The 72,089-nt window shown below is 37.6% G+C and overlaps 4 protein-coding genes and 3 pseudogenes across 7 annotated transcripts in view; 1 reads left to right on the top strand and 6 right to left on the bottom strand.

Annotated features, from left to right (window-relative positions):
• LOC143627200 (ubiquitin C-terminal hydrolase 12-like) overlaps positions 1-2,838 on the bottom strand; it is an 8,242-nt gene extending 5,404 nt beyond the window's left edge. Inside the window, exons 1-5 of the mRNA XM_077097081.1 lie at positions 2,417-2,838; positions 2,026-2,143; positions 1,344-1,736; positions 375-640; positions 81-299 (exon numbers count right to left, since the gene is read on the bottom strand). Coding sequence (XP_076953196.1) covers positions 81-299; positions 375-640; positions 1,344-1,736; positions 2,026-2,143; positions 2,417-2,761 — 1,341 coding nt within the window. The 5' untranslated portion in view covers positions 2,762-2,838. The remainder of the gene's footprint in view (positions 1-80; positions 300-374; positions 641-1,343; positions 1,737-2,025; positions 2,144-2,416) is intronic.
• Positions 2,839-16,782: 13,944 nt separating this feature from the next.
• Positions 16,783-21,054, top strand: LOC143627184 (putative glycosyltransferase At5g03795). Its single transcript, XM_077097065.1, has 3 exons — positions 16,783-17,299; positions 19,501-20,071; positions 20,428-21,054. Exons 1-3 carry the CDS (start codon positions 16,972-16,974, stop codon positions 20,918-20,920), a joined length of 1,392 nt encoding a protein of 463 aa, XP_076953180.1. The 5' UTR covers positions 16,783-16,971; the 3' UTR covers positions 20,921-21,054.
• A 7,399-nt stretch (positions 21,055-28,453) lies between these two features.
• Positions 28,454-33,116, bottom strand: LOC143627196 (uncharacterized; annotated as a pseudogene). The gene is made up of 9 exons (XR_013152552.1): positions 32,781-33,116; positions 32,500-32,703; positions 32,185-32,275; positions 31,959-32,104; positions 30,144-30,387; positions 29,936-30,040; positions 29,683-29,865; positions 29,233-29,434; positions 28,454-29,035 (listed from the first exon to the last, which is right to left on the bottom strand). The product of XR_013152552.1 is annotated as an uncharacterized LOC143627196 (transcript).
• Positions 33,117-35,541: 2,425 nt separating this feature from the next.
• LOC143627198 (uncharacterized) lies at positions 35,542-38,008 on the bottom strand. Its single transcript, XM_077097080.1, has 8 exons — positions 37,789-38,008; positions 37,504-37,696; positions 37,333-37,423; positions 36,992-37,225; positions 36,799-36,903; positions 36,515-36,697; positions 36,240-36,441; positions 35,542-36,098 (listed from the first exon to the last, which is right to left on the bottom strand). The coding sequence occupies exons 1-8, from the start codon at positions 38,006-38,008 to the stop codon at positions 35,620-35,622; spliced, it is 1,707 nt and encodes a 568-aa protein (XP_076953195.1). The 3' UTR covers positions 35,542-35,619.
• Positions 38,009-38,965: 957 nt separating this feature from the next.
• On the bottom strand, positions 38,966-42,232 carry LOC143627199 (uncharacterized; annotated as a pseudogene). The gene is made up of 9 exons (XR_013152553.1): positions 41,975-42,232; positions 41,705-41,909; positions 41,541-41,631; positions 41,301-41,445; positions 40,989-41,232; positions 40,794-40,898; positions 40,540-40,722; positions 40,259-40,460; positions 38,966-39,506 (listed from the first exon to the last, which is right to left on the bottom strand). The product of XR_013152553.1 is annotated as an uncharacterized LOC143627199 (transcript).
• Positions 42,233-44,171: 1,939 nt separating this feature from the next.
• LOC143627169 (inositol transporter 4-like) lies at positions 44,172-46,857 on the bottom strand (annotated as a pseudogene).
• Positions 46,858-67,655: 20,798 nt separating this feature from the next.
• LOC143627195 (uncharacterized) overlaps positions 67,656-72,089 on the bottom strand; it is a 6,138-nt gene continuing 1,704 nt past the window's right edge. Inside the window, exons 3-10 of one of the 2 annotated variants that reach the window (XM_077097079.1) lie at positions 71,456-71,633; positions 71,137-71,365; positions 70,910-71,049; positions 70,533-70,822; positions 70,162-70,374; positions 69,584-70,075; positions 68,247-69,482; positions 67,658-68,142 (exon numbers count right to left, since the gene is read on the bottom strand). In XM_077097079.1, coding sequence (XP_076953194.1) covers positions 67,918-68,142; positions 68,247-69,482; positions 69,584-70,075; positions 70,162-70,374; positions 70,533-70,822; positions 70,910-71,049; positions 71,137-71,365; positions 71,456-71,633 — 3,003 coding nt within the window. In that variant the 3' untranslated portion in view covers positions 67,658-67,917. Of the gene's footprint in view, positions 68,143-68,246; positions 69,483-69,583; positions 70,076-70,161; positions 70,375-70,532; positions 70,823-70,909; positions 71,050-71,136; positions 71,634-72,089 lie in introns of both variants that reach the window. The other variant, XM_077097078.1, reaches the window with a different exon arrangement.

Genomic DNA, 72,089 nt, shown 5'->3' with positions numbered 1-72,089 from the left:
CTGAGCCAACAACAACCAGAAGTCAGAAAAAAAAAGTCATAAACAGCCATGTATAAGATTCAGGAAAGGATTTTGGACACCTTCATCTTGTCTTCAAGTTTCTCACACAAAACCCTATTGAGTTCTTGAACATCATGCTGCATGAAAGAATCATATGTGTCCCATCCAAAAGATTTTGTAAGTTCTTTTGTGGCAACGCTGGTTTCATTGTATTGGAGCTTATAAAATAAGCTCTGAAGAGCCAGAGGAATGCTCCCTGAAGGCATATCATTTTCTGTTGTTGGCATATGGTACACAGCCTGATATTGGAAGTTATAATGAGATCTAAGATCTAAGTAATACGAGTCATAATAACAGAAATAAGAAAGTTGTACCTTTCTAAAGTAAGGGATATGGTACAAGGTTTGAAGAAGGGAATTCATGTAACATGTTGCTCCTTGGTTCTTAAGACCAACATAACCAGTTTCCTTCTTTGAGTCATATGACCAATAGTCAATTACTTTCCTTACAGCCACATCAGCTTCAATAACGCATCTATCATTTATGAGATACCCTCTACTCGGGTCGTAAAGATCACTAAGAGGCATGAAAGATGTGAATCCCCAATCACTCTCCCTTGCATGAAACTGGTGTTGTGTGTCTGTTAATTACATAAATAAGAGTATGAGTTTGCTAAAGTAGCCATTAATTCATTTTTTAATTATCCAAACATGACCCGTCTCTTCAATTGTGGAAATGCGTAAACTAGTGATTCGGCTAATTGTTTACAATAGAATGCATAACCATACATTGATGGGTGTCAGAACTGAAAGCAATATGGTACTTAAAAAGCAGTTTGTACCTTCATGTAATATTATTTGCATTATGATGCTTATACTTCACCATTTTGTTTAAAAATTCGTAAGTAAAAAAGCCTAGAAAGAAGTTCTGGCAATACAAATATAATTTTGGCAATTTGTGTATCCTGTGCTCGTGTTAGAATGTTAGATATTTTCATTTCCTAATTTAAGCAAATCCTATTGAATAATACATTTTTAGAAATAATGTCAAGAAAGAACATACAATATCTTAATTCTCTCACTCCACTAAAACTATCATACATGAAAGTATATTCCCTTTACATGATGATCAAAATGGCCTAACTACTGAAATTTCTTGATTAAAATCCAAAATTACTAACTTAAAAATAGCAATGTTATTAAACAGATTGCACGATCTAAATTATAAATATTATGAAAACCTTGCAAATACAAAAGCAAAAAACTACAAGCTGCTCTGTAGCAAAACAGAATTGCATAAAAGCACAATTTCACAACTACCAACAACACAAGCACAAAACATACCTTTCTTTACAGTGAATTTGCTGTGCAGTTGATTAACAACAGCCAAGCTGAATTGTGCATATCTACTCCAACCATATGGCAAGGATGCAGAATCAGCTACATCTAAGTACATTGACAAATGGTCCACATTGTTGCCCTTTGGAAATATAAGCACACGCCTGCAAAAATACAAACACAATCCTGACAAACGGTCCACAATTGTTCCCTTAAAAAACAAAAACATAAAAGACACTACAATTACTTGCCATTTATGTCCCCCGGCCACAAAGGCATCAGAATATAGCTTTTTGTTTGTCTGGCGAGAGAAATTCTCAATAGTCCAAGTAAATCTAGAAGCCTGAGGCTCCTCAACTGCTTGATTCTCCGCGCCAGCACCTTCTGGTTGCCCCACAACTAATGAATCCAAAATTACAAAATAATAAGTTAAAGAACCAAATAATTGTTCACTCATACCACGCACATTTACTTTTCGATATATAATTCGAAACGAATCCATAAATGTACAGACGCATACACATATATATACGTATCTAAGCGTTCCCTCACACCATGCACGCACATTTACTCTTCGATATATAATTCAAAACAAATCCATAAATGTACACACACCATACACATACACATATATTATATATACAGACGCAATTTAACCAATTACATAAAGCAAAGCAAAAAACCTGACCTTCCATAGGCTGAGGGACTTCAATCGGCGGAGTGCCATCAAAAGCAACCGGACCTTGCACAGGTTGCGGCCCGTCCACTAGCTCGGTATGCGGCACAAGCATCTCCTCGTCTTCCTGCTATCCAACCAAAACAAATCATCAAATACACAATCACTCAATCCAATTAAAAAAAATGTTAAAAAAAACCCTAATCTAGCCCCCAAACATAAAAATGAATATAAAAACCCTAAGTTCACACTCATATCGCCAATTGAACTACATTAATACACTCCTATCATTAATTCCAAAACCCTAGCCCGATCGCATAGCCAAACAATAATATAATCAACAACATTTCAATTGTACATAACATATAACGAACGAGATAGATACATATATATATATACATACATCTAGTGGCTGTGGAGTAACAATCGTCATATTCCGGCGATGAATGACCGTCCGATCAACGGTGAATTCTAGAGAGAGAATCAGAAATGATGAGAGAGAGAGGTGACTGCTACGCCCTAAAAATGTGTGCGGACTCGCGTGTTGTCCAAAGGTAAGGGTAGTTTCGGGATTATGGGAGAAATGTGGGGGTAGTGTGGTAATTTGGGAAGGGCAATAGAGACACGGTTCCTGTGTGGTAAGTTGTTGTGTAAAACATGGTGTTTTGATCAATGGTGTGGTGACACGTGGTAATGAAGGTCTTTTGATTCGCATGCGTTTGTGGAATGTTTGAGGGGTGCGGTGCATGTGATTGTATCCTTTCGTGACTTTGATTTGTAATTTGTAATAATAATCTAGAAGAGTCAATACAAGGTTATAAACTTATGTTTATCATGATTGATTTATAAAATCAAATACTATAAATAAAAATTTAAAGTTTTTGTATAGGGAGATAAAACGTGGTTCCGAAAAGGACAAGTAACAACCATCGCTGAGCGAATTCTACAAAATCATACCAACAAATATCTCATGGATAGCGACGTGAAATGGTCCATTCAAGGACCACTGTCGGTATAGTACATGTAAATGTGAATATGTGATCCTTAGACCCCTCATGATGGGCGTGAAAGGCAAACGGCAAGATGGCATGGTCCAGCTTTAAAACCCCCCACACCACGTAACCACGTTGGCGTTTTAAAGGTCAGGTGGTAAGGTAGAATGCGGCAAGGCATTAACGGGCAATAATTGAAAGGTGGTACGATGGTGGCGTATGGTACGATTGAATCCTTCTATTATACGTATTTTACGGGTGGTTATATGTCTTTCTTGCAATAATATTTTCAATATCGTAGGATATAACCCTACCACCGTAGAGTACGGTTGAAACCAAAATTTCTTCATATCTTGCCTCGAAAATCGTGTGTAGCTCCCAACCATTTTGCCACAGTCTACGAATCATAGAAGCATGTCAAAGTAGCAATATTCGAAGCATAACAATACAAAACCATGTACTTTTAACCCCAATTATCATATGATACTAACCAACCCATCACTAACGGAACTTTAAACCACAACACTGCTTTAAAGGAATTGGGCTTCAAAGCCTCATTTCCTGCATATCAGTGACGTGACGTTTTAACTTGGATTTTAAAGCCTCTCGACAACTACCCGTTTCACGAGCATTGAACATCTGTAACAAGCTAATAATATCAGTCAACTTACCCCATAACTATGTTTTTTTACTCTCTAATCTTAATCTTTCAATGCTTTTGTATATAACCACGTTTCCAATAAAGTTTATATTGTCCAATACATTTAGTAGATAACGCTTTAACACTATTAATTGACATCCATCAAGGTTATACATGTTACAAATATGACTCTAATGACTTAGGCATATGTTATAAACTATAAAGAACGTAAGATATATCCTAAAATCAATAAATCTAGTTTCAAGATTAAATTTTATTTAGAAAATAAGAAAAATAACTGGCTTCTTCTAAATGTATTATTTAGTAAGTTTGATAATTTTAAGTATTTATATTTGAATATAGATTAATTACAGTTGTTTAGTATATATACACAGTTGTTCAAATGTGTATATATAAAAAACAATAAAGAAATGTGTAGTCAATAGAAAGAAGCCAAATAAATACTTTTATACCGATTTATTTTACGACTTGTTATACATAAGTATTATGTTTGAATATCATGTCTTAGGAAACGTTTTGGAAAAGCTGAAAAGATTAGAAGGGATTCCTTATGAGGTATTACTCCGGGAAAAGAAAGATACATTAGGTAAATTGGAAACGAGCCGTGTTGAATAAATTACCGGACGGGCTCGGTCATGGATTTATTAGGGTTATAAATTTAAGTCTACTAGCTAAATAGTAATGGAGATTTAAAATCGAACAAAGAGATTATGACAAAGGGTAATATCGGGATTTCAGTCAAGTACTCAGAGTATCACTCCTATTCAGCACATATCTTTAATAACCAAGGCTTGAAACAATATTACCAATATACAATGGGCTCTCATGGAGAATAACATTTCAATTAATGACTCGATTAAAGGGGTGGCAGGTGATGGTAGAAACATTATCTTTTGGCCTGATTCATAGGTTGAGGAAACAAACGATGTATTGTTCGAGATCAACTGATTGACGGTTCATCACTAAACAGTTGGTCATGGGTGTGGTCAATATAACCTTCCTCTGTCGAGGAGACGAATGAGCTTTAGGAGTGCTTTGGGTCTGCTCCTGGGTATCAACCTGGACATATAAGTGGGAATGGGGCTTGGAAGATAATGGAATGTTCTCGACAAAGTGTTATCAGGCGAGCTGTAGAAACCGCAACACTTCACCTCTAGATTATGTAATGGAATAGAACAAGTAGGTCCCTCTAAAGGTCAATCTCTTTGGGTGGAATGCGGAGATGGAAAGAAGTGTTACTTTGGACGCTTGATAGAGAAGAAATGTTATTGAAGAACCAGATTGGTGCTCTTTACGTAGAGAAGTATTGGTGTCGGTAGACCACGTCATAGTTTCGTGTTATGTGGCAACGATCATTTGGCAGTTCATTAGTAATTGGTGTAACACTCCCCCGGTTTCTCCTTTCGTTGTATGTGATTTACTCAAAAAATGCATAAAAACATTTAGGTGCACAGACATAAGAAAGAAAAAACAATTCAAACGGTTTCCTATCGATTGGTTATACAACAAAAAAAGATAAAGAAAATAAAATTTAACAAACGTCGTAATCTACTATTATAATAAACAAAAATGATTGTTGAACCACATCACTCTTAATTGGCCTAATATTTTGCCAAATGTCACCCTATCTTTGAAGCTTTATGTCATAAATATTTATAATTAAATTAAAATAAAGAAATTAAAAACCTTCCATATACACAACTAAATGTATTTATTGATTTTTGAATTCTTTCTTCTATGACAAAATGGCAAAAGACGTCATTTATGTTTACACGGTTTTTCAATAGACGTTCTTTGGCAAACGTAATGACAGAAAACATCCTTTGTGTTTAAAAAACTTTGCACGGTTCGTCCTTTTCACTAACAAGGGTTAGTTTTTCTCGTTAAAACCAGTCATGTGCACCTCATGTGAGGGCAATTTAGTCTTTTTACCCCATCGAGGGTTATTTGCGTAATTGACTTAAAATTTCGGTCTTTGAGTAAATAAATATATTTTTTTTCTTTTTAACCCTCATCTTTACCCAAGCATTCATAAACACCCACCACCCACCATCACTATCAGCCACCATCATCATCATTTTACACGCCAGGCTCCGACCTGCCGTCGGCATTTTCCGACGAAAAATGACAAAATCCATCCACTATTCCACTCTCTTCCTTTCTCTCTCTCTCTCATCCAAAACCACCGTCACCAACCAACCACCGTCGCCCACACAAGACCAACAATTGCTGCTTATGTAATTAACGCACCCAAAATACACATACCTTCATATTCCTATTTGTATTAAGTCAACTTTTCATAACTTTTCACCTCCCAGTTATTCACCTTCACCTGTGGCTCCGGCTGCAACCCTTATAACATCTTCAATCAACTGAAAATTACCCATAATATCCACATGGGCCCCACTCTACTACCAGCTGGTACCACCGCACCTCCACACAAGACCAAGAACTGCATCTCAGAAAACCGGCCGCCACCACCGCACCGCCAAAAATTAGAAGAATCAAAATTAGATCTGAGAAATTAGACGATTGACAAGATTAGATCTAAGAAATTAAACACTAATCAATCGTTCGGTCATCGATCCCCTTATCGGAAAACTGGTTGTGGTGGTGATGATGATGTAGATGACGTGGAGTGGATCACAACGAGTCAGGAAGCGTGGTGGTTGATTTGGTGTGGTGGTGGGGGCGAACAACTGGGTCGCCGCTACCAAATCATACCCTGGTTATATGGCATGGTGGTGGTGGTGGTTTAAACACAGAAAGAGAGAGAACGAGGGAAGGAGGGAGGGAGGGAGAGAGAGAGAGAGAGAGAGAGTCTTTTATATATATAAATCTATGTTTTATTTTTAGTTATTAAATCTATTCATAAATTTACAAATGTACCCTCATATGCATTGCACATGACCAAATTTAACGAAAATATTTAACTGGGTTATGGTTAAAGGACAAAACGTGATAAAGTTTTCAAATATAAAGGATGTTTTCTGCCATTAAGTTTGCTAAAGGACGTCCATTGAAAAACCGTGGAAACATAAATGACGTCTTTTGCCATTTTGTCTTCTTCTATAGAAATAAAATTTCATTATCACTTAATAATTAGTGATTTCCTTTAAGTTGCGTATCACTAATTACGTAGACAACGAATAATCTAATATACAGTAGCTATTAGTTACCGTAAAATTTGTTTATTTTCATTAGTGATTTGCGTCAGCAACAACAATGAAAACTAAATTTCTTTGTTTCCTTCATTCATTAACACTAAACACCTTTATTTGATAGTGTTCGTACTCACAAACACACATGATGAGACTTTCATAGCTCTGCTCATCTTCAATCAATTTACCTTATATACAACAAGTCCTACATCCAAGTATGTATTTAATATTGTGCATCATATATTAATATTGTATTCTTCGCACTTTTAAGCATATGTGAATTACATGTATATCAACTAGGTGTTTTCTTAGTTGCCTTTAAAACCATTAAACCGGCCAATTTTACCATCTTGAAATGAAATTCGTCTTTAAATCAGTTGTTTATGTTTATACGTGTTATACATATATTATATACTTGGGTTACAAACATCATATTACACGTGGTTTTCATATAAAATTTACCTATTGGGTGATAACTTTTTGTAGCCCCCCTAAAAACATGTAAAAACTATTTCATTATTCCATAACTAAATAAATATATAAAATAAAATTTAATTTAATTAGGCGTCACACTAGAATATTAAAATGAATTTGTTTTATAAAAAAACGATCGTTCGTCACCGATACAATATTCATAAAGGTGGTATCCCACTAAAAGTTGTGTAAATTCATGACCATCGGTTTGGTTTATGATTTTTATAATTATGGGCCGTACAAACCAAACGGACTGTAGGAGGTGGTTCGTCAACTTTAATTTTCTTCATGTTGTTTACGCTTTAAATTCATCGTTAATGCTATTTTATACTTCTTCTACTATTCACATGATTCCTTTTTATAAATGTATTTGTTTTGTCAAATGATAAGACGATGTCTAAAAGATCAAAAGCTCACCTTATAAATTCGGAGAACGATGTTTATAACAGGAGTTATACAACAAAGTATCATTCGTTTACCTGCTTATAATTAAATTTTAGGGGATACATATTTATTTTATATTACAACTAACATATAAGATTGTACCTATTTGTTTTAATGTTTCGGTTGATGCATCTACAAGTCCGTTGTCATATATTTCAAATGGTATTCCATTATTATTTAATTTAACTTGAATTTAATTTGAAAAGTAAAAATAAAAAATTAAATTTACTAAACACATTTGTTTTATTTTTTCTAAATAGTTGTCTTTCTTACAGTCTTTAACACGAACAACGCCTATTCCGGTGTCGCTGAAAAAAGAAAACAATGAAAACCCATCGTTGATATAATAAACAAAAATATAGTTATGTCACTTGACACCTAATTTGATCATCTTTGTGTCACTTGGTACTTCAAGGTTCCAAATAAAACTATATCACATCTCATATTGCTCCAATAAAAAATCAAGAAAAAAAACCAACATTTATAAAAGACAAGGTAGTGCATCCGACTTATTATTATCACTAGGCAGTGCATGAACTATTGTGTACATCTACTCAGTTTTAAAATTATTTTGTTATCTCGGTTGTTGTTTTCAGTTTGAAAGCTGGTTTGCAAACAACCAACCATTTTTTTATTTTTTTTATTTATTTGTTGGTTGGACAGCCAATATGGTCCAGTTTCTGAACACTGCTTTTATCTCAAATGGGTTAAAATATTAAATAAGTTCAATTTTATTTGTAACAAAAATAAAAAAGGAAATATTTGGATATTTATGAATTTCCGACATGCATATATATTTTTTTCATATTGTATAATATGTAATTTAATATACCGTATAATACATATTTATATAAACAATTTAACATATTTTTTGTATTTCTTATAATGTCGTCGTTTAACTAAATTTATTTATTTCAACCCGTGTTGCACATGGGTACGTAACCTAGTCACATATAAAGAGAAGTTTTTTTTTGGTTTTTTTTATTGAGATTTCAATCTTCTCTTAAAATGACCCATACATTTGAACAATTCCATCACATCCATATTTAGCCCAAAGAGGCCCAATGAGTCTTTGTTTTCTTCTTCTCGACTTGACTTAATTTTATTTTTTGCCATTGCTATATCAATGAAATTCAATTTGCTTTATAAAATACAAATCATTCATAAAGTTCTTATAATATTAATTACACGAGAAAAATATGTAATATATATATATATATATATATATATATATATATATTATTTCTTACATTCGGTTAGAGTTTTTGTCAATCGATTACGTGTCACAGTATGTTATCTTCTATTTTTCACTTCATAAACGTCAAAAAATTTATCTAGACAACTTATTTTCATTGATGTATTGTATTGTGCTACACTAGTGAAAAGGATCTTTCATCTTTCATATGCTTTTGGCATATTAAATCCCTAAGTTTGAAAAAAAAGGTCACTCAACTCGAATTTACTATATCAAAACTTATAAACTTGTAAAAATAATATTTAAAATAATTACCAATTCCTTAGTAAATTACTCAAAATTTGATTAGTATGACACTTGATAAAGAAATTTTTTTAACAAAAAATCATACAATTTTGTTTTGACTAAATTTAGGGATAACTAGTCATTAACTTGAACATTTTCACAAATATATTAACTCTAGACTAGTTTATGGACTTTAGTATAATAAGATTAGGTTGAGTGACTTTTAATGTTTAAACTTTAATTTGTTAAAATTAGTATGACAATCAAATCCGTATCTAATGAGCATACCCGAAACATTCTGAGCGGGTAATGTGACAACTATCTGGGTATAAAATTAGTTTTGCAAAGTTTTGTGCATATGAGACGAGTATCGGATTAGGTTATACATGACTCGTGTATCTGAACCATATAACTTATCTTTTAAGTTTTACATCATCATGAATTTTACATATTATAACTATAATAATTATTGGTGGTACGTATGTGATTTATCATACATTTTTTTATTGTAGTTGTTAAAGACTATGATGGTAAGAAAAAACTTATTTGAAAATCCCAACGGGTACATCCAATACCAAACATGTATTACTTACTAGACATATATGTGACGGGATGTGTTATGAGTTTAATCAAATATGAGAGTGAGATTACCAATATCTGACCTCTAGCCAAAATTATGTTTAATCTTGATGACTTTTTTCCAAAAAAATAAAAAATATGCTACTAATTATATTAACCCTGTTTTTTGTAACTGTAAGTCACTGTAATGACGATTTTCAAGTGCATTCCAGTCATTAAATTTGTTTTTAGTTATGTAGATATGCATGTAAGGAACTTAGAACGATGAAGTTGGATACATTCACATGAATAAAAAAAATGTAAAAGTGAAAAGATAAGCACTTGAATACGTGATCGAACCATTAAATAGACTATAGAGAGATGTCTCATTCGCATATTCTTCTCACTACTACTTGCAACTTGAATCTGTTAATACTAAGATGTGTGGGCATCGGGGTATTGATTGGTTATTAAAATTTATTTAATAAAAGAAAGATTGTTTTTTTAAGTAAAAAAGGTTTATATTTAGTTTAGATCGGTTATGGTTTGCTATAATTTTAATAATTATATAATATATTATTCCCGGTAGATGTAACCAATATTTGAAGAGATCCTGACCATTTAAACTCTCCAACTTTCAATGCTGGCCGTAGAAACTAGGAAAAATTCTCCTAGAAGGAGAAGTTATGGGCAGTTTTGATTCCTCCCTTATTTTCTCCCCCCCCCACGTTATCGGAAAACTCTCCAACCGGCGTTTTCTCAACCTACACATGATCTCTCCTCCTCACAATTGCAACTTACAAATAGCAAAGAATCATGACGATGATGGCTGGAAACCCAAATTTATCAAGCCCTCAATTCAGGTCTCCTAGTCTGGCTCCTTAATTCAGGTTTCTGAATGAATACACTTGATTTGATAAAAACATAAGTAAATAAGTTATGTGAGATATGTGTTTTCTTACTTGCAGCCTGCTGATTATGAGCCCCCATCCTTCAGAGGCCACATAAACGAACAAGCCCGAAACCAGTGGATATAAAATGGAAGCTGGGAATGTCAACAACAATCATTTTGTATTATCTCATAAGTCGTAAGGCCGGTAAGGAATTATTATCGCAATAAAAAAAACCATATTTATGATCCAATTAATTAATTTGTAAATTTTCTTGATAGTCACAGGTTGAATTCCATGACTGAGCCTGTTGTTCAGCTTGATGTTGTTACATATACATCATCTATTAAGGTTCAATCTTTATTACTTACTGCGCGTTTAATATATGTGATTACAAATGATTACAATAATCATCTCTGATTACAAATGATTTTATCTACAGGTTTGTGTAAAACATTGGGATTGAACTTGGCATTTTAATTTGTTATTTGCAGAGATGAAAAATATATAAATATGGTAACAATACTTGAATTATATTTTTGTTAAGTACAAATGAATTTATGCAAGTTTATAGATTTAGTTGTACAAACCGCTAAACATAAATATGTTTATATGTGTAGGTTCAAACCCAGAGATTTTTATCTCGGCAACTAATAAAGTAATAGCGTGAAAGGATGATACAAGATAATCATCGGTAGCAAGGTTGGCTTAAAAGTAACAACAAAGGGGATTCAGGTGGACCCCATGGTTTACTAGCTTCTTGAGAAAGCCGCGTCCTTTGTAAACGAAGACTCAATCTATAGTTGATAATAGATGTTGATTTTGAGGCCTCACAAAGGTAATGCACAATCATACAGAATATGATTTCATAATAATTTAAGTTTGGTGAATAGATATTGTTCGACATAATGTATTCATTAGGTTGAAGTACCTATTTCTAATTACATACATATTTACATGTTTATGTAACATTTTTTTGTTGCAGGTGAATTTAGGAGAGATGACATGTTATTGTTCATAATATTAGGAGTTTAAGAAGTTGGTGCAGCTATAGATAAAAATGATTTTGATGTGGAAAAAAGGAGTCATGAGAAAGAACTTGAAAACAAAAAGGGAAATGTTAGACAAAGTTTTACATTGTTGATAAAACACAGGTTTGAGGTTGTGAAGTTGAGCTAAATACAATTTATTTTTATGTATTGACTAGAAAAAAACCAGACTACAAGGCATGAGCAGAAGCCAAAGTGCGTAGTGGAAAATGCTCAAAGTCAATATTAAGGTGAAGCTGATGCAGATGAGAGACGAAAAAGAGAAGCAACTTGGCAAGCATTACCAAAGGTATCTTAAACTTTATGTAATTATTAAAATTAATGATAAATATTATTATGAGAAGGAATCATATGATTATGTGTTAACATAGGAAAAGACGGCTGAGATTAACGAGGCATCTTGGTTCCTGAAAGACTTGGAAATGCTTAGGATCGCAGACCCTGAACAACCAATGCCAAGTTTCTGAGATGAAAAAAGTCTTTAGAGAGTCGCAAGACGGGTTAGGCAGTTTCAACTTTGGGATTTGGTGGTAAATAATGATGTGGAAGATGGTGAAATCAAGTGTGTGCTTCTGTAACATTATAAATTATGAAAGTAAGGAAGAACTTTTATCTTGATTTTTGTTGTATGCATGATGTGATAATCTTAAATGAAGAGTTGCATGATTATGAACACCAAATTGACTTAAATTTATACTATAATCGCTTCCGGTCTTGCTTTGTCCGGCTACATATTGCCATATTTTAAATATATAAGGTTTTTGTTTATAATATAATTGTAAAGTATTATGTCATTAAAATTACCGTCCATCAGACGGATATAAAACTAGTTTTAAGTAAACAAAAGTATTTGTGATGTCAAATAAAGTTTTAAACTCGTTAATTCATAAACAAATATCACATGCAATTAAAATAAACATGATTCTGAAAATGTTTGTTTATAAAAATTCTATTCGTAAGAGATAGAACGTGTGAAGATGTTGGGTAAATTTTCAAGTTAATATTTACTTAGATATAAGTATCTTTGTTTTGGCCTTTTTATTTAATGTAAAATAATTATTTTGTAATTAATAAATTTGTTTTCTTAATTACCGTTACGCACCAACGCAATATAAAAGTGGTTCGTTTGCTTATTACCAAATAGAAGAATTTCAAATATTAGAATTTAGGGGGTGTTTGGGATTGTTTATTTTTATCAACTTATAACTTATAATTTTTTTAAGAAGTAATAAGGTGTTTGGGATTGCTTATGTTGTGAGAGGAAAAATTTCATAAGTTACACTTTTGTAACTTATTAACTTAATGAAAAGTTATAAGAAAGTAAAATAAGGAATCCCAAACACCCCCTTAGAAGAGTCAAAATAATATTTACTGGATCATGTTTGGTAATAGTTTATAATAGATGAATTACTTTATAGGGGAGAGTTATCCTAAAAATAAGTAGTTTTCTAGAAAAACTGGGAATAAATCATAGCCATTGGATCATGTTAATCAATTATTGAGATTTAAAATTGTCAATAACCGACATAGTTTCTTAGAATTACTCTTTAATCATTATAACCAACATAGTTTCCTAGAATTGTTCTTTCACCATCATTTGTAGTGTCAAATGTCAAAAATTTGTTGGTTCTTACCATTCATAGGAAACTCCTTATTCTTATTTGAACCCTTTTCTTACTTTATATATTATTCGTGTAATAATATGAATATTCTATTTATTAGCATCTTTTTTTGGTCAAATGTAAGCTACATTAAATGAACGTTAACTCTACGTTTGTCCAAAGAAAACTTAATTCCAATTTGTTGTTGCCTTCAAAAAACAAAAATAAAAAAAATAATAAAAAAATTCCAATTTGATGTCCACGAAGAATCCTCAAACATGCCAACATGGGGACCAAAAGTTTATTGCAATTTTAAGTCAAATAATACGCTAGCAGCGTTATTATTGTTATTATTATATATATTACTATCATTTTTCCATTCAATTAATAATAAGCAAACAAATTAATAACACAAGTAATATAATATTTTATGTATTGGATTTATGTTCGATCAAATTAATGTTGCCTTTTGAAGTAAAACACACACTTCCTATACCTTACGTTGTATCTTACCTACCAATCTACCATCATATGCAAGTATGCAACAAGTATTTAAGTAATTATAAATTTCATCTATAACATGTTATGTTTGAAATATACTCTCACGTATATGTTGAATGTTGAAGTATAAGTTTTAATGCTTTATATTGCATTTTGATTTGAACAAATCCAAGTTTGACAATTTTGTTTGAGTTATTGAACTTTGATTTAAATACCCTAAAGTTTAAAAACGTAACGGGTTTGATTAAAAAATGGTTATAAAAAAAAGGCAACAAAACGAAAGTTTTAGTCTACATTTCATAATGGTTTCTCTTATGATATTCAAAGAAATAAGGTTACCATTTTATATTTATTCTCGTTAAAAAATAATTACATTATATTCATTTGTAGTTATTTATTTTATTGGAAAAAAGATAAGAAATGTTTGGTAAGTGAGAGATATTTATACTATGTATGGGTAAGGGTGGCAAATCCAACCCAAATAGGTTGTTTTGGGTTAAGATGGATAAACTTTAAAAGTAAAATGGTTAGGATGGATCATATAAATTCTACGAGTGGGTCAGGATGGGTTGGAAATATACAAGTGAGTTTCATTTATAAGTTAAAATGGACCAAAACAAAATATCCAAGTTATCCAAAATTTATCTATTTCAAAATACTCAAACTATCATGTGCGAAACAAAACTCATCCGAAACCCAAAAAACGATTAAAACGAAACAAAAACCCTGAACTGACTAAAACGAAACAAAAACGAAACTGAAACGAAATAGAAAAATGACCAAAACGAAAAAAAAACGAAATGAAACCGAAAAACTGACCAAATCGAAACAAAAAAGTGAAATGCAACCGAAAAGCTAACCAAAACTAAACAAAAACACCGAATTGACCAAACCGAAACAAAACTGAATCGAAATAGAAAACCGACCAAAACGAAACAAAAAAACCGATATGAAACCGAAAAGTTGACCAAAACGAAACAAAAAAAAACGAAATGCAACTGAAAAGCGGACCAAAACAAAACAAAAACACCGAACCGACCAAAACGAAACAAAAACACCGAATCGACCGAAACAAAACAAAAAAACCAAAACGAAACTGAACCGAAATAGAAAAATGACCAAAACGAAACAAAAAAAAGCGAAATGCAACTAAAACTAACCAAAACAAAACAAAAACACTGAACCGACCAAAGCGAAACAAACAACCGAAATAGAAAAACGACCGAAACGAAACAAAAAAGCCGAATTGAAACTGAAAAACTGACCAAAAGGAAACATATAAAAAACTAAATGCAATTTAAAAACCGGACCAAAACGAATCAAATACACCGAACCGACTAAACGAAACAAAAAAACTGAAACAAAACTAAACCGAAATAGAAAAACGACCAAAACGATACAAAAAAAACCGATATGAAACCCAAAAACTGACCAAAACGAAACCCAAAAAAAAAGCGAAATACAATAAAAAAGCTTAGCAAAACGAAACAAAAAACTGAAACGTAGCCGACCAAAATAAAACAAATGAATCGAAACGAAACAAAAAAAAAAACGAAATGAAACCGAAAAAACTGACTAAAACAAAACAACACTGAAACTGAAAGCATTGAAACCTAGCAGATACCGAAACCGACCGAAATGAAAAAACAAAACCGAACCGAAAAAAAACCCGAAAAACTCGAAATTGAACTGGTACAAAAAGTTTTTTTTTTATGAACGAGGATGATGGGGGAAACATTTTAGTTATTTTAAATTTTGCGTTTTTATTTATATTTTGAGTTATTATTTTTTTAATAGTTTTTTTTAATATTTTTTTGATTGGTTTTTAAAACTCTTTGTATGTGAACCTTTCATTGGGTCAAGATGAGTTAGTTTTACCCATCTTGACCCATATCCATTCTAACCCTTTATTTTAAAAATCCATCTTGACCCCGTATCCATCCTGACCCATACCTATCCTGACCCATCACCCAAATCCAACCCAACCCTCTCCCATTGCCACCTCTATGTATGGGTGTACAACATGGAGTTGGTCTTGGTCAAGAACTAGGAACATGGACAGATAAAAATGTAACCGTAGCTTCTACTTGTTTGGAAAGTGCTCAAGAATAGAATCTCACTTTCTAGTAATTTTTTTGTCTGAGAATTTAGTCAATTTACAGTTCCCTATACTTCATTTCTTTTTTACAGCTTGGTCGAAGAGGAGATCGTGTGTTCTTTGGGTGTGATTATTTGGCGGATGTGTAGAATTGGCACGACTCTTGGAGAGGTGTCTTGCTTGCCTTCATCTCCCATCAACATGTCTGACATTCTGATTTTTGTAAACCGATTCATAGGATCCAAAAAATGAATAAACTCAAAGTAGCCATTCAATACTCGACGATTTGGAAAACTCGAAACACGTTACTGTTTAGAAAGGACGCCTACTCGCCTTTTTAAAAACGGTGAAGGAAATCAAGCCTTTCTCTTTCAATTGAATAAAATATACAGGATATTCTGGCCTTACTGTTTAGATTAGTGTTCTTTTTCACTCTTATCTTTGTATCTTTATAATTTATACTTACCAATTCTTATCATACATGTCCTTTCATTCCCCCTTTATTAAACTGACACCAACTTATAGTAAAATTAAAAACTAATTAAAAGTACTAAGTTTGAAGCTTCTATAGTTGTATTTAATATTTAGCAATTTAGTCAATCTTTTGTCATCTAGAATAGTGGAATCCAATAATTTATTTGAATTATTCATGTAATAACCTGTCTAGGTATAACTCAGCACACAATCTTGATTAATCTACATAGCTTTAGAGCAGCCCCACCACCAAGTCTTCTATATACATCCTTGATCTATCTTATGTTTGGGTGTTCAAGTGTACACAAATTATTATTAATACACATATACATATACACATGGCCAATATACCTTCAAGAATCTTCACACCTTCTCATCAATATATCTTTTATGCTAGCTTTCTGTATATAGATAATATGTAACAACCATTTTGCTTTAAAGATCAAATATTCTTCCTGGCCTCTATTCTTGGTGCTACCGTGTGACATATATATTACTTCAAATAATATATGTTCCTATTTCTAGCTACAAACTATTCCAAACCAATTTAACTTCAATTCAAAGAATTGCATCGAATGGCGATGATCATAAAGCCGGCTTCATTCAAAGGCTTGTTCTTCATGACATCAACCACCTTGATTATTTTAAAAGTTATCTTCTTTTTTGTTACATATATTCCTTCTAATTTAATGATGACACATGAGCATGATGATCATCACTTTGACCTAAATCCACCGTTTGATCGTTCTTCAGAAATATTTATTAATCCTGATCCTGTCTCGATCCTTAGTCAGTACGAGGATGCTGTTCGGGTATTACACGAAGAAGATAGCGGTGGAAGGTTGCGGGAGGTGGTGCATGAGGGTGGTCAACGTTCAGCCGGAGATTCGACGTTCTCAAAAGGTAAACTACGACGTTTTTGGACTTTGTTCATGAGCTCATCGCTGGCCACATGCTTATTTATTTACTTTAGTCAATTAAGTTAGGGATTTAAAAACAGCATTATTATTTAGAAAACATTAATTTTTAAAGATGTTCTAGAGCAAAAGGACATGTTCTTGAGTTCTTCCTTAATGTTTGGAGATATATCATACTTATGATAAACAAGAGCGTAGGCAGCTTTAGGGGAAGGGTTCGGCAGAACCCGTACACAATTTTGTTTTAATGTTATATATTATTGTATTTTGACATTGTACCTGTTGAAATTTCAACATCGAACCCGTAAAAAACCCAAATCTAAGTGATAAACAATCTGTCGTCCGTCCCCTCGAAATTTTCAAGACCCATATGAAAAATTTCCTGGCTACGCCAGTTATGATAAATCTAATAAAAATGGGAATCATTGTTTTATTTAATTGTCTAATTGAAATTAGAGCAAAGTTTTAAAATTCTTTTTCCTCCAAACTAAATCTAAACCAGAGAAGACTTTTAAATTCAAATTTAGAAAAATTGTATATTATTATTATTATTATTATTATTACTACAGAATTTAGTTTGTTAAAATGGTTTAAGCACTTTTACTCTTTTAGAAGAATTAGATCAGACCGGTTGAACTGCAAGTATTATATCGGGTTTGTATTTCATATTCATTTTATTTTTAAAAATCTTATTTACTATTCCATTACTATTTCATCAAACTTATATATTATTAAAGTTTCCAAAAAAAGATATAACAGTTATATGATTAATTTAAATTAATTGTATACGTTTTTAATTTCAATTTTGTTTATGATGACAAGTAATTTTTGAATGGTATCACTAACGGATTGATAAAACAAGCGATTGAATGGTCTTGCTAGGGATGAGCTTTTTCCCTAAATACCTGTACCCGTACCTGTTCAGTACCCGTATTTGTACCTGTACCTGTACGTGTCTATTGGGTACGGGTATGGGTACGCAAATTTACTTATTACAGGTACATGTACTTTTGGGTACATGTACGGGTACTAGTACCTGCTTAGAATATGTAGGGGTTTTTATTATGTTTCCAACACTTATGACTTAACTTTCAAGCAAGATTTTCAAAACATAATATATATTAGTTGAATAAGTTCATTTTCAATTTATATGTGTATATTCATATATTTATTGTGTATTCGTAATTTTATTTCATGTATGTGTAATCGTGTATATAATTAAATAACATGTATAAACTTTCTCTCTTGTTTTTATATAGAAATTAAGGAAACAATAAACTAAAAAAGGAAAAGGAAATGAATTTTATATTATGGCTGATCTGTTTCATTTTAGTTTTGGTATTATGTTTTGATTGCGGTATTATGGTTTTGGTATTATAGATAATTGATTGTCGGTATCGTACCGTTACCGATACCTAGTTTAGTGGAGATTTAAAAAAAAAACAAAGAGGTACCAAAGCGAGTACCGTACCCAAAGTACCCGTACCCATACCATATAATTCGGGTACAAGTATGGGTACCAAGATTTACTGATTTTAGGTACGGGTACTTTCGGGTACAGGTACGGATATAGGTACGGGTACGGTCCCGATCTCATCCCTAGGTCTTGCTATAAAAATAGTGGGTCAAATTTTGCAAGTTGTGATATTAGTGAATACCATGCAACAAGCTACGAATGATTGTGATGGCACTCATGGCAGTACACATAATGTATATAATACGTTACGGAATCTATATATTCAGATAAAAAGTCTTTTGTTAATTCGTTATCACCATAACGTTCTATATTACTAGTTTTATGGGACGTATATCACACGTAGCCGGTAGCCATTGTCATATGTTAGTACGTAACTTGATACAAGAAAAGAATCATATATGATATATAAATGCCAAGTTCCTAAAGTAGCAAGTAGAAATGCTTTAACAGAAGTGTCCATGTCATGTGTTGTCTATGTCCATCATATCCAGCCACCTTCAAGACCATCACTTCCTATGAGGAAATTACAATTTTGCCCTTTATCAGCATTCACATATTGACCATTACTTGGGATTCAAGGGTCTACAATATGGTCCTAAAGCTAACAAATTTTGTGATTATATCTTTTTGCCACTTTCTTTATTCAAGTGAAGCCTTACTCTTTAGCTAACTAACTTTGTAATATCTTTTTGCTACTTTTTTTATTCCAGTTAACCCTTTAGAGGTCAAAGAAGTATACCATGAAAAAGACATTTTCTTGGATAATTATCAACAAATGAACAAAAGTTTGAAGATATACATCTACCCGCACACGAAAACCGACCCGTTTGCCAATATTTTCTTGCCCGACAACCACGGTTCACCAGGAGGCAACTATGCGAGTGAAAGCTACTTCAAAATTGCACTCTCAATGAGCCATTTTGTCACACAAGATCCATCTAAAGCAGACCTATTTTTCTTGCCATTTTCCATTGCAAGTATGAGGCATGATAAGAGAATTGGAGTAGGTGGCATTAAAACCTTCATCAAAGACTATATTTTTAACATAAGTCACAAATACCCGTTTTGGAACCGCACTGGTGGTGCTGATCATTTCTATGTCGCGTGTCATTCTATTGGGAGGACCGCAATGGAGAAAGCACCCGAAATTAGGATCAATGCAATTCAAGTTGTTTGTTCTTCAAGTTATTTCTTGCAAGGGTACACCGCGCATAAAGATGCATCTATACCACAAATATGGCCAAGACCCGGTGTCCGCCCCACCCGTCACCCATCTAAAAGGTTTCCAACTTTTACAACTTTTGGTTTTGCATTTTAAAAGTGATTCTATGATCATCCATAGTTTTACTTTTGTAAAAGTAATAGACTACATTTTAACTGAATTATGTAATTACATTACAGGGGAACATTCAATATATACGAAACTAGAAACAGACCTAGAGAAACCTAACTTGGCCCCGGGGCTAAACAAAATTAAAATTTTTTATTACTAATAAATTATATATATATTTAACAACTTGATAGAGAAAATATTTGCACTTATCCCACCATCTCTGGACACTACCAATAGCCATCCGTGCTATAAGTAGGGAGTTTTGCTGGGTACGTTTGTTTTTACTTTTATCTGGATGTTGTAGGGAAACACTTGCATTTTATGCAGGAGCAATGAACTCACGTGTGCGCGAGTCCTTGGTTAAGACATGGATTAATGATTCAGAGATTAGAGTTCACCAAAACCGTCTAAAAACACCATACTCGGAGTCACTTCTTGGAAGCAAGTTTTGCATCCATGCAAAAGGTTTTGAAGTAAACACGGCTCGTATAGGTGATGCAATCTACTATGGTTGTGTCCCCGTTGTGTTGGCCGACCATTATGATCTGCCATTTGGGGATGTCTTGAACTGGAACAGCTTCTCGGTTGTTGTTTCAACAGAAGATATCGCGTTCTTGAAGAAGATATTGAACAGGATTGTTGAGTCTGATGAATATATGAAGTTGCATAAGAATGTGGTGCAGGTGCAGAAGCATTTTCAATGGCATGAAGTGCCGGTAGATTTCGATACGTTTTATATGGTGATGTATGAGTTATGGGTTAGGAGAAGTTGTATTAGGATTCATTCATTGAACTAATGATTTGTTATTACTTACTGAATAAAGTAAACAACCATCACAGAGCAACAACTTATTGATTATTTAACTATGAATATATGAACAAAAAATTAAAAACAAATGAATATAACATAAAAAAAGGTTCTATTGCCGGGAATCGAAACCAGGTCTCCTGGGTGAAAGCCAGATATCCTAACTGCTGGACGACAATGGATGCTTGTTTGAGGAAGCATTGTTTATGCTTATGAACGTTAATCAGTGGTCTATTTACATTAAGTTGATTACTTACATGTATTCTCTTTTAAAGAAAATGATAATTTTTTGTTACACTGGAACAAAATGGATTACTCATGTAACGCCAAGTAGAGTTTAGCTAAAAAAAAGTTGAAAAAAAATGATGGCCTAGGATTCATTGTTATGATGAAAATTCTAGACCAAACCGCTAACTATGATTTCGATTTTCAAGCAACATAATGCCAAACCAACCGTGTTGTTGGGTTTGCTGGATTGGCAGGTTGTGGACCAACATTATTCTTTTTTCCAAAAGTATGAACTTTATGACAAGGACGACTAGTGAGTATAACACACATACATAACTGAATATTCTTTAGTGAACCGAACAATATATATATTTCAGAACCGACAAACCGACTGACTTGCTTTGGTTTGAACAGTTAAGTTACTTTTAACTGTGAATCCCTTACTTCATCCACATATATCTATTAATACCATAACATAAAATAATGTTCCCGTACATTATTTTGTTTAAATTCAAAATAGTGAGAATATCCTAGAGGATTATGTTAGTCAATGGTTGTTGAGCTTTCCAACTTAATTCCTATAATATTGCCTGTAACTATGCACTTGTTGCTATATGTATCATATGTACCATGTATTCATGTATGCAAATTAATATCAAAAGACTCTCTTTTACGTGGTATTCAGAGCCTACAAGCTCTAACGAGTACAAACTGATCCACCACTTCTTCTTTTTGTTTTCCATCCATGGCTTCTTCCACCACCCTCATTACTCTCACCGCCTCCACTCACTTTACCGTCAAACTAACCCCTCAAAACTTTGCTATTTGGAGACGCCATGTTCAGTCCACCTTAATCGGCTTAGGCTTGGACGATTTTCTTACCGGCGCTTCGGCTCCGGCCAAAACCATTACGGACAACCAGACCGTCAAAACCAATCCAGCCTATACAACCTGGTTTCGTCAAGATCAGGTTATCTTCAGCGCTCTCCTCGGCTCTTGTTCCGATGAAATCCAACCAATTATCGCCTCTGCCTCCACTGCAGCAGAGGCTTGGCAGCGCCTTACCTCTAGTTTCGCGAGCAAATCACGCTCTCGAATCATTTCGTTAAAGTCCAAACTCGCAAAGAACCCTAAAGGGACTCAGCCAATCTCCGAGTTCTTGAACGAGATGCGGTCTATTGCAGATGAGCTAGCTCTTGCTCAAATCCCGGTTCCTGAAGAAGATTTAATGGTTCACATTCTTAGCCAACTTGGTGAAGAATATAACCCCATCACTGCTGCTCTTAAGGTACGAGAACAACCAATCTCTTACTCAGAGCTCCTTGACAAACTTGTGGACTTTTGAAAGATCTCTGAAGGAAGTTGAATATGGTACTACTCTTCTTGCCACTGCCAATGCGACCCAGCGTCAGCAGAGTCGGGCCTCATTCAGATCTGACCCTCCACATCGCAACAACCGTAACCACTCAAATGTTTCATCCCAAAAGTCCTATCGGTCTAACCGAAACATGTCGGCTTCGTCTAGCACTCGCACCAATCAGTTTTGCAACTTTTGCAATATTCCTGGCCATGACACGCGTGACTTCTGAAAGCTCGTTAAGTTCTTGCAAGACAATCATATCTCCTTTCAGAACTCCTTTAATCCAGTTGCTAATGCCACTACCGCTGCTCCAACACTTCAAAGATGGATGATGGACAGTGGCGCCTCTCACCATCTCACTTCGTGTCCCGCCACTCTCACGTCCGTTTCTGAATACGGGGGCCCCGATGAAATAGTCTTGGGAAATGGTACAGGTCTTTCTATATCTCACATTGGTTCGACAAAAATTTCCACTAAATCACAATCGTTACACTTACCCGATATTTTATGTGTTCCTAGTATGCGTAACAATTTAATTTCGGTTGCTAAATTATGTCGTACTAATCAAGTTTCTGTTGAATTCTTTCCTTTTCATTTTTTTGTGAAGGATCTCAAAACGGGGGCGCCCATCCCGCAGGGGGGGAAAACATCAGTGATGTTTACTACCTCAATCGGTTGAGCTCACTTCCCCAAATCAATGCTACTACATCCGTCTCACCAATCCAATGGCATCACCGGCTTGGACATCTGTGTTTTCGTAGTTTTCAGCTTCTTTGTAAAGACCTCGGTCTTCGATTTAATTCCTTGTCTAGTTTGCATTGTCAATCGTGTGCTATCAATAAATGTCATAAGTCGCCATTTGGACAAAACTTGTTTGTTGCAACGAAACCGTTACAACTTCTTTATTCAGATTTATGGGGACCGGTTCAACAATCTATTTGTAACAACTCGGGTTTTCGTATATATATATTTTTATTAAATACCCGACTCGTTTCGACGTTTGGGCTATTTATTTAAATAAAATAACACGCTTATCGAAAAGATTACTTATTATTTTATTATTGTTTAAATAGTTTGTGTAAAATATAGTTATAACTCTCAATTTATGGCAAAATTAACCCAAACTCGAACTTTTGTCCAACTTTGTTCCCACCTTAAACTCTAAGGACTAAATTGCAAATACTAAAAATATCTTATGATAATTTAGACCCAATTACCCAAACCCGTTTAACCCCTAACCGTGACCCGTTTGATCTGCTTGAACCACAATTCTCGCGTCTAATTTGAAATTTATTTAGAGTAATCTTTTACCATGCCATATTCGGCCTAACCGACCCTTTTAATTTGGAAATTGTATCGTATATGATACGTATTAGCGTATACTACACCGTTCGATAATCGTTTATAAAAATACATTATACCGTGCACCATAATTCAATTAAACTCGTCAATACGTTCTTATGTCCATCGCTAATCAAACACACATATATAATTAAATTTCCGCTGCTGTTGAATACCTTTTTTGATCCCTTCTTGGCCGACGGCTATATGGAGCAATTGACCCATCAAGCTACGTCGTTACAGGTAACAAGTTATATGTTTAAGTTCGTCTGGTGTCGCTAATCGTTAACCCTAACCTTAATCGATCAATTATAAACTGTATGAACCAATTGGGTATTCTAGGGTTCTTATGGATTTGGGGATGAATCTGGTTCCGTACGTATGTATATATTTGTTTGCGTCTGATTACCAACAATCATCCTTGCTCAGCTGGTGTTGTGTCTGTCTTGAAACTCACTGAACCGGCCGCCCCTGGACGCGGTTGTTTATCATTTTTATTATTAGAGTTTAAAGGTTTATGCAATGAATATAATTAATAGTAAAAATATAAAATAAACAATATTTTACCAAAACCGACGTATAAACCGATCTTTTATTCAATTTTGTTTAAACACTATATATATATATATATATATTTTTGAATGCATTTAACATATTTTTAGATTTAACGAAACAAATCTCTTTATGTAGATTATAAAACTTATATAAATATTTATTTAAGTATTTTTATGCTTTTTAAATAATCATGTTATTTACGATAAAACTTGGATAATAAAATATACTATTTAATAAAATTAATAATAAACTAAGGTAATATTTAACTTTCGTTAGAATGCACTCGATCATCTAATCTCGAACCTCTATCTAGCTTTATGAGCATTGTTCAATCTATATTTATTTTTCCGCAATTATTCTTTACTAGGATATCTTGTCGGTATTGTCCCGAAGAGCTTGATCTACCTTTATAGCTTATCGAATCATATCTCTTGCTTAATTACTGAGGTGAGTAATCACTCCCCTTTTTACTTATTTTTAAACCTTTTTGGGGACTTACGCGTATCTTATATATTTATCTATTATCTAGTATTAAAAAACGCAACTGTTAATCCTTGTGTGTATATCAGTTTATGCTTAACTTGCTATTTGCTTACTTGCTTTATTTGAACGTTGTATGCTTACTTCGGCAACCGATGTCCATTTTTATGGCAACGGTTTAGTCCTTGCTTTGGTAACCAATGTCCATTTATATGGATTGGTTGAGCCCTTTCTTTATGGTTGATTTCTTTATGGTTTGCTTTCTTTATGATTGATTATTTGTGTATGTGATATGGCTTAACTGTTTATTCTCACAGGAACAGTTTGCATCTTTCTTTATTTACTATATATTATTATTGTTGTGTCTTAAACTGGTGTTTTACTCACTCAACATGTTTTGTTGACAAATATTCTATTTTATACGCATATGCAGGTTATCGTAGAAATTTAATGCAGGTTGGTGAAGACTTAGTGAAGATTTTAGTTAGAAAAATATTGTAATCAAGAAATATAAAATTCGTATTGTTGTATGAATTATGTATCTGTTTGTATTTGATAATTGAATTTAATTAATAGATATTGTCATTTAAATATTGCATGATAGTAACCTTGTGAGCTGTGACAATCAGTTCATGCCCCGACATTTCCGTCTTAGGTTGGGGTGTGACACTATTGACGATTTCAAATATTATGTTGTGTTTGTGGATTACTATTCTAAATATGTGTGACTTTATCCTATTAAATACAAATCTGATGTGTCAAAACTCTTTCCACAGTTCAAGCTGCTCGTAGAAAAGTTTTTTCAAACACCCATTATATCTATATTTACCGACAATGGTGGTGAATACATGGGGCTCGTCCCGTTTCTTCAATCAATGGGAATTTCACACTATACCACTCCACCTCACACCCCGAACAAAACGGAATAGCCGAGCGGTGCCACCAACACATTGTCGAAACCGGCCTTGCACTACTACACTACGCCGGCTTACCGCTCACTTATTGGTCTCATGCGTTCCAAACGACGGTCTATCATATAAATCGTCTACCTACACCAATACTATAGTCCAAAACCCCTTACCAAATGTTATACCGTGCTTCACCAAACTACAAAAAATTGAAAACTTTTGGGTGCTTGTGTTACCCGTGGCTTAAACCTTATGCCACATCTAAATTACAACCCCACTCCAAGCCATGCATTTTTCTTGCCTACTCTACCTCCATGTCTGCTTATAAATGTCTTGATCCTAAAAGCCATAGACTTTACCACTCTAGACATGTTACCTTTATAGAAGATCAATTTCCATCCAAACAAAATTCATCCACTGTATCTCTTCTTCCAACAGTGGATAAGTTTTTATGCCACTCTCACCTCATCCCACCAACTTTGCATATCCCCACCTATTCATGCAACTTCACCCTCCTCCACTTCACATATATCTGTTGTATCCTTTCCTATTAATCCCGATCCCACCCCTTCTTCCTCTAGCTCATCCGCTGCTTCTACCCACTCGCCAACTCCCATTACATCTCATACCCAAACGCCAAATACTACAATTCTCACTTTGTCAATACAACCACACTTCATCCTATACCACATTCTCTTGAACCTAACACCTATCTTCAAGCATCCAAGGACCCGCTATGGATGACGAGTATAATGCCTCACTTCGCAACCAGACGTGGGAACTTGTTGCACCTAACTCACGCCAACCCATTGGGTGCAAGTGGGTTTTCCGCATCAAACGCAATCCCGATGGTACTATTGACAAATACAAGGCACGGCTCGTTGCCAAAGGCTTTCTTCAAGAATACGACAAGGACTATTTTGACACATTTAGTCCGGTTACCAAACCCGTTACTATACGTACGGTACTTTCTATTGCCTTGTCGCGGGGTTGGTCGTTGCGGCAACTCGATGTTAACAACGCGTTTTTGCACGGTACCTTACAAGAGGAGGTCTACATGGTGCAAACTCCTGGTTATGTTCATCCACAATTTCCTACTCATGTGTGTAGACTAAAGAGATCCCTTTATGGTCTTAAGCAGGCACCGCGAGCTTGGTATATGGCTTTAGCATCCTTTTTAGTTGAATCCAATTTCACCAAGTCGCTTTCAGATGCATCTTTATTTATACACAATCGAGATGGTGTCATGTGTTACTTCATGGTCTATGTAGATGATATAATTTTAACAGGTAACAATCAAGAGTTTATTGACCATTTTGTTAACAATCTTGCATCACGGTTCTCAGTCAAAGACTTGGGTTATCCTAGCCACTTTCTTGGAGTGGAACTAATACCAACCAAAAATGGTTTATTCCTTTCCCAACAAAGGCATATACATGATTTATTGAAAGCACATCACATGGATGGGGCTAAACCGGTTCTTACACCTCTTTGCTCCTCTCAAGTTTTAACTCTTGATGATGGAACACCAAAGGTTGACACCACTCCTTATCGTAAACTTGTGGGTTCTCTTCAATATCTTGCTTTCACGAGACCGGATATTTCCTTTGCCGTTAACCGACTCTCACGATTTATGCATCAACCATCACAGACTCATTGGCAAGCCCTCAAGCGGTTACTTCGCTATCTCAAAGGTACTGTTTATCATGGGTTGTTCCTGAATAAAAAATCTCCTCTAGAGCTCACTGCATTTTCGGATTCCGATTGGGGGGAATCTTCACGGCTGGTAGGTCTACCACAGGTTACATACTTTATCTTGGTAACAATATTATCTCTTGGAAATCAGCTCGACAGAAATCTGTCTCCCGATCATCCACCGAAGCGAAGTACAAAGCCCTTGCGAATGCGGCTGCCGAGTTAGCTTGGGTTGAAAACTTACTCAAAGAACTTGGTATATCCACGTCCACTGCTCCTAGGCTCTATTGTGACAACACAGGCACGACATACTTGTGTGCAAATCCAGTCTATCACTCGCGCATGAAACATGTTGCCTTGGATTACCACTTTGTTCGAGAAAAAGTCACAGCCGGAACTCTACGGGTGTATCACATAAATTCAAGAGATCAATTGGCGGATGCTCTTACAAAACCGTTGTCTCGAGCTCCCTTTTTGACACTAAGGTCCAAGATTGGAGTTTCTGATGGATCCTCTATCTTGCGGGGGCGTATTAATACCATAACATAAAATAATGTTCCCGTACATTATTTTGTTTAAATTCAAAATAGTGAGAATATTCTAGAGGATTATGTTAGTCAATGGTTGTTGAGCTTTCCAACTTAATTCCTATAATATTGCCTGTAACTATGCACTTGTTGCTATATGTATCATATGTAACATGTATTCATGTATGCAAATTAATATCAAAAGACTCTCTTTTACAATATCTTGTTAGGATATCTGATATTTTTTTTAATTACTATAAAAGCATCCAGTAGAACAACACAAGTAATAATCAGCAAAAAAACACTTTTATTAAAGTGTACGGCAAATATTCTTTGGGCTTTTGATTGCATCTATTGGATTGGGCCTGTGTGGATGACCACTGATATTGGTTGCCATCAAAAGCTAGTGATTTAATTACTTTATTCATACAACAACATTAAGACAAGAGTTGCTGCTAAGTTTTGATATGTGAAGATTAAACTCCCACCAAAAATACTCAACATCCATCACAAAAATCAGCTTCACAAATTCTTCCTAGGCTTAGTAGTGAGCCTGAACCCAAACGAGTACAACGGATCATAATGTGAGTCACCAACATTCATGGGGAGTTGATCAACAGACTTGAACCAAGTACGCACAAGCTTGCCAGTAAACCCATAGTCACCAAACAGCACATCCGTGACACCTTGACCCTCGGTTCCTGGAAGCCAAGCAGCCACAAGGGCGTCTATGGTTTTAAGATACGGTTGTATTACGACAGGCCGGCCACTGATCAAGACCACCACGCATTTGACTGAGCTGCATACATTCTTGATGGTGCTTGGTCCGGGCTCTGGGATTGTCAGATTCGCGCTGTCTCCAAATGTCTCGGCGTATGGGTGCTCGCCCACCACGACAATTGCGTAGTCGAATTTGTTGGACTTGATAAAGTTACCACTCGGGTTCTCATTGTAGATCACTTGAGTTTTCGGGTCAACGGTTTTTTTCACAGCAGATAAGATTGTGGTGCCTGCAAGACCATAGAGGTTTAGTTCAAGACTTTAGGAGTATAAACATTTTAAATTCAAGATTTAGAAATGATCAAAGGGGTTAGTTCAAGATTTTAATAATATTGAAGGATCGAATGAAGTAACAAACGGCATAGTTCAAGATTTTAGGAAGATGAAAGATTTAGGCAATTTGAATTTTGCTAGATCATAACTATACCTTCAGTAATATCTCCTGAAAGCCCTTGCCACTCAATTGTCCATCCGCCACATTGATAACCAATATTATCAGCATGAGACCCCGCAACTAGTATCTTCGACGCCTTTTTAGGAAGCGGTAACAATGGCTTATTTATAGATTTACCATTTTTCAATAATACAAGTGTTTTCCTCACTGCTTCCCTGGCCAGATCTCTGTGCTCCTGTTCATATTTGAGTTCACAAATTAAAAAAAAAAAGATTTAGTGGTTTTTTTAAGTTTAACCGCTTTAAAAAAGGTTACAAAATAGTAACCGAGTGACATAATTTTTTTTAGATCAGTCTATTTTAACCGATTATAAAAAGTTTCACAACGGGAAAATATCAAAACATGAGTCGCTTTGCAATTAAAAAAAACTTTTGAGTGACTTTATGCTTTTTAACCTAATGAAGGTTAAGGGAATTAAGTTACCTGGCTTCCAAGGTACTTAGTCATGCTGTAATCAGCCAACGGCTTCTCAAACAAACCCATGGTGAACTTGACCCTTAGAATCCTCTTAACTGCATCATCTACGCGGCTCATTGATATGAACCGTTTCTTGACTAGATAAGTTAGACCGTTGATGAACTCTGTGTAGTTGTATGGGACCATGAACTGCACACGCGCAGCGCTTTAAAGTCTAGTAACTTGTATACAATCAAGAACAAGAAAAAAACAAACATACCATATCAATACCAGTGTTCATCCCGGCTATGATTGAATATGTATAGTTAGCATGTTCAGGAGTAGTGATCCAGTCAATCCCTTGCCAATCTGATATAACAAACCCCTGAAGTCAAAGTCAAAGTCAAACAAACTTCATTAGGTGCTTGTGTAAGGAACTAAGGAAATACTCAATGCAACTGACGAAGCGGATAAATGCGGATTTCTACCTTGAACTTAAGCGTGTTCTTGAGAAAATCAGTTACAAGAAAACGATTAGCATGCATTTTGACCCCGTTCCAGCTGGAATATGAGGTCATAATAGTAGCCACACCCTTGATGACAGCATCATAGTATGCTGGCATGTGTATTCTGAAGAATCCTTTGGGATCGATTATCGTGTTTCCTTCGTTTGTGCCCAGGTGGGTCCCACCATCTCCCAAGTAATGCTTAGTGCATGCTGCTATTTTATCCCTATACGAAAAACATCATTCATACTTCATTGATCAGCAACAAGCCAACAAGTAAGCATGACAACATGGCCAACAATTAAATCTTGAAAACCGACAGTTTGTCTGTTGTGTGACTACTACTATTCTTGATCTTTCTAGTTTCAATTTCAAAACTTTAGAAAATAAAACACATGGTCCACATCAGTTAAGATTTAGAGTTATCCATTGATGCAAATTATTGACTAAGAAAAGTCAAACTTATCTATCATGATAAGCAAGTTATGCTTTAAGAAAGCGAAAGCAAAGATTATGTTGCCTTACGACAAATGATAAATGTCTAAAATGCCCTTTAACACAACAAAGTTAGGAAAACTTATAAACCACAATCAACCTCACGGGCATCTTTTAAGGAGTGACGAAACATAAATTTGCCAAAGAATATTATAAAGAAATAAAGATGGATTAGATATTGACAAACAAAAACAGAAAGTGTGACACTTTTGGATAGAGAGAATATTACACAAACAAGAAAAAGTCAATGCCACTTTATGTGACCTCAATGTTCAATCTTGCTCATATGTATGTCTTTCACACTTGTGAACCATCTCTCACGTCATCATCATCATCATCATCGTACTCAGTATATCCCACCAATAGCAATGCTATGGTAGGGTCTGAGGAGGGTAAGATGTAGACAGCCTTACCTCTATCCCATAGGGATAGAGAGGCTGCTTCCGGTGAGACCCCCGGCTCGATAGTAGTTTTGAATCAAGCCTTGGACATAAGACACATAACACTCAATCCTCGGGACACCGGCTGATTGGTGCATGTGCCCTTGTCTTTCGGCTATCAACGCCACCACATGATGCCTGATTAACCTTCCGCCACTTTTAACGTTATTTTCACGTGATTAGTAAAATAACGTCAAAATTAGTGCAATTTTACTTTTGCCCACCCAAGGGTTCACACATATATACATTATATGTGCGCACCGCAAGCAGGGCGTACTGGAAATCAGAATCAAACGAGCTTTTACCCTTCTGTTCTACACGAGATTTCTGTTCTCGTTGAGCTCATCTTAGGACACCTGCGTTATCTTTTAACAGATGTGCCGCCCCAGCCAAACTCCCCACCTGACAATGTCTTCCGCCCGGATCGACCCGCCGAGGCGGGCCTTGGGTCCAAAAAGAGGGGCGTTGCCCCGCTTCCGATTCACGGAATAAGTAAAATAACGTTAAAAGTAGTGGTATTTCACTTTCGCCCGAGGGCTCCCACTTATACTACACCTCTCAAGTCATTTCACAAAGTCGGACTAGAGTCAAGCTCAAAAGGGTCTTCTTTCCCCGCTGATTCTGCCAAGCCCGTTCCCTTGGCTGTGGTTTCGCTGGATAGTAGACAGGGACATTGTGATGTTCAATAATTTTTTTTAACAAATTATGAGGTTCGATTCAATTGTACAATAACATTCATAATATGATCCGAACCTGTTAGATTTGTGTCGTGCAAGAAAGTGAAACTAACACCCTAATTCATATAAAAGATTCAAGATTTATCAAAATAAACATATTAGAAAAACGTTTAAAATCAACTTACGGTCCACCGACAAAAGGGACACCCTTTCTTGAACCGGCAGGAATGTCTCCTTGTAAACCTGGTATAATCTCAGTCATTTGCTTAACAATCTTGGGATCTTCACTATAACTCTCATAGCAACGACCCCATCTTGGATCTCTACAAACCTGATCAAAAAACCGAAAAACTCAAAAAAATTGAATCTTTTTTACCACCCCAGTAAAAAATGCAATAATTTTTAACTTACTGCAATACAAGGTGCAAAAGCATATTGTATGCCAGTGGCTCTAACTTCACGTGCAGTTGCAGCTCCAATCTTCTTAACCAGAACTGGGTCCCTGTTTACATTTTGGCACACATTTCAAGCTTGTTGCAGATGGGGTGTCATAAGCACTATGCAAGGATTTTGTCATTAATTAAAAGATAACATTTTTAACCCTACCCACAAGCAGAATCCATATATAAAATCAAGATTTGTACTTTAAGCAGTGAAAGATGTACATTGATCAAGATTTGCAAATTTTGAAAGATAAAAGTGGTTATAACTTATAATAACACTTGCCTGGTAACTCCAAGACCAACATTATGAGGAAAGATTGTAGCTTTATAAACATTGTTATGACCATGAACTGCATCAATCCATAAATCAATGGTATCCCCAATCTGGTAGATAAAGCACCCTTTTGGTAATCATTGACCATGTCAACCCATGTTTTTGCAGATGCATGTTTGGCTGGTACACTTCCACCTCCACTCAATACACTCCCTACAAAACACACACAAGTTCAAACACAAAAAAAAATAAAAAAAATCATAACTTGAGAATTTGTTTGAACATTGTACCAATTAAGTACTTATTGATGACCTCATTGGATGCAACTTTTTTATCAATTTGGGTCATTTGGCCAATCTTTTCCTCTAATGTCACTCTCTTCATCAAATCTTTGATCCTAACACCAAATGGTTGTTTTGGATCTTTGTATTTGAAGTACTCTGCTTCAGCCATGGAGATCCAGCAGCATATCACCATTATCAACAAAACTGAAAATTTCTTCATGTTCTTGATCCCCATTGCAAATTGAAATGGAGTTCAAGTTTCAATTTTTCTGCAGTATAAACAGAAAAATGATTGCATTAAATAAGACTGAGAGTTAGGTGAAGATTTCATATTTTCATATTCATATTAAATAAAAAATCAATGACAGTGTTGAAGTTTGTCTCAAGATTTGGTCCCTATTATTTTATTTTTATTTCTTAAGAGTCAAGCAAGCTGCTTTAAATTTCATACTGAACACTTGTTATATTATTATATTAGCTAAAGAATTTAAAACAGCATTAATCTGTAAAAAAGAATGTGCTTTATAATATAATATTATTTAAACTAAAAAAAGGAATAGAAACAAAGATAAAGTTTAAAATTTTTGAATCTGAAAAGAATCAAGATATGAAAATCACATTAGAAGTTTTTTATAAGAAAACTTTAACATCCAAAAACATATTCACATGAATCAAGAAGAAGTTCAAATCTTTAAGGAGACATTAAGCTGATTTCCAGATTAATGAGCTGTACTCAAAGAAACATAATGACCATGTTGAAGATGGACATTACATTTGAGTAGCAATGATGATCAAGAAACAAAGAAACAAAACACCATTAACACATTTTTTTAGGCAAAAGATGCAGACATTACAGTAGACAGTAGTTATAGTTAATCAACATAAGAGAGAGAGAGATTGTTTTTGACTATGAAATTGTATGGATATTTATAGAGAAATAGAAAACTATGTTATTTTTTGGAAAATTGGATTTAAATAATCCTACCTTTAATGGATTGGCTAATAATAATCTCACCTTCGGTATTTCCCGCTGGCAGTCCCACCTTTTCAAGTTTTTTGTTTTATGATTCCTCCGTTAAAAATAATTAACGGGGTTAAGTTTTTGCTGACGTGGCTAATGACTTGGCATTTTAAATATTGTATTTGATATAAACATAAAAAAACACAATATTTTATTTATTTAATTATAACTTAACCCAACCCACCTCCCGTCTCCCTCTTCTTCCTCCTTTGCCACCAAACTCATTTCCGGCAGGCCACCACCTCCGTCCGTCTTCTCCGATCAATTCCAGATCTACTCACCAAAGTTCCATCTCCGATTAAGCTCCTCCATTTGCACCTGCTCTACCACTACGTGCCTCCTCCGCCGCGACAATCAACACTCTACCGCGCGTCTATGTTCTATATCCGTTGACTCTACTCAAGGTTTGAGCTCTCATCCTCGGAATTTTGCAGCTCCATAACGAAACTTGGTTAATTAATTAAGTTGAGGTGGAAATTAGGGCTTTCGGGGACATTCCAAGGTAGGGCTATTCCACCAATTTTGCAGATGGTGTGAGCCGTCTGTGTGATGTGTGACTTTCGTTCATCGGAGAAGACGGACGGAGGTGGTGGCCTGCCGGAAATGAGTTTGGTGGCAAAGGAGGAAGAAGTTTGGTGGCCTGCCGGAAATGACTCTGCTCAAGGTTTGAGCTCTCATCCTTGGAGTTTTGCTTGATGGGTTGCATCTGGAGGTGGGGGTCGGGTCCGAATTCGAGGTCTCGGTCTTTCATGGTGGCTTTCTTGAGATTGACGCAGCTGGTGAAGGATTTAGTCAGCAGGTCGTTCATGGTGTGATTGGAATTGGAATTGAAATGTGAATCTGGGTTTGATTGATGAAGGAGAAAGAAATATTGAAATTGGAAAGGAGGTAAAAGCCATGTAGGAAAAAAAATATAGGTAAAAGCAACGTAGGATAATGAAAAAGCCAAGTTATTAGCCACATCAGCAAAAACTTAACCCCGTTAATTATTTTTAACGGGGGATCATAAAACAAAAAACTTAAAAAGGTGGGACTGCCAGCAGAAAATACCGAAGATGAGATTATTATTGGCCAATCCATTAAAGGTGAGATTATTTAAATCCAATTTTCTTTATTTTTTTATTAGCATGTAGGGGCGTCATTACTTTAAAATTAAACAAAGCTTTTTTTTTTCTAAGTTAAGTAGTTTATAAAAGGAGTTAACAAAGCTAGAGCATAGAAGAAAAGGAGCGGTTACAATATTTATATGGGTTCAAGTTTCGTCGTTGTAAAAAATGTGTATTTTAAAAATAGAGTTATAGAGTGTATGAGTTGACGTTAAAAAAATATTCATGAATTTGCAAATACAATAACTTATGAATCAGGTGGTGAAAAAGAAATATCATATTATGCAAAAACCCATGTAGAAAAACGCATTTAAACGTATATTTTCTCAGACTTTTTTTCAATGCTGTTTTATCTTTATAGGTGTACTGTTTTTTAAATTTTACTTTTGTAGGATACCACTTATATTAATTCATTTAATTTACTAATTATTATTAGCATTAACATTTGTGTTCTTCAACTTTAAATTAGTAAATAACAATAGACTTAATTTGACTTCTAGAATTTCAAAATAGAGTTTCATACTTTTCAGGAAAAGCATAGAAACCAGAATTACTATCAATAAGAATTAGGATCATCCTCTAATAAGCAATCACTAATATATATAACTATTTTATAAGTATTAAACAATATGTTCAAACAAGTCTTTCAATTGCAATAATAAAAACCATCATAATAAAAGTACTGACTTAATAGTTAATAGTAAACTCTAAAGCTTCCTTATAATCCTTTGCTAGGTTCAGTTGTGAGCCCGTATCCGAAAGGGTACAACGGGTCATAATGTGGGTCGCCAACATTCATCGGAAGCTGATCAACCGTCTTGAACCAAGTATACGCAAGTTTACCTGTGAACCCATAATCACCAAACAAAACATCAGTTACACCTTGTCCTTCACACCCTGGAAGCCATGCAGCTACCAATGCATCCATGCTAGAAACATAAGGCTCAATAACCACAGGCCTTCCAGACATTAGCACCACCACACACTTCACAGACTCGCACACGTTCTTGATGGTTGTCGGTCCAGGTACAGGCATCGTTAGGTCCTGGCTATCTCCAGTCAACTGATACTCACCAGTTACCACAATGGCATATGAGAAATTGTTGGACTTGATGAAATCAGGAGTGGGATTCTCTACATATACTACTTCTGTTGTAGGGTCAACCGCGTTTTTCACAGCAGATAAAATGGTTGTGCCTGTTGTTAACATTAAGAAATTAAGATAGTTATTTTCTTGCTAGTTTTCGTGTATAGTTTTCGTTTTTGTGTAGTTTCTTGCTAGACCTTTCTTCTTTCACTATTTATATATAGTATTTTGTCACCGTTAAAAAGACATACCTTTCGTAATATTACCACTTTCCCCATGTCGTTCAATGGTCCAAGCACCACATTGATTGCCAATGTTATCGGCATGAGTACCCGCTATCAAGATCTTTGTAGATATTTTCTGTAGGGGAAGCATTGGCTGAATACATGATTTTCCATTCTTCAGCAGCACTAAAGATTTCCTTACAGCTTCCCTCGCCAAATCTCGGTGATCCTGTTATCCTTTCATATATTGCATAATCATACAAAGAAACCAGATTTTGAAATGATAACCGAGCTTAACTCACCTGATATCCAAGGTATTTTTCCATGCTTAAATCAGCTAACGGATTTTCAAACAGGCCCATCACGAACTTCACTCGTAAAATTCTTCTCACTGCATCATCAATCCGACTCAGAGGGATGAACTTATTATTCTCGAGGTAGGTTAGTCTGTCGATGAATTCAGAGTAGTTGAACCCAATCATGATCTGCAACAGTTTGACACAATAAGAGACGTAGACACACCCGTAATTTATATATAGTGGTGTTTGCACATAAATGTACTTGAAGATTGAACCAAGTCACCAACCATGTCTATGCCAGCACCAATGCTTTCTTGAATTGACCAAGTGTAATTAGCATGAATTGGATCTGTCATCTTGTCGATACCTTGAAAGTCCGAGATCACAAATCCCTTCAAAACATTTAAAACTTTATTTTTTGTTAATGTAAAATAAGAAAAAAAAACCTTGTGATTAAACACGAAAGATATTAGTTTTTACTCTGAATTTGAGTGTGTTCTTGAGAAATCCAGTTATAAGTTCTCGATTTCTATGCATCCTGACTCCATTCAAGCTAGAATAAGAAACCATGATAGATGCAACACCCTTCCTAACTGCATCATTATTAGGAATCTCTCCTTGAAGTCCTGATATGATCTCCGTCATTTCTCGAACAATGTTGGGATCTTCGCTAAAACTTTCAAAGCAGCGACCCCATCTTGGATCCCTACAAACCTGTGAACGCGCATCTAAAATGTCACTACAAGTATATGCACCGTTTTTAGTGACACGCTAAAAGTGTGACTAAGATGTTTAAGCATATAAGTTTTTAAGATATTTACAGCAACACAAGGTGCAAATGCACAGGTAATCTCGGTTGCTCGAACTTCAAGGGCAGTTGCAGCTCCAATTTTCTTAATTAATTCAGGATCTCTGTCGAAAAACAGCCCAATAATCAAAATGTCAATTTGTAATTAATCTAGAAATCAGTAAACTACATTTGATTTAACTACCTTGTTACTCCAAGACCAACATTATGAGGAAAGATTGTAGCTTTGTAAGCATCGTTATGACCATGAACTGCATCAATCCCATAAATCAACGGTATCCCTAACCGAGTTGATAACGAACCATTTTGGTAATCATTGACCATGTCAACCCATGTTTTAGGGGAAGCATGACTACCTCCACCGCCCATCACACTCCCTGCAAAACACACATGTTCAAGTAACATCCAAACACAAGAAAGAACACGAAAAGATTCATGATTTGAGAGTTTGATTAAATCATGCATGTACCAATTAAGTACTTCTTGATGACCTCATTGGATGCAACAGTTCTATCAATTTGGGCCATTTGGCCAATCTTTTCCTCTAATGTCATTCTTTTCATCAAATCTTTTATCCGAACACTGAGTGGTCGTTTTGGGTCTTTGTATTTGAAGTATTCGGATGCTTCAGCCATGGAGATCCAGCAACATATCATCATAATCAGCAAGACTGTCGAAAACTTCATCATGTTCTCGACACCCATTGCAACAACTTATCTAAAATATAGACAAAAAAAATGATTAGGTAAAAGAAGACAGACATTTAATTAAGTGAAGATTTCATGTTCAAAATAAATAAATATTAAAACAAGTATTTAAGAAAACTTCAACAACAATAAAAAACATGTTGCATGAGTCAAGAATAAAGTACTTATAAACTTTGTGAAGAGTTTGAGCTAATTTTCAGATGAAATGAGTTGTCAAAGAAACAGAATGAACATGTATGTAAAACAGTTAAAGATGGACATTTTATTAATTCAAGTAGTCATGATGATCAAGAAGCAAAACACATTTTTTTAGGCAAAAGATGTAGAGATTTCAATAGTGACAGCACAAATATAGAAGAAATTTACTTACAAGAGAGGGTGGGAGAGATATTATTGTTCTGGACTATGGAATTGTATGGGACATATATAGAAAACTGCGTTTATTTTTTCATTAGCTACTGTGTTCCCGAGTTCCACTTAAGGAAAGAAAGGAAAAAGAAGTCTTCTTCTGCAAACGAGTCCACAACTGCCTGGTGGCCCCACTCTCTCTCCCTCTATCTCTCATACACATATAGATATATTATGTATATATAAACTTTAATATTTTTAATAAGGTTTGAAAAAGTTTGTTGTTGTGGAAGAAATGAGGTTTTTGAGAAAAGTTTGGAAAACGTGATGGAGCTGATGTAACGATTTGTAGACGTTTGTTGTTGTAGGTACTAATGTACTATGAGTAATAGCTAGTTCAGATTGTTAATACGATAATTTATAATTTAGAAAATAAAACATAAATATCATATTATAAAGCATCACAACACGAAATGTAATATAATATAAACTATATAAGGTAAGTTTGATATGGCAAAAACCTCATGATAATCATAGTTTCAATACTTGATAGCTAATATTTATAAGTGTTGAACCATCATAATAAAAATACTGACTTAACAGTAAACTCTAAAACTCTCTTAATTCTCTCTTTTGGGTCACCTCTAATATCCCTTGGTAGGTTCAGTTGTGAGCCCGTATCCAAACGGGTACAACGGGTCATAATGCGGGTCGCCAACGTTCATAGGAAGTTGATCAACCGTCTTGAACCAAGTATGCGCAAGTTTACCTGTGAAGCCATAATCACCAAACAAAACATCAGTTACACCTTGTCCTTCACTCCCTGGAAGCCATGCAGCCACCAATGCATCCATGCTAGCAGCATACGGCTCGATCACCAAAGGTCTGCCCGACATTAGCACCCCTACACACTTCACTGACTCGCATACGTTCATGATGGTTGTTGGTCCGGGTTCTGGGATAGTTAAGTTCTGGTTATCTCCATTTGCCTCAGCATATGGATACTCGCCCGTCACCACAATGGCATATGAAAAGTTGTTGGACTTGATGAAATCAGGAGTCGGGTTCTCTGCATATACAACTTCTGTTGCCGGGTCAACGGTGTTTTTCACAGCAGATAAAATGGTTGTACCTATTATTAACATCAACAAAGATAGTTATTTTCATATGCTACTATATTACCTCTGTTATTAACATCAAGAATATGCATTTGACCACGCCCTGCTTGTGGTGCGCGCATATAATGTATATATGTGTGAACCCTCGGGTGGGCAAAAGTAAAATTGCACTAATTTTGACGTTATTTTACTAATCTCGTGAAAATAACGTTAAAACTGGCGGAAGGTTAATCAGGCATCATGTGGTGGCGTTGATAGCCGAAAGACAAGGGCACATGCACCGATCAGCCGGTGTCCCGATGATTGAGTGCTATGTGCCTTATATCCAAGGCTTGATGCAAAACTACTATCGAGCCGGGGGTCTCACCGGAAGCAGCCTCTCTATCCCTATGGGATAGAGGTAAGGCTGTCTACATCTTACCCTCCTCAGACCCTACCATAGCATTGCTATTGGTGGGATATACTGAGTACGATGATGATGATGAATATGCATTTGACCACATCATATTAATATCAGTTGACTTTTAGTTTTTCAAAAACAAAATTATCACTAAAAACGACAACATGTCCATCCCGCGCTAGGTCACACGAAAAAAAAAACATATCTTGTGTCACGCCAGCGCAAGAGAGAGGTCAATTTTGCGCCATGTCAGCACAAGATTACAAGATTCTTGTGCCATGTCAGCACAATTATAGAAGGTGAATAGCCAATTATTTGGTATAAATAAAAGTAAAAAGCCCATTTCTAGTAACACATGATGCATACCTTTAGTAATATTACCACTTTTCCCTTGCCATTCAATAGTCCAGCCACCACATTGATAGCCAATATTATCCGCATGAGTACCCGCTACCAAGATTTTTGTTGATTTTTCCGGCAGGGGAAGCATCGGCTGATCAACATATTTTCCATTCTTCAGCAACACTAAAGATTTTCTTACTGCTTCTCTAGCCAAATCTCGATGATCCTGTTTTATCAGCAACGTATAATCGAACTCAATATATCATTTCATATAATTTTTTAAATGACAATAGATCTTAAGTAACCTGTACTCCAAGGTATTTGCGCATGCTTAAATCAGTTAAAGGATTTTCAAACAGGCCCATCACAAACTTCACCCGTAAAATTCTTTTCACTGCATCATTAATCCGACTCACTGGGATGAAGTTATTGTTCACGAGGTAGGTTAGCCCGTCAATAAATTCAAAGTAGATGTTCCCAACCATGATCTGCAACAGTTTGTCACAATAAGATTCATAAGCACACCACAAGTTAATTAAAGTTTATAAGTATAACCAACCATGTCTAAGCCAGCACCAATGCTTTCTTGAATTGACCAAGTGTAATTAGCATGAATTGGATCTGTCATCTTGTCGATACCTTGAAGATCCGAGATTACAAATTCCTTCAAAGCATTTAAAAGTTCATTTTTTGTTAATGTAAAATAAGAAAAAAAAAATCTTGTGATTAAACAAGAAAAATATTAGTTTTTTACTCTGAATTTGAGCGTGTTCTTGAGAAATCCAGTTATAAGTTCTCGATTTCTATGCATCCTGACTCCATTCCAGCTAGAATAAGAAACCATTATGGTTGATACACCCTTCCTAATTGCATCATAATAAGGGGGCATATGAATGCTCAATAAACCATGAAAATCTATGATTGTGTCGTTTTCGTTGATGCCTCTTGTCGTTCCACCATCGCCAACAAAGTGTTTGGCGCAAGCTGCAACCTTTTGTCTTCAAAATTGTATTATTGGTCAACTACTTATATGGTACAATAAACAAAGACCGGTATCAAAACTTACTGTCCATCAACAAACGGAACACCTTTCGACCATTACTAGGAATCTCCCCTTGAAGTCCTGGTATGACCTCAGTCATTTCTCGAACAATATCAGGATCTTCGCTAAAACTTTCGAAGCAACGTCCCCATCTTGGATCCCTACAAACCTGTTAATGTGCATCTAAGTGTCACTCCAAGAAAGCTATCATGCTACATATGCAAATGTCAGTATATCAGTCACTAGGATGTTTAAAGTATTTACTGCAACACAAGGTGCAAATGCATAGTTAATCCCGGTTGCTCGAACTTCAAGAGCAGTTGCAGCTCCAATTTTCTTAATCAAATCAGGATCCCTATAAAAAAACATCACAATAATAAGAAATCAAAGTATTATTAACTAAACGAAAAATATTCAAACAAAACTACCTTGTTACTCCGAGGCCAATATTATGTGGGAAAATGGTGGCATTATAAACATTATTATTGCCATGAACAGCATCAATCCCATAGATCATAGGTATACCTAAACGAGTCAATAATGATCCTCTTTGGTAGCCATTCACCATATTGATCCATGTCTCGGGTGACGCCTCTTTGGCGGGAACACTAGCTCCACTGCTTAACAAACTCCCTATATATGAAATCAAAATGTTCATGAGTTTATGATATATGAGTACAAAAACAATTTGAACTTACCGATGAAGTAATTACGCATTACATCAGGTGTAGCTACTTGTCGCTCAATCTGTACCATTTGGCCGATCTTCTCAGCCAAAGTCATTCGATCCGTTAAGTCCTTTATCCGTACATTTAACGGTTGTGTTGGGTCTTTGTATTTCATGACATCACATTCAACAATGGTGGTGAAATACCACATTGACAATATTGTGAAAACACATAGTGAAAGCTTTGCCATATCTGAACCACTTCAATCACACTAATCTAAGTTTAAAGTTTCATATTAAAAATTAGTTGTTAATATATATATATTACAAATGAGTCACTTTTCTTTGTCTGATTTGATTCATTGATTAATATTTTTAAGATAGTGATTCAAAGTTTGAAAATATATGAAAAGTTGATGTGGTAGTATTTAGATTTTTTTAAAATACTAATATATTTTATTAAAAAACTACAATATATGTAAAAATAAAGTAAAATTCTTATAGGTGATTTCTTTATCTCAAAGATTACTGTTTTGTATGAAGATGGAATAAAATAAAAAACTTTTTGCATGTCATTTATGTGCTTGGTACACCATAAATCTTCGAAAGATCGAAAACCGAAACATAAACATTCGAATGTACGATGAAGAAAGAAAGATGACTTACATGTTGAAGCTAGAGGGAGATTGTTAAAAGGATTTGGAATGCATTATAGGAAATTAAACAAAACTGATTGATATTTATAGACAAGTGTTTGTCGTGTTGTGTTGTGTTATGTTGGGATATATATGCTTTGAGTGTTGATATTTATAGACACCATTGTCTTTTAATCTTGGTAGTTGTTGTTGTTATTACTATTATGTTTCTATTTTATTTTACTAAACAGATTTTTATCTTATAAATAACGATGGTAACTATTGTATAATCCAAGTTGTATATATGAAACACTTGATCTATCCTATATTTCAAATAAATTAAAATATCTAGATAAAACATACATGCCCTTTATAGTCTTCATTAAATACAAATATTAACTGGAATATATCAACATAGCATCCTAATCAAAACTCGATTTTTCAAATCGAGTTTTGGGTAGCCTATTTCAATAACTTATGGCATCGGTAATTCATGTTGGACGATAATGATGTGGTTTTTAATAACCTACCCGTTTCAATGAAATAAAGATAACTCGAGGTATTGGATCCGCTCTTGGTATCATCACCATGTTAAGATAACATTTTTCGGTAGTGTGCGTGTGTAAGAGATGAAATTATGTCAATTGTACTAAGTGTAATATTTAGTAGCATTTTTTAACATTAACAATAATTGGTAGCACTTTTTTATTTAAACAGCAATAATTGGTAGCACTGAGTAGTAGTCTTGAATGGTCACTAATTGGATTTTTGTGGATAAATGTTTGTAAGGATGGACAATTGGACATAGTGTAGGTTCAACTTTCTTATCTTTCCTTTATAGTTTGTATTTTGTTTGTTGTTTCTTTTCTTTTCCTCGTATATGTGGGTTTAGATTGGGAAAATAGTGTATGTTCAACTGGTTATCTTTCCTTTATAGTGCTTTGTTTGTTGGTTCTTTTCACTAGCAAGTGGTTTCTTTTTTGGATTTTTATTAATTTGGCCTCTCAAAAACAAATCTGGTCGGCCAAGAAATATATTTTTTTGTATTATTATCTAGTCCTGGTTAACACATCTTTCTCTATGTAGTATATTAGAAATTAGTGTCTTACATGGATTGATTAAAAAAATATTAAATAGTTAGTAATTCATGTATATACCAATTTGTAGAGAAAATTGGTCGATGAGATTAAAGTCAATTTTCAAATGTAGTTAGTAAATCATGTATATACCAATTCATTAGTTATTCACGTAATTGTGACACATGACGGTGAATATGTATAGTTAATTTGAGCATCCGCGCACTGAACAATTAGTTCAAATATACAGTTAGTTAGTGTTAGACCCCTATTGGGATATTAGTGGATATGAAGCCAAGCACTCTTGCATATATATGGTTTAGGCCACATAAACCACAATGGGGCTCTTCACACGGATATTAGTTGACATCATGTCTACTAACCTCTATATATCATAATATTCAAGCGTTAAAATTGTATCTTGATATAGAGAGATTATTATGTTTACAACTCATTTTTGTATGCGGTTTTGTACTAACCTACTTTTATTATTTATGGAAACATATATAACCATAAATTAACCTAAGAAGCTGCAGGCAGGCTTGATATCTTTGTGATCTTGAGTGCACCAAAACCTCGGTCGATATCCTTTCTCTAGCATCTTCTCAACCTCCTCAAGCTGCAGCCCTTTCGTCTCCGGGATGAGAAAAAATATAGCCACAAGTCCCACGGTCGAGAACCCTGCGAAAAGCAGAAACGTACCAGAAGACCCTAACTTCTCAGTTAACATTAGAAACGTTTCGCTTATAACTAGATTTGCAACCCAGTTTGAAACCGCTGCAATCCCCCCACCAATGCCACGGTATCTTAACGGGTATATCTCTGAATTCACTATCCAAGGCACTGTCCCGATCCCAGGAGCGTAACATAAGATGTATAGCCCGAGGAGTAGAACTGTGAAAATCCCAAACTTGCTTGGGCAACCGTAGGTGTCACCATGTTCGATGTTGTCCTCGACAAGCGTCTCTAGTGATGGTGTCCACAGCCAAACATGCCCCAGGATTATACTGCAGTTTGGTTTATTAGACAATAAAGTATTAAATGGTATGAAACAAAATATCCAAAGGATTAAAACTTACAATATTTTCGTTACTAGGCACAAAAAGCACAGTTGGAGGATGCTCTTAAGCAAGTCATACAGTTCCATGATGATGGATTTGTTGATGTTGTAAGATCCGAACACGTATAATTAACCCCAAAATGATTCGACTCCATAATATCCACACGAGGAGCATGAGCCGAAGCTTGAAAGAACAAAACTGATAAAGCCACAAGGCAAGTAATAATCCCAACCATTGAGATAATGATCAAATTCCGCCTTCCAAACCTGTCAACGAACAACATACTTAACACGGTACCAAACGAATTGAGTCCCGTGGTGATAAGCGATAGTGCTAATGCTGTCCGGTTGGAAGCGAATCCTGCAAGTTGCACAATGGTGGGACTGTAGTACATGACGGTATTGATTCCAACAAATTGTTGTGCAACTTGAAGCGTGAAACCGGCATATAGTCCTCTTCTAACAACCTTATTAGCCCATGCACTTTTTATCTTTGAAAATATACCATCTCCTAAGGATCCTTCGGCTTCTTTTTTCGGTTTGGATAGATGATTGCAAAGCTTTCATTTCTTCCTCCAATTCGTTTGTTGGATAAATCTTTTTGAGTATATTGTGCGCCTCGGTTATCTTATTCTGATCAAAGGGATGCCATATTGACACATAAACATACATCAGAAAACTCGTGTTTTGGATCAACTAGACAAACCAAATGAACTAGAATATGGTACAAACCTTAAAACAATATAACATTTGGGGTAACCGGCCATAAGTAATGGACGGAGACGTCTCAACAGGCTGGATCATGTGACAAACCATAAGCATCTATTTATTTCTAATTGAAATAACATCTGATTCTTTGAAAAAATAATTGTTTATGCGTTCAATATCATATCAAATTTATGTCAAAAGGTTTCTCTTTATATTTGTGCATTCAGTCAGAGCCAAATTAACGGATGAACAAGCATTGCTAACTCGCTTATGACCCAAAACACTTAGGGGCTGTTTGGTTCATTCAAATCTGAATGAGCGACTGTCTCATTCAGCAACAACAGTAAGTCTGAATGATTCAGACATAATTTTAACCATTCAGATGTTTTTCTGTTTGAAACCTAACAGTTTGAAGTCTGAATGAATCAGATGTATCTGAATGGTTCCATTCAGACGTAAACAAACAGCCCCTACTCGTTCAATTGTGTTTCGAGTCATGTCATGTCATGTCGTGTCGTGTGTTAAAGTGTCATGTCATAAACTATGATCTCTAGCTACCTGGCGATACAACCATCTTGGTGACTCGGGTAGAAAGCACATCAATATAAACTGCACCAATGGTGGAACTCCCGCAATCCCAAGCATCCGACGCCAATTTCCTCATGTCTGTATCAAACTCATAATAAAAAAATTACCAATCCAACAACAAACAATTAGGTATGATTGTGGTTAAATTAATTACCTTAGAAAAAGCTAAATTAATGAGGTACGATAAGAACTGTCCTCCGGTAAGGAGTAAACCATTGGTGCTAACAAGTGCGCCTCTTATTCGAGCAGGAGAAACTTCGGATATGTATAAAGGTGATGTGATGGAGACGAGTCCAACGCCCAAACCGACTAAAAGTCTACCAAGAATTATGACCCATGGTTTGGGAGCTAGAGCCATGGTAATTGAACCAAGACAGAACAATATGTCAGCACATAATATGGTCTTTTTCCTACCGTATCTATCATTCATCCATCCACCAATTGCTGCACCAACAATAGCTCCAGCTACAGCCATGCTAACTATGGTTTCCTTCAAATTATATGGTTTTTTTAACATCATGAATGACTTATTAACTTATATTTAGCTAGCTAGGTACCTGCAACCACGTATGCCTTTCGACGTCTTGAAAATCGTCTCGAATATATAGAGAGGCACCCGAAATAACTCCTGATCGAATAATTAGATTCAACCATGAATAAAAATATCCTCCAACCATTAAACAAATTAGAAGTACCCAAATACTTCAGTACCTGTATCATAACCAAATAATAGCCCTCCAATACCAGCTGTAAGAGCAAGCAACATTATATAAGGTGTATGCCAAATGGTCTTAAAACACTCCGAATACGCCGTCTCATCCGCCTTCACAACGCCTCCTGCTTCCATATTCCAGTTTCTTCTGGAAGCAATCTGTAATGATGCAAAAGTAAAGTACTCTATGATCAGCAAACCAAGATCAAGATTTGCTAGTACTACTGATGCATGCATGCAAGATGAACAAACAACATAATAATCTACGAAAAAACAGGATGAACAGTGGCGGACCTACCTGGCTACTATAGTGTTAAAATCCTAACAGACACCTCAACCCTATGGGTGATAAAAAAAATAAAAGAAAGAAGGTAGATGACCAGATGACCAGAAGATTCTTGTTAGTTACCTGGGCTTCTTTTAAGTTACTTTGTGGGCTGGCCCTGCTTTATTTGGATATCAACATTCATCTTTCTTATGCAAGAATATATATACTGTTGGTAATTTTAGCGTTATCAACATGATTTAGTGTTATTGGATTAACTTGATGATCTAATAAACATTATTAGATATTAACGAGTGAAGAGGTAGGTCCCAGCAGAGACCAGTTGGTCCCGCAAGACTCACCTTGAACAGGGACGTCTGCGCAAAGGCCATCTGCTCCCCGCAGGACCCACCATGCTCATAGAATCTTACGCGCAGTACGCAAGCTGTACACGCAGGGAAAGCCTCCCAATGGTGAAGTACCCCCGCCTGTTCCCGCAGTTGCGGATACAAGCCATCAGGGAAGGCTACCCGCAGACAGCAGGGCTACACGCACAAGACACTAGCTACTTCAGCAGTCACGTGAAGGAATGAGCAAGGCGGGAACAATCCCGCCCAAATGAGCCAGTCTGATTCTGAAAGATCTTTTGTACCATACCTACCAAGGTATGGATAGGACAGACGATCTGACCAGAACAGCCCATGAGCCAATCACAGGGTGACAGCTCACCGACAACAGTGCGAGGAGGAGCACCCTCTAGTACTGTTTGTCACTATTAGCCGCTGCCTACTCACCAACCCTTACTGTGGAGCATGCGCAGCCTACAGTTGGTGGAATAGTGTTACTGTTGGCCGTAACCTATTCACCAACCAGCATGGCCTGCGTACAATCCACAGTAAGTGGGACGTGCATAGTCTACAGTTGGTGGAATAGTGCAGCCGACTTTGTTACTGTTGGCCGTAACCTACCCACCAACCAGTATGGCCTGTGCGTAATCCACTGTTGGTTGAACAGGAATACTATTCAGCCGGCTGTACCTTCTAGAAAACCTACCTTCGGCTATAAATACTCCAACATCTTGGAATGGTAAGATCATCTGCTATCCAGTTATCTAGCAATCTCTTAATATACACTTATATTCAGAGCAACCTAGTCTGATTCTCACGCCGGAGGGTGGTCACAAGGAGGAACCCCCCCCCCTTCTCAGTGACGAGCTTACGGTGTTTGTTTTGCAGGTCTCCTGAAGAACAGCCTTCTCAGCTAGACCTCATTCGTGGGAAACATTACTTAACCCCCCAGATTATCTATAATCTGTACCGGGTCACTTAGTGTTTCTTCATTGGCGCCATCCGTGCATAAAAGCTAGAACTATTTTAGTTCACAATTTCTGAAGAAATGGTTAACGTTACTCCGGTCCAAAGGCCTGTAACTGACCAAGAAACCCCGGTAACCACCCCAGCAACTGGGGGGAACACCGGCGGTTATACAATCCTTACGAACACTACCCCCGACTACCCAAGCCGGGGCAAGTGGAGTAAATATTCCATTGGGGTTCACCGATACCCAACGGGAAAAACGAACGAAGGTCCCTCGCCAAACACTAGATCAAGTGAAGGCGTGGGCCGAAGCACGGCAAAGAGAATTCCAAGCCGAATTGGATGAACGCTTGCGTTCAGCTCAACAGGCTGACGAATTCACCAGTACTCGCCAACACCTCAATATGAGCAGTGACTGCGAGTACTCAGAAGACGAGTTAGAGTCTGATACCGACGCGAACCCTCGCCATAAGGCGAAAGGGAAGCGTAAGGACACGGACGTCCAACCAAAAAGGAATTTTGGGGAAGCTTTTAAACCAATCGCGGAGAGAAACCCGCGTGACTTCTCCAAAACCTTTAGACCAACTGCTACAAATGCAGGAAGGTCAAAATTCGCAAGAGACATTGCGGAGGCAATCGCCCCGAGAAGTGCCAAACAAATGTCAAACATTGGCACTTATGATGGTCTATCCGACCCAGACGACCATCTGAACAGGTTCATTGCGGGGGCTACCGTCAGCAACTGGACGGAACCCACGTGGTGCTACATGTTCCAGATGACTCTGGTCGGAGCAGCCAGGGCATGGTTCGATCGTTTACCGATCCACCACATATATGACTGGGCGGACTTTCAGAACAAGTTCAGCCAGCACTTCAGCCAACAGAGGAAGTACACTGAAGAGCAGTGGACGATCCTCAACTGCGTGAGAGAGGAGGATGAATCTTTACTAGACTTCATCACTCGCTTCAACTCCAAAAAGCTTAGTCTCGACAACATAAGTGAGGATCTGGTTCGCGCCGCCTTCATCCAAGGCGCCGAATACCCAGAACTTATCCGCACGTTGACGGGTAAGGATGGCATGCCATCCACATGGGATGCCATCATGACGGCGGCAAAGCGCTTTGCCGAGACGGAAAAGCAACTGGGAAGGGACCTTCCCCAGAGTACGCACCTCTACACGCAGAGGACAAGAGAGAACAATGTCCGGATCGCCCGGCAGAACAAAAAGAGGAGGCTAGGTATTTGGCAGTCAAGGGTAAACTTTGACACCTCATCCAGCTCTCGCCCTCTTGTTGGCGGAAGGGACAACACACACCCTTCAAATCGAAAACACCGGTGGACGCCACTCACAAAGAGCGTCACGGAGATATTTGCCACGGAAAAATTGCCATGGCCCAAAGCCCCATCGATCCGGCAGAAACCTAATGCGGATCAAAGCAAATCCTGTGATTTCCACGGGACAAAGGGTCATGGTACTGAAGAGTGCACATCCTTGAAGGATATTATTGAAACATTTGTTAAGGATGGAAGGCTTGCACATCTCGTGGCATCGATCAGGAAGGGAGGAAGGAATGACAACCGGTACAGAGGTAACGGACGAAAGCCCGTCGACATCAGCATCAACACGGTTCATGGCAAGGTCAGAGGAAGAAAAAGACGGGTGATAGAACCATGCGCGTGGAAGGAAGCTGAGGTGCGCTTCCCGCGAGTGCCAGGAGGCCCCAGCAAAGAAGGCCCCATCGTCATCAGAAGCCAGCTGGGGCACTACATCACCTCCCGCACTCTTGCTGACAACGGCGCTTCGTCGACAGTGATGTACATGCAGTTCTTTGATAAGCTGGATGATGAAGACAAGGAACGCTTGGAAACGGTCTACGCTTCAATGGAAGGGTTTGATGGCAGTACAGAAACACCCCTGGGTATCCTATCTTTCCCCGTTACTCTTACTGATGGGAATCATTCACGCACAGAAGACGTGGATTTTGTCGTGATGAAAAAGCCACACCACACATACGACATCCTATTCGGAAGAGATGGGATGGCAAGATTCAACGCCGTGGTATCTTCAGTCCACGGCATGATGGGATGGCCAACAGCTGAGGGTGTAGCAATGATCTCTGGCATTCCCCAGGTATGCATTGCATCTGTCTCATCTAAACCCAAACCGAAGAAGGCTAAACCAACCGTCACTGAACCGGAAAAATGGGCCTTCAATGGCAAATACCCCGACCAGGCCGTTACCATTGGACCAACAATTGTTGATCCCACCCGCACCTTACTCAAGCGCTTACTGCAGAAAAACGCTGACATCTTTGCGTGGACACCAGCTGACATGACTGGTGTACCCCGAAGTAAGGCGGAGCATAAGCTCAAATGCGATCCGGCTGTTACGCCAATCGTACAAAAGCGCAGGGTAATGGGGCCTGAACAAACTAACGCGTGTAGAACCCAAGTCAAGGAACTCCTTGACGCAGGCATCGTACGCGTTAGTAGATATCAAACATGGGTTGCAAATCCCGTAATGGTACCGAAGAATAACAAACAATGGCGCATGTGCATAGATTTCAAAGATTTGAACAAAGCATGCCCCAAAGATTGTTATCCGTTACCAGAAATTGATCTCAAAGTGGATTCGTTGGCGCCATTTCGCCTTAAATGCTTCTTGGATGCGTATAAGGGGTACCACCAAATCCACATGGCCATTGATGACCAGGACAAAACCGCATTTCGGACGCCCGATGGTACATTTTGTTATAAAATGATGCCATTCGGACTTAAGAATGCAGGGTCCACGTACCAACGACTAATGGACAAAGAGTTTCATGCCCAAATCGGGAGAAACTTGGAAGTCTATATGGATGATTTGGTCATCAAAAGCCTCGAGCCTGAGGCAATGTTGAAAGACATTGAAGAAACTTTCAACACGCTCCGAAAGATAAACATGAAGCTCAACCCGAGCAAGTGTTCATTTGGGATGGAAGAAGGAAAGTTCTTGGGAGTCATTGTTACTAAAGATGGCTTTAGAGCGAACCCTGAAAAGGTCGAAGCCATTGTTAAAATGGAATCACCTACCACCATCAAACAGGCTCAGACACTGAATGGGCGACTAGTCGCACTTAATCGCTTCTTGGCAAACCATGCGGATAAGTCGTTTCCTTTCGTGTCAACACTGAGAAACTGCTTGAAGAAAACGCACTTCCGCTGGACACCAGAAGCGGAAGCAGCTTTTCAGGAGATTCGGTCACGCCTGATCGAACTCCCAACGCTTACAGCACCACAAGCGGGAGAGGAGTTAATCCTATACCTTTCCGCAACAGATAGAGCAACCGGGGCAGTCTTGCTAGTAGAACGAAAGGGCATCCAGATGCCAATCTATTATGTTAGCCGTGTACTAACAGACGTAGAAACCCGGTACTCTACCCTCGAAAAATTGGTCTTAGCACTTATACACGCTTCACGCAGGTTAAGACGATATTTCCAGGGCCACCCAATCACCATTCTCACCAACTTCAAACTCTCAAATGTTCTAGGCAAACCCGAATTATCGGGACGTCTAGCCAAATGGGCAATTGAATTGGGAGAATATGCAATTAAGTACAAGTCAAGACCAGCCATAAAAGGCCAGGTCTTGGCCGATTTTATTGCAGAAGTCCCCGTTTCGCGGGAAAAAGAGTGCCAGGAGGAGGCTCAACCCTCCCCAGCACAGGACGTCAATGATGTCTGGCGACTCTACACTGATGGAGCAGCCAGTAACGAGGGTTCAGGCGCAGGGTTAAAATTAACCAACCCAGCAGGCCAAGAATATACTTACGCTATTCGGCTGGACTTTCCAAGTACGAATAACGAAGCCGAATATGAAGCATTCTTGGCCGGTTTGAGAATTGCGCGTAAGATGGGAGTGAAAAACTTAGAAGCCCACGTGGATTCCATGCTGGTGGCCAACCAAATAAATGGAACATACACGGCTGTGAATGACACCATGGCCCTGTACCTCGCCCAGGCAAAAACCCTTATGCGTGATTTTAGTGATTGTAAAGTCATACACGTCAAGCGCAGCGAAAACAAATCTGCGGATGCGTTAAGCAAGCTTGCATCACTAGCCTTCACCCACTTGGGAAAGGACATCCGCATTGAACTCCTCGAAGCACCATCAGTCCCGCACAAGGAAATTTGTGTCATCCAGAACAATACAGAAACATGGATGACACCAATAATAAATTACCTTGCAGCAGGAATACTACCAGAGTCAAAAACACAGGCAAGAAAACTACGCTGTAAAGCACTGAATTATCAACTCGTCAATGACATCCTTTACAGACGTAACTTTCTTGGCCCACTCTTGAGATGCGTGGACAACCAAGATGCCGACTACCTCCTAAGGGAAGTACACGAAGGCATCTGTGGGGTACACGCAGGCCCCCGCGCTGTTGTAGCCAAGCTAAACAACGCGGGATACTTTTGGCCGGGGATGCATACGGATGCACTGGCATACATCAGAAAATGCAGGTCTTGCCAGCTTTACGCACCTAACACGCATCGCCCAAAAAACGAACTGGTTCCAGTCACTTCTTCGTGGCCATTTCAGAAGTGGGCCATCGATGTGACAGGCCCATTTCCTACAGCAGCAGGAAATGTTCAGTTCCTAGTGGTAGCCATCGACTACTTCACCAAGTGGATAGAAGCAAAACCTTTAGCCCAAACAACCGCAAAGCATATCAAAAAATTTATTTGGGAATTTATAATTTGTCGTTTTGGACTTCCACAGAATTTGGTGAGCGATAACGGCACCAACTTTGCTGACAAGAAGCTACAACAGTGGCTGAAAGAACTTCAAATCACCCACACCTTTACCTCAGTGGCACACCCGCAAGGTAATGGTGAGGTGGAGAGAGCAAACAAGAGCATCGTCGAAGGCATCAAGAAAAGACTTTTGAAACACAGATCCGGCTGGGTGGACGAGCTTCCGCACGTCCTTTGGGCAAACAGAACGCTGAAGAAGGCCAGTACGGGGGAAACCCCGTTCAGCCTCACTTATGGCACGGAAGCCATGGTCCCGGTCGAAATTGGTCTACCCTCACCAAGGGTCTTGAGTCAGCCAGAAGACAATGATGCGGAAAGACGGTTGGATCTTATGCTAACCGAGGAACGCAGAGACTTAGCCGCAGTGCGTGAAGAGAATTACAAACGACAAATGCAAAAGTACTACAACACGCGGGTAAAACTCTGCAACTTCAAGGAAGGAGACTACATACTGCGTAACAACGAGGCTTCGAACCAAGAACGCCCAGGAAAGTTGGCCCCAGTCTGGGAAGGGCCATATGTTATCAAACAAGTTCTGGGAAAGGGCGCATACCGGCTCGAAAGGCTCGATGGCACTCCCATCCCAAGAACATGGAATGGAGCTCAATTACGCAAATGTTATATGTAGATCAATTCCAAAACTTGTAAAGAAAAGGCCAAGAGCCACTTCTAATGGAAATGATTCTCCTTTCATAATGTGTTTACCTTTATTCTTATGAACTCCCCACTGGTGCCGGTGTTTACCACATAAAGGGGGAGAAGTAAGTCGTTACGTGTGGAAGGCGGCAAGACCCGCATAAACACAACGTTAAAAATAAGGGAAACCTACACGCAGGTATGATGTAAGTAAAGTTTAGCCATCCTTGTAAGTGCAAGTGACGGTCTTATCCGCACAATCACAAATAAGGAAGCAAAACTTTAAACTATCATTTACCACGTTCAAAGGTTATCCTAAAAAAATAAAAAAATAAAAAAAAAAAAAAAAAAAGGAAAAAAGGAAACCCTACACGCAGGTCAGGTATGGGTAAAGTTTAGCCATCCTACCAAGTGCAAGTGACGGTTCTATCCGCACAATCACGAAGGAGGAAGCGAAACTTTAACCCACTATCAACCACGTTCAAAGGTTAACTTATCCTAAATACTTAGAAATGAGGAAAACCTGCACGCAGGTCAGATAAAGGTTAAAGTTTAGCCATCCTACCAAGTGCAAGTGACGGTTCTACCTGCACAATCACGAAAGAGGAAGCGAAACTTTAACCCATCATCAACCACGTTCAAGAGGTTAACTTATTCTAGAACACTTGAAAAATTGCTAACTTAAACTAAGTATGCAAGTCATGAGTTTATAAAGCAAGGAATCCAAAGAAGGAAATAACAATCTTATACGCAAAAAAGATTTATATTTCAATAATATATTACAAGAATGGCCGGGTTACTACCCGCCTAGAAGAGAATCTATACAAGTCTAAGCAATGGAAAGGGATCTTCGGGGTCAAGCTTCAGGGCCGCCTCCACTAGGACCCGCTCCGTCAGAAGAACGGGGTGGTTCGAGGAAAGCTTTGAGGACAGCTAACCCATCATCAGCAACAGCTACTTCATCCACCTTTTCCACCACTGGATGCGGGAAGGCGGCGTATTGGTTCAATGCTTGGTCGTAAATGGCTTCGGTATCCACATCGAACAAAGGGAAGTTGGAAGGCGGGACGCCTTTCTCAACAAACCCTAGACCAAGCATGAAGCCGGCCTTTTCCCCATCATCATGAGAAGCGTTGAGGGCTGCGGTCATAGCATCATCGTAGGAGGTCTCTGAAAAGACCCGACGCACAACCTACAAAGAAAAAAAATACAAGTATTAGAACATTTTCTTACAAAAGAAATGCGTGAAGATAAATCTAAACATACCTGAGGCAACGCTTCTCGAAGAAGCCATTGGAGGGCAGCTTGAGCTTCGGTATGGGCGCGTTCGGCTTCGCTCTTGTTAAGGTTGGCAAGTAAAACTTCCTTAGCGGCAGCCTTTTCGACGCCCTTAAGCTTCCGCTCGGTTTGGTCAAGCACCCCCCTCTGGTCCAGGATTTCCTGGAGTTTCTTGGCATCTTCCATTGCCAAGGCATCATGAGCGCGTTGGAGAGCCTCTAATTTGCCTTTCAGCTCCTCATTCTCCAAACGCAGAGGCTCAGCAACGGCTTCAGCCTGGGCAGCCCTCTCGGTTGCGTTTCGTGCAGTTTCCCTGGCCAGCCGAAGCTGTTCATTCACAGCTTGGGCAGCCTTGGAACGGGCCTCGAGTCGCGCCTGAACTTCAACCTCGAGGGCCTTGAAGGCCTTCTCCTTGGCGGCGGCAGCTGCCGCCAGCTGTTGGTTCTCCTCCCGGAGAGCACGCGCTTCAGATACGTCTTTGGCGCGAGCTGCTTTCAACTTGTCGTTTTCACGACAAAGCAGCTCGATGCGCGGATGCATCCGGGCCTGGAGAACCCGAAGCTCATTGGTTAGCCTACCCTCCTGGTAGCTAGCCATGGCTTCCCCCAACGCACCATGAGGAGCAGCGTGGCGAGCCCAGTCCACGCACTCCACAGGGGTACGAAGGGTTGTTCCTCGGCGTATGTTCCATCGTGGAACATACACTTCATTGGAATCCGACACTGCAAAAGAAACAAAGACAGTAAGGAAAAGATGATAAAAAAAAGGGGGAAAACAAAGGAACCCTACGCACCTGTAGGGTCAATGACAGGCCGATATCCGCCAAACCCATCACCTGAACCTAAAGGAAATCCATCCAACAGGTCAGGCAGATGGGAAGGTGGCAAAGACCGGTGGTGCGGGCATGGTGGCAGCCGCCGTGGTCGCCGTCGTGGTCTCCGCCGCGGTCGCCGCCTCCTTAAAAGCAGCAGTAACCGCCGGTTCCGTGAAGGATGCTGTAAAAATCGCACTCACGGCCGGCGGTGACGTCATCTCGGCCGGAACAGTTGGCTCGACGGAACGAGCAACTGGACCAGCGGATGCAGGCGCAGGCGACTGGGTCGACGCCTCAGGAAGGCTGACCGAGCCTACCGTCATTGGCGAGGAGGTACTCCCCTGCGTTTCACCCCGGATTGCGTCAACATCCACGCCTGCACAAAGAAGAAAGTGTTGAAAGAAAATTATGAAGTGACAAATCTACAAAGGCATTATGATTATACTTACGGGTTTTCTTGACCCTGAACGTACGGACGGGCGGGGAGGAACCCGATGGAGCCGGCCTCTTGGTACCGGTCACCGTCGTCTTCGTTGGTTCTCCGGAGGTAACGGTCGTAGCCTCCGGAGCAGTGGTCTTCTCACCACCGGGCTTCCCCGCCACCTCTTCACTATCTGACTCCGTGTCAGATAGAACCACTGGATCAGCTGTGGAGGCCTTCTCCTTCCCCTTCACGCCGGCAGCAGTCTTCTTCTTCCGCACAAGGGGAGGACCATCTGCGGATTCCTCAGAAGAAGATAGGATGTAAGGATTTCCAACAGCGGGTACAGCATTGAGGGGTTCGGGATAAAATATCTCCTTACCTGGCCGCCGGTGGCTCAGGATCTCTTGGCCCGGCGGATAGACCTCCACAAACCTATCCGCCGTTTGCTCCAGGATGGGCAACTCATTGTCGTCCAGAGCACGAGTGCCCACCCGCACGGGACTGTCAGCTTCCCGCGGGAACAGGAGCGACTCCAAATTATTCCCCTCTGAAAGAAAAGAAACAGTTAGAAAATAAACTAATATCAGCAAGAAAGACAAGACATACCATAAGGAATAGAGTTCAAACCGTATTCGAGAAGGATAGGAAACCGAGATGCATCCTTCCATACCCGGCTCATCCCCAGCAGCACCATCCCGGACTCCGCAAACCGGTAAACCGGAGATTGGACCCGGGATATCTTCGCGAACCATTCCGCCTCCTGGTAGCTGGAAGCGTGAAGGCTCGGAAGCGCTTGACCCTTCTTGAACTTCATAGCAATGGGGATGGCGCGGGCAGAGATGTAGAAGAACTCCCGCTTCCACGATCGGAGACTGCGCTCGGTCACGCAGATCTTTAAACCCTTAATACGGGTTGTCAGGGTGTACCACCCTTGGACGCACCTCCAAGTATAGAAGGTCATCAGGCGGTCCACGTAGGGCTCAATACCCAGAATCCGGCACACCCACTCGAAGTGCCGGACCTTGGCAATCGCCATCGGATGCACCTCGGTCAGGTGCACCCCGTGCCTCTCCAGGACACGGTACATAAACTTTGTCAATGGGAACCTAAGGTTTCCATAAACAAAGAATGCAGCATATACCCCGATCTTGCCACTGGGGGCATCGTACACAGTCTGGTGAGATTCAGGAAACTCAGGCTCGAGAGACTCGAGCATGAACTTCCTGACGATGTACTGGTACTGATCGACAGGTAGAGCACACTGGCACTCGCCAGCAGTACTCCTATCGTCGGCTACAGCTTCAGCATCATGAGAAGACATTTTTGCAGAAAGAAAAGTGATTTCGGGAAAATGCTTGCCTGAAAAAGGGGAGTATTTGCCGGAAATCACTAAGAAGAAGAAGAAGAGAGGTGAAAGTGTGAATTGCAAATAACCCTCTTCCCCTTTATATAGTAATCGCAATTAATGCGGTGAATTTAATGCGGAGGAGAGAGAAATCGACAGTGCAATGAAACTATGACACGTGGCAAAAAGCAAGCTGGCAACAGCTGTTGAAAGGACGTGCCAGTAACTTCGCGGCCACGCGCCCGAAAAAACACGCCCACGCGCCTGAAAAAGCGACTGGAATGACCATGTTCTGTCACGTCACCATAACTTCCTGCACGTCCTGACACAGAAGAAACTGTCGCACGACGTTTCAGATGTTTGGATTGTTCTTATCCTTACCAACCTTTTGAATTTCAAAATTCAAAAAGATTCAAAAGTAAGCGGGAAAACACCCCTTACCTTGGCAACCAAGTAACCATAAGACGGACGCGGGTACAGTGTTAAGGCAAAACCCTTCACATACCTTGCACCCGCAGGGAATTGAAGCCAAGAATACCCCGGCAACAAAGTAACTATAAGACGGGTGCGGGTGCAGTGTTAAGGCAAAACCCTTCACATACCTAGCACCCGCAGGGAATTGATGCCAGGGGCACCTTGAAAGTAAAGTAACCGTAAGACGAGCGCGGGTACAGTGTTCAGGCAAAACCCTTCACGTACCTAGCGCTCCGCAGGGAATTGAAACCAAGAAGGATCTTCTGGGCAATGCTTGCGGAAACGGAAATAACATCCCCGCATAGCGGGAACGTCGAGAACTACATTGTTTGAGGCTCCAGGATGGAATTGGTGGTTTAAACATAATTGATCACTATGTTCAAAACCACTAAAACCTCAAGGAGAATCCACACAAGTGAGACTCAACGCTCCTGACTTGCGAGAAGGTTACATACCTACCCGCATCATACCCAAAGATCAAGCAAAAAAAAAAAAATCGGGAATTTTTGCAAGTGACATTAGGAAACCCGCGGGAAGAATCCCCACGGAGAACCTTAAAACTAAACCCTTTTCAAAACCCCTTGCTTAAAGTCCAAAAGTTCACCTCACTTTATTAAACATTCGTGAGAAGAACATTGGACTGGGGGGACTTGAAGAGGTAGGTCCCAGCAGAGACCAGTTGGTCCCGCAAGACTCACCTTGAACAGGGACGTCTGCGCAAAGGCCATCTGCTCCCGCAGGACCCACCATGCTCATAGAATCTTACGCGCAGTACGCAAGCTGTACACGCAGGGAAAGCCTCCCAATGGTGAAGTACCCCGCCTGTTCCCGCAGTTGCGGATACAAGCCATCAGGGAAGGCTACCCGCAGACAGCAGGGCTACACGCACAAGACACTAGCTACTTCAGCAGTCACGTGAAGGAATGAGCAAGGCGGGAACAATCCCGCCCAAATGAGCCAGTCTGATTCTGAAAGATCTTTTGTACCATACCTACCAAGGTATGGATAGGACAGACGATCTGACCAGAACAGCCCATGAGCCAATCACAGGGTGACAGCTCACCGACAACAGTGCGAGGAGGAGCACCCTCTAGTACTGTTTGTCACTATTAGCCGCTGCCTACTCACCAACCCTTACTGTGGAGCATGCGCAGCCTACAGTTGGTGGAATAGTGTTACTGTTGGCCGTAACCTATTCACCAACCAGCATGGCCTGCGTACAATCCACAGTAAGTGGGACGTGCATAGTTTACAGTTGGTGGAATAGTGCAGCCGACTTTGTTACTGTTGGCCGTAACCTACCCACCAACCAGTATGGCCTGTGCGTAATCCACTGTTGGTTGAACAGGAATACTATTCAGCCGGCTGTACCTTCTAGAAAACCTACCTTCGGCTATAAATACTCCAACATCTTGGAATGGTAAGATCATCTGCTATCCAGTTATCTAGCAATCTCTTAATATACACTTATATTCAGAGCAACCTAGTCTGATTCTCACGCCGGAGGGTGGTCACAAGGAGGAACCCCCCCCCTTCTCAGTGACGAGCTTACGGTGTTTGTTTTGCAGGTCTCCTGAAGAACAGCCTTCTCAGCTAGACCTCATTCGTGGGAAACATTACTTAACCCCCAGATTATCTATAATCTGTACCGGGTCACTTAGTGTTTCTTCAACGAGTTAGGAGATGCGGGAGTGCAGGCTCGTTTAATAATAATGTTTCGTGTTATGTCGGTTGGGCCATCTCTCTATTTGGGTTGTATATTAATAATATTGGGCTTTCAAATTAATAGAGATGGGCTTATAAATTGCATTTTAGCTTTGGACTTGTGAGTTGTGATCAGATTATAAAACGAAATTTGTTTTATGATTTGGTGTGATCCATAAACAATATGGTATCCATAACGAATATAGAACAAATGGTTCTGAAGTGATGTTTTAAGAATGAAAAAAAACTGCCGAAAAAAGAAAAATACGGGTTTTTAGATCATACACAAATGGTACAAGTTTTCTCACGGAAACTTTCAATATCAAAATTCTGTTTTCAAGATATCTTGGTCTAATCCGATTAAACATTGAGTGTACCCTCAAATAGTTTAATCTGATAGTGACATCACGATTCCAAGATTAATCCAAGTTACTGTACTCAATTCATCATTACGGTATTCAATCACGCGTCATTTACGGGTACGTTAATTCTATTTATACAACAAAGATTAAACTATTTTAATAGCGCTGATTGGAAAATAGTGATCGCATATTGGATTTGGGGTAAATCAAATTGTGATTAGTGTTGAATAAATAATTCCTTTGTTAATATTTGTTCACTGTTTCGGAAATATAATGATTTGGTTGTAGAAAAAAAATCCTATGGATATTATCTAGAAAGTAACGGATTGATATATTATAGTAAATAATATAGTAATTTGTGATTGTGCATTAGTTTCTAATATGTTGTTTCTGGTTATTGATATTGGGTTCAATTATTTTCAAAATTAATTATGGTAATCGGAAATAAACGAAAGTTTAACCGGGATCATGATTATCCCAAAAAGAAGACTAAGTCTTGTTGGGGATGTGGAAAATGGGGACATTTAAAGTCTTATTGTCGAATTAAATTTGCGGGTGGAAACGGGTTTGATGAGGCAGGTCCTAGTGGGTCGAAAGACCCAAACAAAGTTAATAACGAAACTGTTTATGGTACTCACATGGGATTGATGAGCCATGGTCCTGGTAATCAACCAACTGGATGTGTACAAGTAGGAAAAAACCCATTGGGTTGTGAAATAAATGGAACTCGGTCTTTGAGTTTGGTTTTGGACTCAAAAAGTTCAATGGTTCTTAAAAACAATTTTGTAGAGAATTGTGTATCATTTATTTCTGAATCCTTTTATGTACAGGATGACATGCTTGCATGGTGGGTAGACTCGGGTGCTACGAGTCACGTATGCAAAGATCTGAAATGGTTTGAAACTTTTGAACCAATTGAAGATGGATATGTACTTAGAATGGGAAATGTAGCAACCGAACCTATCAAAGGAATCGGGAAAGTCAGGCTTGTATTTACATCTGGAAAACATTTGTTGTTGGATAGTGTGTTGTAAGTTCCAGGGATTCGAAAGAATTTTCTGTCTGGAATTGTTTTAAATAACTATGGTTTTAAACAGGTTATTGAGTCGGATAAGTTTATATTATCTCGACATGGAACATTTTTTGGATTTGGATATTTGTGTAATGGTATGTTTAAACTTAATATTAATGTTCCGTTTGCTATTGAATCTGTTTGTATGGTATCATCATCTAAAAGCAGGGTAGATTATGTTTCTAATTTATGGCATGCTAGATTAGGTCATGTGAATTATTTTAGAATGAAAGAAATGTCTAAGATGAGTTTAATACCTGCTTTTAATATGAATAAAAATAAATGTCATACTTGTAAATTAACAAAGATTACAAGAAAACCATTTAAAAATGTTAAAAGAAATTCTAAGTTATTAGAACTTGTTCATTCAGACTTATGTAACTATCATAATACACCCTCACTTGGTAATAAGAAATATGTTGTTACTTGTATTGATGATGCAACAAGATATTGTTACGTATATCTTGTACATGCTAAAGATGAAGCACTTGATAAATTCAAGGTTTATAAGCAAGAAGTTGAATTGCTTCATGGTGATTTTATTAAAACTCTTCGAACTGATCGAGGAGGGGAGTATTATGATCCAGTATATTTTCAATCAACTGGAATAATACATCAGACCACAGCACCATATACACCAGAACAAAATGGTGTGGCTGAAAGGAAAAATAGAACCTTGAAAGAAATGGTAAATTCTTTATTATCTTACTCAGGTTTGAGTGATGGGTTTTGAGGAGAAGCTATGCTTACAGCATGTTATTTATGAAATAGAACTCCCAATAAAAAGAATAAAATAACTTATGAGTTATGGAAAAAGAAACCTCCAAACTTGAACTATTTGAAAGTTTGGGGGTGTAGGGCTGTTGTACGCCTTACTGAACTCAAGATAAAGAATTTGGGTGAAAAGGGAATAGACTGCATTTTCATAGGCTATGCAGAAAATTCAAAAGCTTATAGGTTCTATGTATTAGAATCTAATGATTCAGTTTCTGTGAACACTGTCATTGAGTCTAGGGATGCTATCTTTGATGAAAATAGATTCACTTCTATGCCTAGACCTAGAGACGTCATTCAGAATTTTCAAGGTGGGATTTCTAATCCTGTTGAGAAGGCATCTGACGGGAATGGCAGTATAGATATACCTAACGAACCAAGGAAAAGTACTAGAACCAAAAAGAACCAAAAAGCCTAAGTCTTTTGGCTCTGACTTTCATCTTTATTTAGTGGAAGGGACGAGAAATGAGGTTGAATATCAGTATCAATATTGTTTCAATATTGAGGAGGATCCTAAGACATATAATGAAGCAATGGCTTCTAGGGATGTTGCTTTCTGGAAAGAGGCCATCCAAGATGAGATGGATTCTATCATGCATAATAATACATGGAAATTGACTGAATTACCTCCTGGTTGCAAACCATTGGGATGCAAATGGATCTTTAAGAGAAAGATGAAAGTTGATGGAAGCATAGACAAGTTTAAAGCCAGATTGGTTATCCAAGGTTTTAGGAAAAAAGAAGGAATTGATTTCTTTGATACATATGCTCCGGTTGCAAGAATTTCCACTATAAGACTTCTTATAACTCTTGCTTCAATTCATAACTTAATCATTCACCAAATGGATGTGAAAACTGCTTTCTTGAATGGTGAATTAGAAGAGGAGGTATACATGAAACAACCCGAGGGTTTTGTATTACCTGGTCAGGAACACAAAGTGTGTAAACTTGTTAAATCATTATATGGTTTGAAACAAGCACCTAAACAGTGGCATCAAAAATTTGATGAAGTGATCTTATCTAATGGGTTTCTTTTAAACCAAGCTGATAAGTGTGTCTACAATAGATTTGATTCCTCTGGTAAAGGAGTGATCATTTGCTTATATGTGGATGACATGTTGATCTTTGGTACTGACCAAGATCAGGTTGATAAGACAAAGAAATTGTTGTCTTCTAATTTTGAAATGAAGGATATGGGGCAGGCAGATGTGATTCTTGGTATAAGGATTAAAAGGAGTAGCCACGGTATAACCATGACACAATCTCATTACATTGAGAAAGTGTTGAAGAAATTTAATCATTTTAATTGTTCTCCTGTTAGCACTCCTATAGATCCAAATGTTAGGCTTATGGCCAATTCAGGTAATTCGGTGTCACAATTAAAATATTCAAAGGTCATTGGATGCTTGATGTATGCTATGATTAGCACAAGGCCTGACATAGCTTATGCTGTGGGAAAGTTGAGCAGATATACTAGTAATCCTAGTGCTCAACATTGGCAAGCAGTGAACAGACTGCTTAAATACTTGAAATGAACTATGAATTATGGTTTGTGTTATTCAGGTTTTCCTTCAGTATTAGAAGGGTATTCTGATGCAAGTTGGATAACGAATATGGAAGATCATTCTTCCAATAGTGGGTGGGTATTCCTACTTGGTGGTGGTGCTATCTCATGGGCTTCAAAGAAGCAGACTTGCATCACAAATTCGACAATGGAATCTGAATTTGTAGCTTTAGCAGCAGCCGGCAAAGAAGCTGAATGGCTCAGAAACTTAATATTTAAGATTCCATTGTGGTCAAAACCGATATCACCAATATCTATCAGGTGTGATAGTGCAGCTACATTGGCTAAAGCATATAGTCAAGTGTATAATAGGAAATCTAGACACTTGGGTGTTAGACATAGTATGATTAGAGAATTAATCATGAATGGTGTGATATCTGTAGAATTTGTAAGATCTGAGCTTAATTTAGCTGATCATCTAACAAAAGGGTTAGGAAGAGATCTCGTGAATAAATCAGCTAAGGGGATGGGTTTAAAGTCCATTTAAATATCTTATGTCAAGACACCCAATTCCCATCTAATACAACGTTAGGTGCTTAATTCAATGAGGCAAGCTTGTCATAAAGATATTGGAACACATTAATGTAATCATCCCAAGGTATGTGTTCGGACTGCAAGATAAAGTAGGTTGAAGTATAGCTTCTTAATAGTTGATTGATAAATTGCAGTGCAGGTGCAAGAATAATTAACTACCTATAAGAGTATGAAGTTTAGCCGCTTCAAGAAGCTTTGGACCTGAGCTTTGATATATTCTTTGAAGGATTAGGACACAGGCTAGTAAAACATCGTGTCAAGTGAATTTGATTTGTAAACGCATGTGTATTTACCTACATGTATTAAAATGGATAATATGGGTTCAATCCATTGTGACATCCTTGTTATTCTAATATTTGTAACGTGTAAATACTAAAATGAAAATTCAATCCATAGGACATTTTCATTTATGCATGTGTTTGTGCTTCTGCGAGAATGGTTAAGTTGATCATGGATATCACTAAAATGGGGGAGGAATGTTGGTAATTTTAGCGTTATCAACATGATTTAGTGTTATTGGATTAACTTGATGATCTAATAAACATTATTAGATATTAACGAGTTAGGAGATGCGGGAGTGCAGGCTCGTTTAATAATAATGTTTCGTGTTATGTCGGTTGGGCCATCTCTCTATTTGGGTTGTATATTAATAATATTGGGCTTTCAAATTAATAGAGATGGGCTTATAAATTGCATTTTAGCTTTGGACTTGTGAGTTGTGATCAGATTATAAAACAAAAGTTGTTTTATGATTTGGTGTGATCCATAAACAATATGGATATCCATAACGAATATAGAACAAATGGTTCTGAAGTGATGTTTTAAGAATGAAAAAAAAAACTGCCGAAAAAAGAAAAATACGGGTTTTTAGATCATACACAAATGGTACAAGTTTTCTCACGGAAACTTTCAATATCAAAATTCTGTTTTCAAGATATCTTGGTCTAATCCGATTAAGCATTGAGTGTACCCTCAAATAGTTTAATTTGATAGTGACATCACGATTCCAAAATTAATCCAAGTTACTATACTCAATCATTATTACAGTATTCAATCACGCGTCATTTACGGGTACGTTAATTCTATTTATACAACATATACATATATAAGAAATCTTTAACTATAGTTTATTTATTTATTATGTTATTCGATTAGTATTAAAACATATAAATTCTTTTTGTTTTGCAATTGTTTTTTATTTATTTTTATAACATACATCCATACAAAAAACCTTAAAATAAGTAATGATAGGTATAAATGTCTAGTCTAGAATTAGCAACGTTCAACCAGAAAAGAATATATATATTTTTATATACATTTAGGCAAGAAAGAATTATATTTTATATATCTTTTTATATGGCACGACCCAGTTAGAACGGCCGGCTGAATCCGACCCAAAAATAAAATTATATACTGATTTGACCTGATCCGACCCGAGCGAACGAACCGGGATGAAAATTTTAATATATTGAGTACCAAATACCGACCCTTATGAGAAAATTTCTTGGGTTCGTCACTGGACTTTCGGGTGTTTGTATTTCATGTCATCACATTCAACAATGGTGGTGCAACACCACATTGACAGTATTATGAAAACACAGTGAAAGCTTTGCCATATTATCTAAAACCACTTCAATCACACCAATCCAAGTTTAAAGTTTCATATTAAAAATGAGTTGTTTAATATTGGTTTGATTCATAGATAAATATGTTTGAAAATTTATGAAAAGTGGATGTAACTATATTTTAAGATATAACTAGTAGCCTGACCCGCGCGTAGCTTTAAGTTTATGGTACGTATGACATCTATCTATAGCCATGTTAAGTTTATATTCAGAACGTGTGTGTTGGGGGTTGGGGCGGGGGGGTAACCGTTAAACCGTATCAAAACAGACTTGAAAACGTCAAACCAAATATAAATTTAAACCACAAATGTCAAAATGTTAGGATATATATATATATATATATATATATATTGGACTAATGTGAACTTGTAACTTTCTTTAAATTAGTTTTTATCATATATGCATGTTTTTTTTCTTTAGAACTTCTTAACTTTTTTATATTTCATAGAAATATCCAAATGATTTACAATGAAGTGACAGGTAAGCGGGCAATAAGCTGCGCCGCAACCCTTTGGATAGCAAACCCAATCCGACTAAAAACAAAGTTTTGATTCTTATGGGCTGATACGTAATTAATTACTAGTACAAAATAAGGAAATTAATTAAATTACTAGTACAAAATAAGGAATTAATCATGACAGAAGGAAATTAATTAAATTAATTAATTTTGTTGATAAAATAATGAATTGAACAAAGTGTGAGTCAAATTGATCATGGAAGAGCCAAAACTGAATGTGTGCATCAGGCAACTGTAGAGCATGCTTCAAAATAACAAATACAATTGAATAGTAAATTTGTCTCACAACTATAAATCTTCTATTTAATATATAGGTACAAATGAAATTAACGTGCTAAACGTGAGAATCAAGTAGAGTAATTTTATATACATGTAGAGTAATTATGTAAATTACTGCATAGAGTAATTTACATAATTACTCTACATGTATATAAAAGTACTCTACTTGATTCTCACGTTTAGCACGTTAATTTCATTTGTATTTGATCCAAACCCTAATTAACCATATATAAAATAAGTCAACAAAAATAAGCAAAACAACAAACACAAGAATTAGTCAACAAAAATAAGCAAAAGGCGTATATAAAATCATGTAAATCCCACTTTTTGCATGTCATATATGTGCTTGGTATACCATAAAATCTTCAACATATCGAAAACCGAAACACAAACGTTGGAATCAACAAATGCACGATGAAGAAAGAAAGATAACTTACATGTTGAAGCTAGAGTATAGAGAGATTGTTAAAAGGATTTAGAATAAGGAAATTAAACAAAACTTATTGATATTTATAGACAACAAGTGTTGTGTTGTATTGGGATATATATGTTTGGAGTGTTGATAAGAGAAGGGTTTTAGGATAAATGTTTGTTTAGGATAGACACGATTATTCCAACACATGTATTGTCATCTTTAAATCTTGGTTATTAATTATTATTATTATTATTATTATTATTATTATTATTATTATTATTATTATTATTATGTTGTTTCTATTTATAGTTTGTATTTATTTTCTTTTCTTTGTATGTGTAGGTTTAGACTTTTGATTGGGAAAATAGTGTTTCTTCAACTTGTTATTATTCCTTTATTATTATTTAGTTCTGGTTAATACCTCCTTATCAATGTAGTATATTAAATATTAGTGTATTACACTGCAGATAAATTAAAAAAATATTAAAAAAAACATTAAAAAGTTAGTAATTCAAGTATTTACCAATTAGTCGAGAGAAAATAGGTTGATGAGATGAAAGTCAATTTTCTGTAGTTATAGTTTTGCAAGATGTTAAATTTATATATCCTAAACAGGCGAGAGGAGATAAGAGAAGCGGATAAAAATACGCCGAATCTTGTAACTGTGGTGAGACGCGACAGTGAATATGTATAGCCAATGTATCCGTGCACCGGACAACTAGTTCATAAAATTATGTTAAATGATGTAAAACTGGTTTAGAAAAAATCAAGAAAACAAATCAATGTGCAGCCTTAATACTAAAACCTTAATGGTAAGGTTATTACACTTTTATGATGCTATTTACAACTTACCCAACAGAGAGATATCTTAATTAACCAACCAAGTCTAAAGAAGTCTTTCTTAACAAACTGAAAGAAAACTGTAGACTTCTACTGCTGAAAGGTATCTACAGTTGATATACAGAAAAACAGAGCTCGAAAATGATCCATAGCTTCTTAAAACTGGTTCTTCACAACTTTAACGCTGCTATAAAAGCGCTTCAGATCCTTCATAGCCTTCTCCTCGATCTGAATTGACCGTATAGAAGACGCTGCTTCAACCTCTGGCTTGAACCACCTGTTCAAACCGCCTGAATCTGATGGCGAACCCTGACCGCTGCTCACCGAGAACCCGGTGGTTTTTGTTTTAGGGCTGTGGGACAGTGTCTGCTGTTTTTTCTCCTGATTATTCAAAAATATAATTATTTTTCATTTTATGCCAACAACTTTTTAAGAAAATAAAGATCATATTTTCCGCCAAATTCAAGAAACAGAAACCGAGTTACCTGTTGCAACTGGATGCTTTTAAGAGACGGGCGCCCACCGAGAGGTGGGGTCCCTGAAGAAATCCAAGGAGGGGTGCTTCTTTCGGGCTCCTGCGCCTGATGGATCAGGGCGGGCCCCATGGGAATCGGGTTTGATGGCAAAAAGGAACTCAACGGAAGTTTTCCACTCGATTTCACATCGGGTGAGCCTTCAAACGGATCTTCCTTTCTAGCAACGGGCTTGCTGGCCATCGTTTTTCCCTGCTCGTCTTGTATCTTGCGAAGAGAGGTGGATCCCGTGGGTCCCTTTGGAATGCTGACACCACCCCACGCAGGGCCCTCGCTTTTGGGCGTTGGTGGGGTGACAATCTTAGGCGTTGGTGGGGTGTCATCAAGGGCCCCACTTAAAAACATAGAAAGCCCTCCTTTTCTGTTTTTCTTCTTGGACGATGCAGGCGATGAGGTATTGGAACTCTTGCTTTTCGAGCATGAAAGATCTTTCATTGCTTTCACAGGTGCCACCTCGACAACCAGAATGTCTATTTTACCCTTGTCGTCCATCTCCTTTTGCTGAACATTACCATATTCAGGTTTTATTGAAACTACCTTTTGGTCAACTTGTGAATCCGCAGAAGGTGAGAAACCCTTAACTGTATTCAACTTGGCATCAGTTTCATAACTACCGTGCGCCTCTTCACCATGCGCCTGTTTTCTTCTGCTCTTCTTCCTCTGTTTCTTGGTACCCTCATTCTTCTGGTCAACGAGAGAAGTTGACTTTGCCTGAATCGTCTCAACAGGGACGCCAAGCTCAACAAGTGAATTCTCCAACACGGTTCGGGTTTGGAGCTTTGCAATCTGCTGGTTATCAAGATGATAACCCTTGGACTGTTTTTCCTCCAGAATCTCAATCTGTTGCAATTTCTTTCGTAAGGCGCGGACTTGTTTCCCAGTTTCATGATTTGCAGCATCATACGGTTGTAAAAAGCTATCAAATCTTTGGTTCCTTTCCTTCTGTGAATCCATATTTTCACCACTGTTGTTATCGCGTGTTCTGAAAAACTCGTCACTGTCATCTTCTTCACTGTTGATAACAGCAGGGAAAGTGGCTGTTGGTGTTGGAAGGCGGCGGTGACTCCATAATTCAGATGATTTTGAATCCAGTGATGTCTCAAGGTTAGCTAAAACATCCAGTGAAGCACTAGCAAACGCATGCGTTGAGACAGTAAAAATGTAGTCAAGGTTACGTATCACAATTTCCTGCAAATATTATCAAAAATTGAATAAGATTGCATGAAACAAGATTACAGGGTAAACAAACACATAATGATAAGGTCAAAATAGGAAAATTCAAAAATTACCTCACAATGCTTCCTTAAATCATGCGCCTCTAGTGAGTCCGCAATTTCAAGAAGTTGTAAAGCGTTTCTTGGCTCTACCAAATGTTCAGCTGCCGCTTTCTCACAAAGGCTTTTCAAACTTGGTGCTTCCTTCTTTTCACCGTTACCCTTTTGTAAACTTGATGCCATATTGTCAATTTCGTTATCATTGTAAGCAAAATCTTCATCTAACTCGCTTAAATCGTCACTTAACTTCGACTTCAAGCACTCGGGACTACCGGAAGATGGGAGACAATATGGAGGATGATAAAGAGAGCTAATAACCAATAAATGTGTTTCTCCAACCGAAACTGAAGTAGCCCGTTTGACACCATGCAATCGAGTAATAACTGGTGTTTCGTCTTTTTTTGCCTTTCCGTCCCACATATAAACATCGCCGGAAGCTGTAACTCCAGCCGTCCAGTATTTTCCAGCCGACACACTAACCATATTTTTTCCACAAAGTGAATATAACTGCATCAAAGAAAAAAAACATATATACTTCAGAACTAAGTTATATGGTGATGGCGAATGGTGATACGATGACGGTGATGATGAACCTGTTGACAACGAAGATCGGGATCAGAAGAAACCCAATAGAACAATGCACCATCATGGGTTAAAGCTACGCTATGTGTCATCCCTGCAGCAATTGAGACCACGTGAAGCCGTTCTGATCGATGAAACTTTAACGTGGTGCCTTCACTTTTTTTAAGCATTCTCGCAACTACTACACGCTTTGGAGTTACAAGCCGATGACCCCAAGTAAATACCTGCGAAAGCCCTACCAAATAAGCATCAAAAATTATAATTTTTGGGGCAGTTTCATATACATGTTACCCTTTCAAAACACTTAAAAATAAAACAGGCTGTTATAAGTTAGATAGATATGAAATTAATCCAAATGTTTGGTAACTTTTTGAAAACTTACCTCTCCGTCAGCTCCTAAAACCATGGTGTGATACTTGGCTGCAGATACGCGAATAAAAACTTTTCCTTTTAAGTATTCAACCAGTCTAGGGGTATAATTGGAAGCCGAATTTGAAGTTCCATAACCGAGTTGCCCTTCTTTATTGCAGCCCCAAGTGAAAACCTCGCCCGAATCAGAAACTACAGCAGTATGCTTGTTTGCAGCAGCAACAGCAACTATCTTTGACTTTAAAGAGCTGACTCTTCGTGGTGTTGCTTGGGTGTCGACCGATGTATACCCAAGTTGACCCTCTGAAAAATAACATAGCATAAGAATTATCGAGTCTATTCTTTATATAAAAAAAAAGATGAAATATGCAAAGGTAATTAATTAATTACCTCGGTTGGAACCCCAAGTAAAGACCTCACCACCATCAGTGACTGCAACCGTATGATGTTTAGCAGCTGCAATAGCCTTGACCCTGCGAGCACCTAACCCTGACGTTACCTGTCTAGGAATTATGACTGCAGCCTGACCACTGCAAAAGGTTAACCGATAAAGTGATGAAACCGATTATGTGATCTTCATTAAAACCTATACAACATTGAATAACACAAGATTTTACCTATGGATATCAAAATCCGGGTGACCAAGGCGGCCCCCACGCCCGAATCCCCAAGTGTAAACCTCACCCTTAGCACTAACTGCCACACTATGGAACTTAGCAGAAGAAATCAACTTGATAAAAGAACCGTGAAGTGAATCCACCTTGCAAGGCAACTTCTGAATGTGAGCATTTCCAGTCCCTAATTGGTAATTAACACCGCTTCCCCAACTGTACAACTCTGTCACTACTGAGAACATATACAAGAATAAAACATATTCAGTGTATTTTCTATCAATGCAGATTACATTATTACAATGCATGGTTGTAAAAAGAGTACCTGAACCATCTCCATTGCCATTAGCCTGTGAAACCGGCCCAGATAAGAGATCGACAGGTGTCCTTGACTTAGAGTCCTCTATTGAAACAGAAGCTTCAGATTTGAGCAGAACACTAGCAACAGCCAAATGACCAAAATGTAAGGACCGGTGAAGGCTGCTCCATCCAGATTCGCCATCCTGAATAAATAAAAAGCAAAATCATTAACCTTTTGTTTAGTTATACCAGAGGTTATAGCATAAAAGGTAATAGTAATACAAAATGTTTTGAACCGCAAAAAAGGTAACCAATTTCCAAATATTTTCATATAGGGTAGTCTTTCAACAAGATCAACGCGGTCAAACATAAGGAGACGCCATCAGCCACGTGTATCGTTTTGACACGATAACCCTCATTGAAAGTTTGGAACTTTAATTATTGTAATAGAAAAGGTCATATAGTTTGGTCTGACATTCGTCATAAATTAATATTTAAAAACGTTAATATGGAAAAAGTTAAACATGGCATATTCTTCTAATATGTCATCATTTTGACATAGTAACACGTCCAAATCACGGTGAATCAGGATCTTTAAAAGTTTTGAGGGTTTTAATCAATTAAATTGAAACTTTTAAGGATCTTGTGAGCGGAAATAT

The sequence above is a fragment of the Bidens hawaiensis genome, unplaced genomic scaffold (genome assembly GCF_021521415.1).
Source record: "Bidens hawaiensis isolate Kalapana, Puna unplaced genomic scaffold, B.hawaiensis_p1.1 tig00004617_1, whole genome shotgun sequence".
Lineage (NCBI taxonomy): Eukaryota > Viridiplantae > Streptophyta > Magnoliopsida > Asterales > Asteraceae > Bidens > Bidens hawaiensis.
Note: the sequence above shows the minus strand (reverse complement) of the source record. Positions and strands in the feature narration are given on the sequence as shown.

What these genes read in the sequence shown, in the direction of transcription:
- LOC143627184 (XM_077097065.1), top strand. Translation starts at nt 16,972, where the DNA reads ATGGCGATGATCATAAAGCCGGCTTCATTCAAAGGCTTGTTCTTCATG. An exon ending in AGATTCGACGTTCTCAAAAG is followed by an intron (nt 17,300 to 19,500) that starts GTAAACTACGAC and finishes TTTTTATTCCAG; the next exon opens with TTAACCCTTTAGAGGTCAAA. An exon ending in ACCCGTCACCCATCTAAAAG is followed by an intron (nt 20,072 to 20,427) that starts GTTTCCAACTTT and finishes TGGATGTTGTAG; the next exon opens with GGAAACACTTGCATTTTATG.
- LOC143627198 (XM_077097080.1), bottom strand. Translation starts at nt 38,008, where the DNA reads ATGATGAAGTTTTCGACAGTCTTGCTGATTATGATGATATGTTGCTGG. An exon ending in AAAAATACCTTGGATATCAG is followed by an intron (nt 36,442 to 36,514) that starts GTGAGTTAAGCT and finishes AAAGGATAACAG; the next exon opens with GATCACCGAGATTTGGCGAG. An exon ending in AAGTGGTAATATTACGAAAG is followed by an intron (nt 36,099 to 36,239) that starts GTATGTCTTTTT and finishes TGTTAACAACAG; the next exon opens with GCACAACCATTTTATCTGCT.